The following is a 63670-nucleotide window of genomic DNA, read 5'->3' on the forward strand; positions in this document are numbered from 1 at the left end:
AAAGCAATGCGTGGGGAATTTAACGGATTTTTTTTATCGCAAAACAAATAAAGAAGCCTTATGACTGTGCTCTGTTCTGTTGTAAAGCACTTATGTAGCGGTCTAGAGCACTCAAGAAGAAGGGAGAAACACTCGATTACGTCTCGTGTTTCCCCCTACACTTCTTTCGCGCTCTAGCCGCTTCTTGCGTGCTTTAAAACTGCATGAACAGAGCACAGTGAAGGCTTCTTTAGTTGTTAATTATAATTATAATTTTCCAGCTTTCAATCGAAAACAGACAGTAATACAACTATTGCTCCTAAAACTGCAAGCTGCCCTGTCATCCGTTTTTTTGGTTTTTGTTGGACACAGCTTGCATTTTTTCAGTTGTTTATAACATTCATCACTCAAACTGCACATAGTTGTCCTTCATAAACAGCCTCATATGAAGAATTCAAACCTCCCTTAAAAGCTTCCTCCGTGGGAGTAATATTTTACGATCTAGGAAGGGTGTACATAAACTCACAATAAAATCAGAGACTTTGCCGGTAAAATTTCCGGTTGCTGTTATGCATGAACATTCACGCACAAACACGGTAAATCACAAATGTAAACTTTGTATCCAATTGATACCAGGTATAATAATTAGCAAGACCAACGTTTAACATAAATATAAAGCTGTTTCACATCTTGATATATATCTTTCTCCGTTACTTTCCATTAAATGTTTTCTTCAGTCGTCTTTAATTTCTCTGGCTCAACCAGATTGAAATAGCCGATTTCTCAAAGTGGAGGTTAGGTTATTACTTATTGGTGCTTGACACGTAAACATGACAAAAATGGGTGTATTTTCCAAATATTTTTGGAATTTTAGCGGAAATGTTTAAATAAAAGTAAGACAAACGTTGTTATACCGTGGAACATAGGGTGGTAAACGTTTTGTCATAGCCGAGATTTTTATGATCTTTGATACCTGTATTACTTCTTAGAACATAGTTTGAAGCCAGGATTACTGTCATAACAAGTTGTAATATGCTCCTCGGGATGAGTGTAGTCCTGAATAGGATTGACAGATGAGGGTGACATCAAGTTTCGATACCCTGTACGGTAGGCATCATTGTGCTAATTTCTATCACTTCAGTTGATTGTATTATTTTTTATTGCCCTGATTGTTCAATTAAGTCGCGAAGTTTGGTACCCTGTCAGTTAAGTCGTGATGTTGTTGGCTATGAAGTTTCGAATAAATGAAGACTAGACGTGAGTGCTCTTTTTTTATCGATAGCTCTAACATCGTAGTAATAACCGTAGTTTTAAAGACCGATCACACGTCAGAAAAAATGGGAACGAACCCCTCAAGAAAGGAGTATTTTTATGATTCAAGCAGCAGATACCGATCTCTGTTCTCTTTTGTCAAGGAACCCAAGAAACGCTTATTCACTTCTTTTGGGGTTGCCCCGTGACAAGAGCTTGAAAAGATTTCTTGGTTTCAGTTGATTTGCTGGACCGGAAGCCTCTGGCGTTTTAGAGAGAGATATTTTAACTAGTCATTGTGTACTCTGGGTTTTATGTCTTTAGTTACAAATACAAAAGTTCAAAACCATCTATTTTAGAATATGTTTATCAAGTTAAAGACAACATTAAAACTGAAAAATAAATTTCAATTATTAAAGGAAAGGAGAAAAATTTTGAAGAAAAGAGGAAACAAATTATTCACAAAAGGCGTTTATCTGAGTGAACTCTCCTTTTTTCTCCTGCTTTTTTAAAAAAAATCCAATATGAACAGATTCCAAATAAAAACTTAAAATATATTGTACGCATATCCTGTCTAGCGACCGTACTATCCATTTGTTAATTAGTTTTGTTTCTTTTTAAGTGTATTTCGTCCGTGTTTAAGTTTCTATGTTTATGTAATGCATGTGTGTAAGAAGAAAAAAAATGAAATTAAAAAAAGGAGAGCAGGTCCGTATCAGTTTCTTCATTTTCTCACCATCTCTTACGACAGTTTGCTTAATAACTTCGTTGATGGTATACGCAGTAAAAAAAACCTTGAAGATTTGGGACAAGAATGATGTGATCACTGAATGATCACTGTCTTTCCTCCGGTTTGTCTCCGTCCCCACTTATTGTTTTATGTGCAACGGGGATGTTGTAAGGTTAAAGGGTACGTAAGATAGTTTTAGAGGTGCCTCTAAAGTGAAGAATAGTAGCCCCTTGTGTCGTAAAGATATTTTAGGCCGACTGCAGTTTATGTGTACCCGTGCAATCAAATGCAAAAAGAGACACTGGTGTATTCCTGTATGGTTTGAGAAGAGACATTGCAAATAATTGAAACCATACGCGCGTATTGAGCTCGAGTTTCAGGGAATAAAGCCACATGGATTATAAGGAATCTGGCGTAATTTTCCCTTCTTGGTACTGCAAGCGTCTTTAACTGTTGCAATAACTGCTGATTGTATCATCACTAACATCACAGGCACTAAAAGTATTTATATGAGAGGAACATTTGCCATTTTCAAATCAAGAAAGAGTTAAAGTAAATATAGTGTGCACAAAAGCAATGCTCTTACGGTCAAGTCAGAATAAAATTATACATTTTCATAAGTTTCAAATAAGTCTTGATAAGTTAAAGTTGTACATGGTCCTTTTTGAGCAAACTGGAACTTCTGGGATAAGTTTCACAAGTGAACGCGGCGCTACGAGCACATGAAACTTAACTTTGCTTTGAATAGCGTTTAGAACGAGGAGAAACAAAGGGGAAAAACTACTTTCTTCAAACGAACAACAGGTACATGATTTTCTGCTCGGTTTAGCCGTTAGCAGACCTACAAACTGCAAGGGTTTAGTGTTGAATCATGGCCAGGAGATCTTTTCCCTACTAACAGGACAGCCGCGAATAGCTTAGAATTGTCAGGCCTCGATGGGCGGCAATCTCGTTTAGGAAGAATTTGTAGCTTGTACGTACTTGGTCTATGTTAGATGTCTTATATAACCACATAATGATTCTGGCCACCATTTCAAACAATTTGAAGAACGAATTTCGCTAGGCAGTAACGTGACTCATGCCACCTGCGCCTGACTCATCCTATCTTTTTTAGCCATTGAAAGTTCATTGCTTGTTCTCAGTGGCCTATGAATAAGAATGTTAAGTTACTGGAAATTATATTACGCTGATTTGAATAAAAGTCTTAGGTTGTCTCATTTCTTTTGCGTTCTCGTTTCATCTGCACCGGCATTTAGCAAAGTTTAAATTTATTTTTTGATTAAAATAAATTTAAAAAAATTCCGCCATTTTTTAAACGCCTGCCCTATTGTAGTTTGCTTCATAACATTATGAAAGTTTGTTCTGGGCCTAAAGAGCCGCTCAACACTGTGACAACATCCTAAGGAATTTCCATTGAAATGAAACCTTTCCCGGAGTACTCAATAGTTTCACGGATTTGACAGAAAAAATATTTTTGTGAACTTGTTTTGTTCTGTTTTTTTTTTTTTTTAGCCACGGTTAGGGGTTAATTACTTCTGACACACCTGCTTCAGAAAAGACACATGACGACAACAAAAAAGTTCGGATGACAAATCTAGTAGTCATGTCAAGTCAAGCGCGAGAGAGTCAGTACCGCAGCTTTAAGGTAAAGGGATTGAGAGAAGCAACTACAAATTATCTTGATTGCGACAACTAGGAGGAGGTTCACTGTGCAAGTCACCGTAGCTCGTAATGGGAATTTCAGGTCCAATTCGTAGAGGCAGACGTTTGTGGAATGCTCACATAAGGATCATCAGGGAATAGTAAGGTTTCCAGGTATTGACAACAATGCAAACATGAAAATGCCAGAGATGCCACTGTCAAAATAAAGCATTGGACCATCTAAAACACATTTATGCCACAAGGAAAAGCTTTTCAGTCATAGAGTGGTTGGATTTATTTGGGCAAGAAAACTTAATGGAATCAGATGTGCTTTATTGCTGACAGAGGTTGATCAAGCCATTGCAGCTAAACACGAATGATAAAGTTTAAAGGCAAAGCTAAGGAGATGAGAATAGCGAGCAGTTGTCTTGACTTTAGGGCCTTGTCAGTAAGAGAAGAAAAAGAATAGAAGAGAATTAGAGGAAGAAGAAGAAGAAGGATAAGAAGAACTTAAAGAATCGTTTATTATTATAAGTACACAAGCCTTGTAGTCGAAGACTGAATTTGGGAATTTTGCCTTGCTTCCTATCTTCCTGTAAAACCCAGGCTGCAAACAAATCCGATTATTATGTTCGGCTTTCGATTGACTCAGCTCCATTGACCAGTCAAGGGTACGTTCGCAGTCAACCTCGGCAACTAAACGAATCCTTTCATTCTCTATTTTCAAAGATGCGAATGAAGACGATCACGCTTATACCCTCTATGAATAGTTAATTTACTTTGAGTGGAGTGTCAGTTGTACAAGTCGAGCGTTTGCATTATCCCTGCTTCCGGCGTAACTCAAGAGGAAAAAAAAAGGAATTATCAAGTGGGATTACATATCTAGTTATACTTATTTATTTCTTTCCTTTGTTCACAATTGGATTATACAACAGTGGACTTTGATTGTAGTATTTATCTTTGTTTTTTCTTTGTTCTCTCCTTTTATCTTTTTAAAGTCCAACTCCCCCAGCCAGTAAACTGGTAGCTATAGCAACCAGCAGTATTTCTTCTTCTACAACTTAAAAATATGACCTTAAGAGTACAGTAAGGTGGATCGTAGATTCTGACCATAACCACCTGAAAAGTGTTCAGCGTAATTAGTTTAATTACTTTACCCATCACGTTCCTTAAGTTTTCCCAAAAAATTCTAATAATAATAACAATCTTTTAATAGGATGCTCCATCACAAGAGTGGTTTACATAGAGGTCCTAATTACGAGATGTATATTATATAATACAATTAAAATATAAAAAGGTTAAGCTAAAATCGATATATATGAAAAAAAAAAAAAAAAAAAAAAAAAAAATTCAAGCTAAAATCCAGTTACAGAAATAATTAAAACATACACACTACAAGTACTCAATTATAAAAAGCAGAAAAAAGACACTTCTTAAAAATTGGAAAACTTGCTGAGTTTCTTACAGTTCTCTCTAATTCATTAAAGTCTTTGAAACAGTGGTACCGCGAACGTTGTTTTCCCCAATTATATTTAATTTTGGGGAGCTTGATAGTATCGTTATTGCGCGTATTGTAGGAATGTATATCACTCTTTCTTACAATGTCCAAAGAATGATTAAGTTGGCCATTAATACACTTGTATGCATATATACATCGATGACATTTCCTACGTTCTTCAAGATTCAGCCATCTCAAGACAATCAATGCATCGGTGGATGAGGAGTGAGGTGATCTATCTAATATCAACTTAGCTGCTTTGTTTTGGAGAATTTGCAATTCCTTCATAAGTGAGACATTGTCCTTGTCACCCCAGACTAAATCAGCATAATCAAAAATAGGTAGCACTAAGCTATTATAAAAAAGTAACCGGGCATCATAAGGTAAATAATACTTAATCCTACGTAGAAGACCAAGGTTTTTATTAACCTTACATGAAATATACTCAATATGGTCGGACCATGTGAAAGTTGAAGACAACATAACTCCCAAATATTTAAAACTACTTACAGAATTTATATCAGTGTCAAAAATAGATAACGTGAAAGAGGAAATACCAACAAGTTTCCTATTACTGCCTATAATCATGGATTTCGTCTTAGTAAGATTTAAAGTTAACTTATTTCCATGTAACCACTGGGCAACTTTCAAGAGATCATCATTTAGTGCCTCTTCTAACAGGTGTGGCTCTTTAGCAAAGTAGTACAGGACCGTGTCATCAGCATACAAAGTCACTTCGCAATTCTTTATAACCAGCGGAAGGTCATTAATATAAACCAAGAAGAGAAGCGGTCCTAGAATGCTCCCCTGTGGTACCCCAAAGGTCATCGGGAGAGGGTCAGACACAGCATCGCTACAGGCAGTCCGCTGTTTACGATGATTCAGGTAAGACTTGAACCACTGTAGAGTGCTGGGCGAGACATTGATAGCCGACAATTTAGATAGCAAGATCGTATGGTCAACGGTATCGAATGCCTTGGTCAGATCTAGGAACACTGCACCGCACAGTTCTCCACTCTCCATATGCAATAGGACCTCATCTGCAAAACTGGTGAGAGCCGATGTTGTAGACAGTTTGGGACGGAAGCCAAATTGTTTGCTTGAAAGGAGATTATTTGAATTCAGAAAGTCATAGAATTGGGAATGGACGACTTTTTCCAGAATTTTACTCATTGTTGGCAGAATAGAAATTGGGCGATAATTTGACGCATCTCTCCTATCTCCAGTTTTGAAAAGTGCAGCCACTTTCGAGCATTTCCATATTTCAGGAAAATTGCCAGTGCGAATAGAGAGATTCAGTAACTTGGTGATCGAGGGACAAATAGCACGCGCGCCATACTTTAAAAGTCTCGCACTGATGTTGTCCAAGCCAATAGCTTTATTTGTCTTTAGAGAAAGCAGATGCTTGAGTACTGTTTTCTCATCAACTTCGTCAAGCGAGAAAGACTGTAGCATCGTGGCCGATCTGACTGGGAACATAGCAGCAGCTGATATTTTATTTGCAAGACTTCTGCCAATGGATGAGAAATAACAGTTGAGCACGGATGCAATAGAGGCTGGGGTGGTGTGTTCAACACCATCAACTACGATACATTGTGGGCTCGAGGATTTAGTCTTGCGCGAAGACACCTCATTCACCGCCTTCCAGATCTTTCCTGAATCCCCTTTAGCCTCTAAAATCAAGTCACAATAATACTTGGATTTTGCTGCCTTGACTTCACGATTGACCCTATTTCTTAACTTTCTATAGCGAGCCCAGTGAAAAGCAGAATTGGTTTTCACGGCTTTACGATGGTGAAAATCACGATCCTTCATCACCTCACTGATTGTATCATTCAACCACGGGAGCGGAACACCTCGTATTCTTCGCCTTTTCACGGGCGCATGCAGGTCAGCTATTTCAGAAAACAAGTGATTCCAAATAAACACGGCGTCGTCGATGTCTTCCTCGTTTTCAATGATGTGCCATGGGACGTTATTCAAGTCCGCTAGGAAGGTGTTCGCATCAAAGTTTTTATAAGAGCGGTATTCAATTGTCTTCGGTGGTGCCTTAATTACACCTGCTTTTAAAACACAATAGACGAGGTAGTGATCACTCAGCGAAACAGGAACAACACCGGAGTCATTGATGCGGTGATCATTGTTCACTAAAATCACGTCAAGCAAGGATTGACAGGTTTCCGTCACTCGGGTGGCCTCAGTAATGAGTTGCGTAAGATCGTGTGAAGTTGCAAATTTTTTAAGCTCTTGTTTTTCTTTCTTTCTTGAAAATGGCAGCATATTTGCATTTAGGTCGCCAAGAAGCACGAAATCACATTTTTCCAGGTTAACTTTCGTCATAGATATCTCCAAGTTTGAAATAAAGTTCGCAAAGTCAAAACCGGGGGCTCTATATGCACAACAAATCAATACTGGGCGACATTTAGTGCGCGATAGCTCAATCCATAGACATTCATTTGCGGCTGAGTAAAGATCATTCCTAACACGAAACGGCAAGCCTTCCTTTACATAGATTGCTACTCCACCAAAACCTTCTTTGGCTCCAGACCTATCCAGGCGAATGCAATTATATCCTGGAATAATAACATGAGAGTCTTCATAGCAGTCATCCAGCCAAGTCTCACTGAGTGTAAGAATATCGATCGTTCTGTTATCCAAACCCTCCAGGCGCAGCGAGTCTGATTTGTTCCTCAAGCTTCGAATATTTAGATGAGCAAGCCTCAATCCTCGTGAACTCCTAACATCCTCCAAACTCCTATATCCAGGGTTGAGTTCAACATCTCCGGCAAGCGCTATTAGAGCCAAGGCTAGAGAGCCATGAAGTATAAGCTTGCACGTAATAAAGCCTTTCTGGAAAGCTCCGACTGCTTGGTGTTTTGCTGGACGCCGTGCCAGAGAGTGAAAAGATTGAATTTTAATCCTGCAAGCTTCTTGGGAAGCAAAATATAGGTTGCTACTATTGCTTAGTGGCTTCGTTGATGATTTGTTTTGTTTTATGCCATTCAAGATAAGAAACAGGCAGAGCAGGAGGCCAAAATTAACGGACAACGTGGTAACGCGTCCAGCCATCTTGGTATGCAAATTAACCTCACAGAAAAAGCTATAATAGTTTCTATAAAAACATACAAAAATGCTCACTGCCTCAAATAATTAAGTTGATAGACTATTAAATTATAAAATGGATTTTGACGTTAGGCATCGTTCACAGTGAACTGGCAAATTTCCCGCAGAGTATCTCAGGCTAATACAATTACACTGTGGCGTTAGAATTAAGAAATGGTAAACGTGCAGCTAGCAACTATGGAGTTTTATACAATGATGTGAATGCTACGCGCGCTGTGATTGGTCGTTGCCCATGATCTATTAGAGTACAGATACATGGATGACGTCACGGGAAACTTGTTTTCTTTGTTTTGTTCAACATGGCACGCGGTTTTGAAAATGTTTGTGAGATTATTTCGGATTGAGGCAAGTGAAAGCTTCGGAAAAAGTTTAGCAGGAGCTATTTACAAAGAAGAAAAATGGAGAAACGGAGACCAAAAAAGCTATTGACTACTTGACAATGCCTAAACTACAAGAAATCTTCACAACAGTTGCATCGTCTGTCTTCGCTACGAGAGACTTGCTGTTTTGCAAAATGTTTTCGCTATTATTCTTCTTTGAGCAAGAAAAGACGGTGAAAAACTTTTCGAAGAAACTGTACACAAGTAAGATAAAGAAGAAGCTAAGATGAAAAGTTGGGTTTGGGACTTAAAAAATGCCTAAACTAGCACAAATCCTCAAAAGGTCAAGCGGTTCGAGGCAGGTATGTGTATCGGTCTTTTTCTTTTCTGATAATTGTATAAAACAAATAGATTCCATGTTGCCGTGGGTCTGTTCAGTAGTAGATCACAGAGGACGTCAAAATGTGGTAAAAACAACAGTGACACACTCGCCTGCGGCTCGTGTGCCACTTCTTTGTTTTTACGACATTTTGACGTCATCTGTTATCTATTCCTGAACAGACGCACGGCAATATGGAATCTATTTGTTAAATGGATGCACGCGGGAGGTTGCTAAGCACGAAAGAAGGGTAAGAGTATCGCCTTGTGCGACTTTAGCTTCTTGACTCCATGGTTGCACAGCTGCAACGTTTACCATTTCTTTTATAACATAATCAAAAGAGAAAAACATTATTTTCCATTTGCCTTCAGTTGAGTCATCGGTCCTAGTTCATGTATGCTGCCATCTGCCCGCCCCTTTGAGTTTTTCTTCCGCTGAATCAACCGTTCTCCGTCTTCAGGTAAATTGCAAAACGTTTTTCGTTGTTATTCTGAATGGTATCTGTCTACTTGCTCTTAATATTAGGGTAAAAACTTTGAGGGAAAACTGTAGCTTCAACTATAAACACCAACTAAAAAGACTCTAAAAAATAAGCTAAAACTAAATAAATGAAATAATTATCAGGGTTATTTATGTGACAATTTTTGAAATAAACGTAAAGTAGAAATGAGAAAATTTGACTGTAATTCCTTTAGAATAACAGGTAACACTAATTTTAAAAAGAAATTCACTAGCTTGCAACTGAAATCCGCCGACGCACAGCCGGCGTTGAAGCTGTTGTTTTTCGACCGTTCTCTGAACGACTGTTATGAATGAACACCAGGGGGGGGCCCACGACTCCAATAGCGCCCGGTACTTGTTTCGTGTACCTATGATCCACCGATTTATGACATCACATCCGGTTGCAGAGTTGCTGCTCTGTTTTCGCGCGAAGCACCAAGATGGACGCCCGATGCCATTTCGTTTTCTCGTTATTTTAACCCACAGGCTAACGGAATTATGTATCTCTAATGCCGAGAATGTTGAGAAGGTATCTAGTCGGCCTTTCAAGCAAATTTCATGACCAAACAAAGAACTTTTAGTATTATTTTAACGATAAATATCATGCAACTGCGGGGAATGTTTATTTTTTTACTTTCAAAGACAAACTCGAGGCAAGAAAATCGCTCAAAGCTTCTTTTACAGTTAGAATTATAAGTAAAAATTCTTTGGAACGTGTTCTTTCTATTCGCGGTGAGAAAATGTCTAAAGGCTTTTTAAAGAACTGTAAGCTTATATAAACCTGATACTCGGTCAGATCATTGTCTCAAATCTTACAAACGTGCGTAAACAAAATAGCCGCATAAACTACGCTCGACTTCATTAAATTAGAAATGAAAAACAAACATCAAATACAATAATTACTCAGGCTTACCACTCGAGATGCAGCTCCTCAAAGGTATCAAGTAAGGCCAGTATCGCTTCAGACTTTGAAACCCTCTTACGCATTAAGCAAGGTGAAAACGAAAACTATGCCATCCGAAATCGGATTTCCAACTTTGACAAGTGACGTATTTCTCAACCAAAAACCCAATAAACAAACTAGCCATGAATAACAGAAGACTTCCGATAGCAGCTGAATTTCATTTTGTACATCCAGTGGAAAAAGACAGTTAAAAACATCACAAGTTGACACAAAACTCTGTCAGCTTCAGCTTCAAGATTCAAGATGCTGCCTAAATTTTCCGCATGAACTCACCTGTCAAATTTTGACCAATCAAAGCATAAAAATTGGACGTAGAACGTGACCAACACGTGAACATGGTGAGAAAAGTCAAAAGCAACTGTCTTCCCTGCCTGTAGCAGCTGACTGAATTTTCGCGTCCGAGGTCAGTTTGAAATCAAAATTTTAATTGTGCGGCACATAAACACAACATATTTCATATGAATTTTTTTTTAAAAAAATTAAACTTGAGCCTGCGATCAATTGAAAACCAGTACCTTGTCATCGGATAACTTCAAAAAAATACTTCACCTCGATGGGTCGACACCTGAGCCCGCGATTCGCTCAAGTGATACTGGTCAGCGGATACCTTGTTTTGACAGCTGTCAATTGATCACAAAATTGATGTCCAATATGTGTATCAGTTTTCCTGTGCTCCGATCCCAAACTAGCTAAAAAGTATGATTGAACATTGTTCGCAATCTAGTAAAACTATTAACTGGTCAGCGGACAGTTTCCAAATAAATCACGTCACCTCGATGGGTTGACACATGAGCCCGCGATATGGTCATGGGATACTGGTCAGTGGCTATCCTGTTTTGACAGCTGTCAATTGACCGTATTGTGAGTGTCATATATAAAAGATGAGGACTTGCCAAAACACGCCTGAGACACCCCTCCCTTCCTTTTGATAGTCTCCCCTACCCTACCCGTACAATCTGTAGACGCGTACGCTCGGTCAGTCACGTGACAACCAAGCGAAAAGAGGTTGACCATATTCCATGAGTATGGGGCTCTGTCCCACGCGCGCTTCGCGCGCGCGGGAGCCCCGCTATTAATCGATGTGAATGATGAAAACTTCGCAACAAAGCTGTCTCGAATTTGGGCGCGTTTCCTAAAATATTTGCTTGAATTTAGCATCAGCTTGTCCAAAAAGTCAATAACAAAATGCTAATTGATAAATTTACATTTCAAAGAGACTTTGTCTTCTATAAAAAACACACAAAATGTACCTTAAATCTTCGCTCCCTCGATTTTCCTTCAGCTGATTCTATCCGCGAGGAAAACAGTGATTAAATTCATCCAGGGCAAATTTGTCGCTTGATCTTTTGTCTTTTTTTCCTTCAAAACGACAGCTTAGTATTTTCTTCAACTTCCACTTTTCATCGGTGTATTTTACCGTCAAGAGATGAGATTTGTTGAATTTGCCTAAATTTTACCGCGCTAGCTCAGTTTCTTGGCGTTCACCCACGGGCAAATGGTAGTGGCTAACTGACCAATCAGAGCGCGCGATTTACTTTTGTTATGTTATCATACCTTGTGGACAGGCCTTGCAGTCAAATGGGCTTTTTCCTGGGGCTTTTGAGTAGTGGACAAAAGTTCCATTTCTGCAGCGCCGACAGCTGTTATTTACATAAGCTCGCGTGTCTGAGTAGAAACCTCCTGCATGAACAAGAAATAAGAAAAAATATAGATCACTTCAAAAGGACAGCGCGATGATCAGGGAAGTTTTTACAGAGGAGATTGATTCAAATCCTTAGAAGCGGCCTTCCGTTTGTACATTTTTGTATCGACCAACAGTCTGTAGACGCCTAAACTTTATTATATCAACGGACGACTAAAAAGAAGTAATGTACTGTCAGTAGCCTATAAGAAATCTGTTGAAAAAATCATCCTAAGCTACCCGCGCAGTACCCCGATTTCAACTGGCTCATATATTTTACTTTTACAAATCACTGACAGGTTCACTACCGATAACACCCGATCTCCTTCATCTGGTAATTTTTATCGGAAATACTTTCGACTTCGACTCCGATTCACAAAACTTTTTGATAGCGTGGAGGTTAAAATCTGGAACAGTATCCCTAAGAATTGGAGAAAATTCTCAATTAAATCATGCTTTTAGGAAAAACATAGACAATTCGTTATTACTCGAGCTTCAAAGACAGGATAGTTACGTCGATATAGACACCCTTTATTAATGAAATTTAAAAATTGAATCTAATGTGGTGTAATTTTATTTACTTATTTATTCTAGTTATTTGTTTATTCGTGTTATTGTTCTAGTTATCTCTTTTTCTGCGTATGTTGTAAATCTCTCTTATTTCCTTGTAAAATGTTTTTTGGTATCTATACTTAAGTATAGAAGTTTTCCGGAAGGTATCATTAAGCCTTATTCTTTGTGCCAAGCTTAAAAACGCTTCGTGAGGGTTTAGTGTAGGTTATTTTGTCTTAGAAAGCCTATTCTGTGCTCAAAGATTGAGGATCTTAAATTTTGACTAGTGTTTTCGGCAGAGACTTAGCTATGGGCCACACGGCTTCACCGACTAAAATGTTATACTTTTCCGACGTTTCAAATGTTTTCGCAAAATCCTGTTACTTCTGCGAGAGAAATTTACCGTCTGTTGCCAGCAATAAAGTGTCATTGTTAAGTCTCAGCTAGTGACTTTTAACTGCTTTCCATTCCTTAGATGTCAAATTGTTAAAATGCACTTGAATTTCTTTAGCCATTTTTTATCAAATCCAGTCAGGAATGTACTACATATTTCTTTGTTGTCAATAAAATGGCAATTTTGCTGATATAAATTTTGGCCGATAAAATTCTTTCACATTGTATAACTGTTTCATTTTACAAGAAGAAAAGAGGGTTCTAAAAGGCACGGTATATTTTTTCTAAAAAAAACCTGTCATATGATGGGTTTGCTCACACATTATCACAATCACTTGCAATCAGCCAGGAATTGACAAAGGCTTTACGTTTTTGCGTGAGTGAGAACAGTCTAATGGCTTTATTCGGAAGCTACCGCAAGTGTTACAGTTGCAATAAGTTTCATGAAGAAATAAATTGCAATGTTGATGGTATATGTATTTTGTTCTCGAAACTTTCTTACATGACTAGTCGACTTTTGTGCTCTGAGTATTATTTCAGAGAGCAAAGAAACTCCTTGCAATATATTACGGTACGTAAGTACATGTTTAGCATTCGAAGAAAAACAATCATGACTGAGATCTCTAAATGTACTTGTTTGTCTTTACGATTAAGATGTGTAACACGCATATCATAAATTAAGGAAAAATTACCTGCTGGGCACTCTAGGCACTTGGGGTCTTTAGAAGAGGCTTTAACAAACGTCCCCAGTGAACATGGAAGTAATTTGTATTCACTCTTATTACTTGCACTGGCGAGCCCAGATTTTCTGAACGCGAGCAATAAATTTTTTACGGTCAAACCATAATAACGGTAATAAGAGATATCGACGTGTTCAGTATCTTCCTGTCCTGGATCTCTGAAGAAAAAAATCAGGAAAAAAGTGAAACAGACAATGCGGCGAGGAATGACCAGGACCATCACTGACCTAGCGAAATAATGGATTTTCCGTTGAGGTGGGGCCTTATCTTATCTTATGAAACAAACTGCAAAGGTTAATAGGCATCGTCACGAACACAGACTTTATAAGGTGTTCTGATACCCATTTCATTTTTCGGTGCGTGTAGGCTATATCTGGTTTATTTAAAGGCACCACTCAGAATACTGAGAAAGGCAAACTAGAGTGCCTGGGGAAAATTTTCACTTTACGTATTTAAAGAATTAACACTCACAGGTGAACTGTACATTTGCTTTTCCCATATGAAACTTTTATGGTATTGATTGCTCCTTGTTCCGAATTTCTGAACAAAGTAAAAAAAATAATGTTATGGTGTTTTAAATGCTAAAATTGATTTTCAGAGTCCCTACCGTATTTTTATTTGTTGTTGGCGTTGGGAACAGGCTATTAGAAATCTACGATAGATATTCATGCTTGGAAATTCTTGGACCGGTTTGGGCCATGTCACGTGTTTTCAATATTCAGTCTTTAAAGATCAATTCAATGGTGCGATATAATGACAGAACAGCGGAAAGAATCAAGGCTGATTTTACAGTCGGGAATCGTGGTGGGGTCAAACCACCCCTTAAATGTTGCATCAATGCGTGAGTAGTTGTGTTATATTACAATAACTTTACGAAATTTGGCCTGAAAATGCAAAATGTCAGGCCAATCAAATTATTTGCCAGCATGTCTTAAAATATTCAGTTATGACGTCATGTTTGCTGACGTCATTTTTACGTTAATTTTAAATTTTTGAATCTCCCAAATTTTTTTTCTCAGAGATCTGATAACAGGGAGTTTAAAGCTGAAAAGATTTTTGCTATGTCTCATATACGACCTCGCAGTTTGAATTCAGATAAATTTGTAAAGCAAAAACTGGAACCCCCCCTTCGGGAAATAACTCTAAATTCAACTGTTTTCTTATTAAATTGTAGCCTGCGTAGCTGGCGGTATTGTGTAGTAGTCGAGTGAGATTTGGCGGCGGAGCATTTGTAATATAGTCGAGTGTGATTTGACGGAAAAAAGATAAAATGTAATACCCCCCTTCCATTTGTATTTACATTATTTTGTAATGTCTTAGCTTGACCAAGTCGTTTGTATGTAGACTCTGAAGAAGAAAGGCCGTGTCCGGCTTTCGAAATGTTATTGGTAACACAAAAAATATACATTCCCGACTGTAAAATCAGCCTTGATTTTTTCCGTTGTTCAGATATTTTAATTCACAGCCGATTAGATCCTCTATTAGGATGCAGTCCTTCTACTTTGTAACGTTGGCAGAGCCGTGGCTAGCGGGGGGGGGGGGAAGCTATGAGCAGCGGCCCCCCCTGGACATGTTGAGCCAGGCAAATCAAGTCTGTGCATGGATTTACTTCTTTAAACTCTGTTATTTTGATTGTAGTGACTTGCAATTGTTTGCCATTTTCATGGCCGAGAAATTGGTTGGTCCACGGTGTGTGCAAATAGTAAGCTTAAGGAAGAAAAAAAACCCCTATTGAAATTGGCGTGTATATGTACTATTTGAAAGGTTCACTCTAATTTACAGAGAGTGACTGGAATTAGTGTAGTATAAGTAGAATCCTGGGATAGAATATGGCATTTCGGAACCTACAAATGGACCATTTGCACGATGACGTCTCTTTGCTACTAAGACCAGAATTCATTTCGTTTTTCCTTTCATATTTAAATTTGGTAATCCCAGTGAGGTTTAAATAACAAAAGCCTCAATTTGCACAAGAAAGCAATACCCTGAAGAATTCTGGTCGTAGTAGTGAAATGACGAGATCGTGCAAATGGCCTATTTGAAAATTTCCGTAGCTACATTTTTGTACGGCCCTGGTTGGTCCTTGCTTCCAAAACTGATCAAATGACAGCCATTAATTGCTAAAAGCCTCTTCATAACTTGGCTATAATTTGCGGAGATCTAAAAACTTATAAAGCTTTTTCCATGTAAAACCATAGTGGAGAAAAGACTGTTTATGAAAGCCAGCAAAAGACAGACAAAAGACAGCTAGTGCTGCAGTTTATGTTTGAAGGTGCCTGACCGTGCACAATCCTTGGTTTTTTGTTCACAAATTGTCACCCAATAAATTTCTATTGGTCGGTTAGTTCCAATGACAGGAATTATTGAAAGTTGTGCACGTTCAGTCCCAAAAAAGCCAACAAAAAAATTTAACAAAGAAGTCTAACAGACTTCATATGCATTGCATATTATTATGTGAAGACAACATCTACAAATTGTAAACTTTACTTCTATATGTTGTTAGCCCGTGTTTTGTTCATAAAACTTTCTTGTGGGCTAAGAAAACTCCTTGATTTTCTGGAAGGTCTGGCAACTCTAGAAAAAAATCTAGAAAAGCGTTAAGCGGCCGCAAAAAGAAATTCGAAGAAGCAGGTAGAGTACTACAAGTACTATCGACCTCAGACGTCCCTGGACAAGTTTTTCTTTCGGCCCGCTTTACGGACCGTTGGCTTAGTCTTCAGTTCAAAAATGTGGTCACCAGTCCGGAAAATCCCTATATTTACGAACAGTTGTGACGTCATGGAGCTATTGTTCTCGAGGAAAATGGAAGATCAATTACCTAAACGACCAGAGTTCACCGTTTCGAGGTTCTCAGGCATATTTCCAAGACTTTTCAAGGTTTCCATGGCAGATAAACGGTGGGCCTAAACCACCCCTTAGAGGAATTATCAAAGCGTGCAATTTTGGTTAATTTAGAATAACTTTGAAAGCTTTAACTCTTTCTTTACCAAACTTGGCCTGAAAATACGAAACTTCAGGCCAATCAAAATGGTTTATAGGATTTCACCAATGTCAAATTATCATGTCACATTTGCTGACGTCATTCATACGTGAATTTAAAACTTTTAAATTTCCCAATTTTTTATACCGTTTTTGATAGAAATATTGAAGGGAAGTTGAAAGCTAGAAAAGTTTCTCCAGTATCTAAATATGAGCTGAGATATGACATTTTGAATTTGGATAAATTCGTAGCACAAAAAACCCACTTTTAAAATAAGTCTACATTAAAAATGTCCATTGTTCAACTCGCCCTTGCTATTTAACCCTCGGATGTACCACAAATTCACACCCCCACCGTGGTACCAGAGGGGGAACGAAACCCTCCCCGGAGTTCTGGATATGTTGCAGTATTTTGAAACGATTTTACCTTTAGTGGAAAGCCATTGATCTTCTTAACAAGATGAGGTATATTTTAGGGGTGGTGGCGCTGCTGGAGGCCTGTGACATCACCAACAATGGTCGCCATCTTAGCCACCATCTTGGATTTTATCAAGAATTAGAAATCAGGCTTAAACCGCGAGAAATGGTGATTTTTGTGCTTTACATGAAAAATAACACATAAATAAACGCTTTGCATGATTCTACATTTATTGTTGGAAGAAGTTGAAAAAACATGTATTTTCACCCCAAATTGGCTTGACCACCTGCTACTTATGGCTTCATATTCCGTAACCATAGCAACTGACCATCACTGGACTTGACTCAAAATGTGCGCGAGGGTTGAACGAACAGCTACATAAAACATTAGGTGCTGTTGTTTTATCCTCTAGGAAAAAAACTCAGAAAAACCGTATGGGGATGGCATCCACCCCCGCTTGTACGTCCGAGGGTTAAGTTACACACAACACATCCTTTTTGTTGAAAGCTAAACGAAAAAGAAAAATTTGAAAAAAGAAATTCCTGACTGGGCAAAAACCAGGAAAACAGTTTTGTAACGTCACATGATCAATTTTTTGGTTTGCTTAAATTAGTGTTTTTGAGTCAAAAAACGAAAATCTAAAATGATGCGATTTTGCCAAATGAAAAGAGTTTGTGTTACCAGAAAATCAGCCTATTTTGCAGAAAACTTTGAAAAAAATATCACAGGGATCGTTTTTAAGGAAAATATAATTTGCTTAAATTAGAATTGAGTAAAATTATTATTTTGCGGGCACGGAACGGAGGACTGGGTTCTAATGTAGCGCGCGAGGGATCGCGGTTAGGGGGTTTGATATACTGACCGCTTAGTTATGCGTGTTATTCTACGGTCGGCCTTGCCGCGTCATCTTGCTTTGTTTAGTTTAGTTTTCACTTATTCTGTTAGTCCTAATTTCGTTACCATCTGTACTGGTCCCTATGTTTCTTAGCTATTTTATGTAGCATCTCGTTTCCTGCTGGTATTCATGTTATTAGGCTTTATTTTATTAGTTTTGCCTTTTAACCCCAAAGGCGACGCCGTAGCATAGGTTGGGGTTACACGGTCCCTATTTTTCCAGTAGTTGGTTTTTTTTGTTTTTTTTTGTTTTTTTCAGTCGGGTTTACGTGTCCGGCTGTGGCGTGTTGTTAGAATTACTGTCACAGTGGAGTTTCTCACGTGAGTGAATAAAGTGTTTCTTGGGCCTGGCTGACCGACGCGCTCATGCCTCCAGGTGCTGTTTTGTGTGTTCGGTTGTGCAGTGGAGGCAAAATAGTATGGTTTCGGGGTGCACTCAAATTTCTTTGAAGTCCCATAACTCGGGTTTTACGTGTCACAGCCAGAAACGGTTTTTGCTCTTTTACGCCTCTTCTAAAGTCTTTCAGATGATATAAGCTTGACTTGGAAATTAAAAACTGCATATAACCCATTTTGGTGACGTCAGCCGTCAATTTGACATTTTGCGTCAAACAAAAACTTAATATCACTTGGTCAACAATAGTAGTCTATCTGGCACGTTTGGTCAAGAAATGAAAAGAAATGTAAAAGATACTTATTTTTAGCTTTTATAAAACATTTGAGGGGTGGTTTGGCCCCACCGTGGTAAACACTTTTTTTATGGATTGAAAGATTTTTTACCAAGTTCTAGTCATTTTTCCTCGATTGTCATATCGATTATCTTTATCATGTTGAATGTGTGGATGGTAAACAACCTTGAATTTTGGTAGACAATCTTTGAATTCCGAGGTCAAAACGTGTTCCACTCCAGGGTTTCACGCATACACGGGAGAGCCAGTGTTATTACTTTTTTTCCCATTAATACGAGCCTTTGCCTTATTTCTTTCAAGGTATTAGTCTTTTCAAGGTATTTAGGAATATTCACTTCCAACATTTTGTCTGACTTTGCCGAATTTGCGGGGATAAAATTGGCGATCATAAGCGCAAGTTAGATACTAACCGCTTTGTTTCTGAAATTCAACAGATCTGGAAAGATTTATTACTGTTGGATTCTCCAAACGTTCATCCACAGTTTAAAAAAAGACAAAGAACGGAGGCAAATTTCGACTGCAAATGATGTATTTCTCTACTCATTGAACACTGATAATCTGGGTTGTATTTTAACCTCGCAGGTACGACAGCAAGCAAAGAAAGCACCAGATGTATGAAGTCCATGTGTGCTGTCAACACGAAACAAGAAAAATTAATAAATTTGAGCTACCTCTTATTCTTGTTATGATGACTGGCTCTTTGATTCTTGTCTTGTAGAAGTTAATAGGTGGTGCCATTCCTGTTTTGTGCGATTCCAAGAAATTTTCACACACTCTCTAACACTATGTTTACACGGGACCATTTTGTTTTTCTTTAGTTGATGGGTTACATTTAGACAGGTTAAGTATGCGAGCAAAAAGTAGGGGTATTTTTGTTTCCTTAAAAGAAGAAATCTGAAATGTTAGATTACAAAATTCAAGACTCACTGCGAATGAATTTTTTTTAAACAAAATCTTTACATCTATATATACATCAAAGACAAAACCATAACAAAATTTCCCAAACTTGAAATACGTTGTATTACCTGCTCGTATTAATTATATTGAAAACATTTATCCTTGAGCAGTCAACATAGCCAGCACGACTCCGAAGTCGGAACCGAAAATACACGACGAGAAAACCCATTATAATTTGCTTGAGGAACAGACCTATTTACGTTCCACATAACTCGAATTTTAAAGGATCTTTGAATATCTGAATCTTTAAAAGTAGATATCAAGTGTAAGAAAGTCTGCAGACAGGACAAATGGGAAAATAACGAGAATAAAAGTACAAACCTACGCCATTTCAGGGTGTGGAAACGGAAAGCCTGGTTGATTATGGCGCATACATAAAGGCAAACACGGGTGTCGATTCACTTCGACTTATCGGATTTAGAATGAACTTCATAAGTTTATTAAAATATATTTTTTTAAAATTTTATTCACGATATCCTGCATTGAATTGTAGGCTTATTTATAAAAGGCAGAGGGAAACAATTCAAGATTCCTCTGACTTTTAAAAGGAATCTTTTCTGCTAACAAAAACTGGAGAAAGCCTTCCGAAAAAAACCTCCTAATTGTTTTTTTTAATCCGTCTGTTTGTTTGTTGGCTTGTTGTTGTTTTTCTTGTTTTCTAACAAAAAAGGCGATGGCAATCAATCAGTTTCAGTATTATAATAAGCTGTTTTTGGAACTATAAAAAATGGATTCTAGCAACCGATCAGCAAAGCAATGTGGACTATATTTTGTTACCCCTGTGTCCTACGTCCCTGACGTGTAAGAATTCTCGAGGACGCAGAATAGTTGACGGTTTGCCACTTTTTGAGACGCAGCGATCGATCAATTGATCGATCTAAAGATTTATTTGAAGAATGCCATGTTTGCGCGTTTTTTTTAAAGGAATATTGAACGCTACCTCAAAACAAAAGAGTAATATTGTCCGCTCGTAAAATAGATTAACAACAGTTTCTGAATGAATAGATACAAAAATATTTCCACGAAAATTCTCGATAAGATCTTTTTCAAAAGGGCCATGTTTATTTACCTGATGGAGTGGTTACTCATTATGTTTGTCATATATGGAAAGCACGTAGCTGACCCAAGATGGCCGAAAGTGGTTCGTAGTAGGGCAAAACTAGGGAGTTTAAGCAAATCGCTACGGCGACCTCTACTACGGCGGTCATGGATGCGGTGTCCTGGGGAGAGTACGTCTCGTAGCTCGCCAAATTTCAAGCTCGGTTCTTGATCACTTGCTTTCGCTATAATTTATCAACAACAGAATTCAATGGTGGTCAAGTAAGAAAACGGCCAATTTAAAAATTTCGTTCGCCAAGAAGAATATTGATAGTAAACATCATCAACGGACAATTCGTACACAAAACAGAAAACTACAGATGAAGATCGGAGCAAGCTGCTAGTGATGTTTTCTTCTTATGCACCCCCATTTAACAACAAATCAACAAATTCAGCGTTTTAGATATTCTATTCTATTCTTGTTTAAACAACCTTCAGTGACATTTAGCTTTATTGTTAACAGTCGTGCTTACGGTTTTCGTCTAGCCTTTGTTTGTACTGGCGGATTTTCTGCGGCCATGGCGCGGCAGAACTCATGGCACACTCGCTTGAGGATCGAAATCTCAAACTGAGAAAATGCAAGGAAAACGTATTCACTGGAAAACCAGAAGCGTCGAATACTTTCTCGATAAAGTGAAAAACAATCTGTGAGAGCTTTTAAAACCAGTGATCGTAAAAAATAGGAGAAGAGTCGACTTTTATACTCACGTAGTAGCGACTACGCCAGAAGACAGCTCTTCACGTCGTAGGATTTGGCGCTACGGCGAAAGGTCATTTCCAAGCATGCGCACTGAGTCATTTCGGGGGCTTTTTTACTTCCGGCCTCCGTAGTAGAGGTCGCCGTAGCGATTTGCTTAAACTCCCTACTTTCTTCTAACTGATTCTAAGCTTCAAGGGCTCGTTAACGTTAATATAAAAATTAGAAAATGCCACCCAAAAATGTTTTGCACCTATGCCGGGACAAAAATGATAAGTTTTTTTAAGGAGAGCCGCTGGGTATCACTTCAAACAACAAAAAATCCAAGAGTGGTCCCAAGAGTGACAGTGTTAGCGTTTTCTATTTTTCACTAGAAAGACTGTAAATTGATTTCAGTACACTGACTATAATGTATTACAGAGATAAGTACTTTGCTATTGATAATGTTCTACAGATTACACGTGATAATCTGGTTTCATGAGAGTTGTGGCATCTGTTAATATAGAGGTGAAGACTCATTGGTTTTTGAACTGGGACGCATTTATTCTGGACTGGGACTCAGGATTTTTCATAAGATGAGTCCCAGGACTCACTTTTGGCAATTTGTAACAAAATCACTGAACAGGTAATCGTAAAGTGCCCTGGATCCAGAGGGAAAGGTACAAACATATAAAAACCAGCGGCCACTTTATGACACAAGTACGGGTCTAGAACTTACGCTCAGGCATCCAGTCTCATGCACTAGTTATTAAAAAGGGTGTGTTCAGATAGGAATCTTAATATGCCACTTGCATGATGACGTCATTTTACTATTACGACCAGAATTCTTCAGGGTTTTGCTTTCTTGTGCAAATTTGGGCTTTTGTCATTTACTTCTCTCTGGGATTACCAACTTTAGATATGAAAGCAAAAACGTAAAGGATTCTGGTCGTAGTAGTAAAATGACGCCATCGTGTAAATGGCCTATTCAGTCTGTGTTTTCTAATATGCGAAGGCACACGAAATACTGCCTGTCTTCTACAACTCAGGGCCTGCTTCCATAGTTAATTGAGTGGAATGGTTATGAAACCCGTCAGACTCCTTTGTTATATGTTTTTGTGGACCTGAAAGTGCACAACGTTCAAAAGAATTCCTATCATTTTGATTGTATTGACCAATAAAAACGTTACATTAATTTATTCCGTAACAATTTGCCAACAGAAAACAAAGGATTGTGCACTTTCAGGGTTCTTCCAACATAAACTGCAGCACTGTTGTTTTTAACATTGATGTTTGCCGCCTTTCATAACCAGTCTCCTGTAATAACTATGGTTAAACTTAATCTTAAATGACGGTTAATTGGCCTTGGAGGAAATGAGCGCTGGGCTTCATTTATGTTTTATCTTTTATCTTCAGTTGTTCTTTCGAAAACGGGAAACAGAGTCTTAGTGCTTGTTTTATACCACCCACTTTGAGCTCTCCTATGAGAAGTTTACTGGATCGTGTCTCCAGTGAAGTGTACGTCATTGTCATTTTTCCCATGACCCTTAGCGAGAAGTGGCACACCGCCTGGGAGGTTGAAGTTCATTTTATGAAACAAATGTTGCAGGTCAGCTAAAAGTACCTGTATTCTATATAACTGTCATTAAATGTGCTGGTTTTAAAGAAGTTTCTTTTATGAAAGTTTTTAGGATAATATTACAGTGAGACCAAACATATTAAAACAAATAAGCTACAATCCTCGCCTAATCAAATTCAATAGCGCAAGCGTGCTTCATATTCTTATTGAGCACTCTCTGATGACGTCAAAAAACTTAAACCTCCAAACCACTTCTTGTGAGCCTAGCAATCCTCACAAGTGCATCCATAACTCAGCAGTGCACGATGAAGCGTTTACCATGATCGGCATGAGTGTGTGTGTGTGTGTATGATTTTAATACAGTCTAAAGAAAAACGCTTTGGAATTTGTTAACACATAGTATGAGAGAGTTGAGTGTTGTTAATTGTTGTCATCTGCCCGAGCTATGGCGTGTGCAAATCATTCTTTTTTCGTTCAAAAAGAACTTTTTGGTGACTTATAGTTTCCCATCTCAATATGGATTCTAAAACCTTTTCGGATGTTATATCAAGCGGCTTTTGTATACTTTCAGTTTAAAGATAAAAAACATTTGCAAACACAAGTATGACTTGAAAACAACAAATAGTAAATATTGACGCATACTTCTTCGCTAAAGTTGAGCGTAGTCTGCTACACAACCGTTTTTAGTGTCGTCACGCAACTCTCCTCCCCACAAACAGCTGCTGAGATTCAGACCACATTCCTTTCCCTTTGTGTTTGTGGTCTAACGAACAAACCAATAATGTATAAAAAACTTGACAATACGTGAGCCGCAGGGCGCTAGGAAGCGAACACGCTTCTCAATTTTCGACAAATCAATCAATCATCGCTGAATTTGGACGGGCTCTGTGTCTGCAAGCAACGAAACGGTTAACAAAGTTCCAAGTGAAAAAAGGTTTGATAACCCCTCAAGACTCTTACCAGGATTAGTTGGTTCTTTTTATCGTGCATATGCATGATGAATTTCATGTGCCGAATGAGCTCATTGTGTTGCTGTACATGTGAAGACTAAACTCTCAAGGGGTATTGAGTCAAACAAGCAACCTTATAAATTAGCGATGAGCGATTCGCAAAACTATACCCGGCAACTTTGTAAGCACATCCATGTTGTGCATCACATTTGCTCGACTTGCTTGCTGCTGCCGGCTTATCTCGCAAATATTGAATAGGACTCGACTACGAAAACACTACTCTAGTTTATTGCTTGTATTCACGCGACGATTTGGATTGTTCTGTCTTTCACACATGGGGCACAGAAAAAAGCAAAGCTATGATTGGAGAAGTCACCCTACTGCAAACGTGGCGCGAACACCCTCCAGAAAATGGGACCTGAATTCTAATAAGCTAGCCGCGGGAAAGGAATGTGGTTCGATTCTCAGCAGCCGTTTGTGCGAAGGAGAGTTGCGTGTAGCAGATTACTTTGAGCGCGCTATAGTAATAAACTTTTAAGGTAACTGCTGCATTGATCGCATTTTAAATGTTGTAAAACAATTGGTTCATTCTCCAGCTGTGCGCATGTCGAAAAATAAAGCACTTAGAAAGTTTGGAGAGCACTGGAGAAGCTTGAGGTGCTCTCGGCTGCTCCTCAAGAAGCTTTACTTTGTTGGCCTTCAATTGTTTACCGAGTTTTCTTGCAAGAAAAGGTGCCCAAAAGCAAGAGAGGTCCAGCTCTTACAACATAAAAATCCAGTCATTGTTCTTATGAAAGAGGAAAATCATTTCTTTGCCAATGAAAAGACTGAGGATGTTTCATTATGGGTTGAAAAGAGCACTTTTGATGTGGGCGAGCTGGGAAGAGAAATTGGGTGCCTTAGTTAATTAAAGTTTCGTTTCGTTTATTTCAAGAGTTAACTTACGATATTAAATAGGGAAGGGAAGAGAAAATTCAAAACTTTCTCCATGATTTGGTCATTGTATAGGCGCGTAATAGAACCATAATTGAGCTGGTAAATCCCTTTCAGAGAAATGGCGACTGGTTAGTTTGGAAATAATTCACTATTATACTTACATATTAGTTTTCAAGTTAGAAATGCCGTCGAGAGATCGAAAGCTAAATGTCTTGACCTTGGTTCGTATCATATATCTTTAACAAAAACAAAAATAAACAATCAATACTAAATTCTTGTTCTGTAGGTCTGTAACGCTGAACGCTGTTTAATATAATATGTTTAATATATAGAAAATACTTTAAGATTTCAGAGTGTGGAAAGAAGCATGAAAAGGCTCTGAATGATAATTAATAAAAAAAAATATTTCTTGACAAAATAAAAAGAGCAGGAAGCAACCTAAAAAAAAAGAGCGAATTTTACAAGGATTGTGTTCAAGCTTGTATTCAACCTCTCATCTGTAGGTGTTACAAATTCAAATAGTTGTCAGAGGTCCTATACAGCAAAGGAATATGGGTCTTGTATTAGTTGTGCCATATGCGGGGAAAGAAAAGAGTATTACCTTTTCATCGTTTTTCCATACTATAAAAGTCAGAAAATCTTGAGCAAAAGAAACAGATAACTCTGATAATTGAATGTTATTGAGTTGTAAAAAAATCGCCATTTAATTCAGCGTCCATAAACCAAACCGCATGCAGCAACGGTAAGTAACAAGTTCGTGGTTCTGTGGACTGCTGGTGTGCCTTGATATTTGTTGTGCCTGTTTACTACACGATCAGCATTCCTAAGATATTATGCACTTACTTAATGTTAAATCCCGAGGGAAACAGTTAGTTTTGTTTTCCCGAGAGTCCTGATGTTTCCAGAGACTGGTTTCCCGTTTGACCTGACATTAAGTTTTTTGTTATATTTGTAGACTTTCAATTCAACGTACTTCAACAGCAACAAAAGAAATACGCTTTAGCAGAGCGAATCAAAGCAGTCGACTCGGTACTTATAAGAACACAAATTTAATCCTCAAAACCACTACATGAATGATTTACAAAGTACTTTCCTTATGTTATCTGCATCTTTTTCTTCCACTAGCTGCTGTTTCTCTTCTGGGATAACTTTGAAAATAGTTGCTTTTTAGCTTGAGGCTTCATGTTTGTGTTGTTTTAATTGTGTTCATTCGCGAAAAAGAAAACTGGGAGTGTTTTTTCCGCCTTCGGTCACGACACTTTCCACCATGCTTTGACCACGTGCTGTAATGTATCCCGCGCCGGGTACATTGCTTATTAAATGTATCACGATCGGGATACATTTGATTTTAGTCAGGGCCATGTGACCGAGAATCGGCCAATGGCTGTCCGTGTTTAGTTAAGTGATCGTCTAGGAATATAACAACTCAAGTTGTCGCAGTTTTTCGAGTTAGACAAACAGTAAGTGGGCACCCTAGAGGTCCTTTTCATTGAGGCCCCATTGCTGTCTTCACTAATAGTAATAATAGCAGTAGCAAATATAGAAAGAAAAGTAATAATATAACAATAATAATACCAGAAGGCATTTGATTTGATTAGCGAAATGAATCTTAACAACTGAAATTTTCACTTTGACCTATTATTTGTAATTTTAGTTCACACTTTTTAAGCCAGTTTAATTTTAGAACGTATACCGCTTTCATCAAGTCTCCGTAACCTTTAAATTTCTGCCCTCACCTGAAATCTTTGCTTTATCACCCTATTCATAGCGATGGAGGCCGGGGTTGGAATCTCTACCTGACATTGAACATTTGTTACCGCTAAGTAGCAAGCGCTGCTGCTCGAGTTCGTTGAGAAAGTTGGAATGGGGATGGAAAAAATGAAGGGGGAGGCAGGAATGGAAATCTAATAATCAATCCAGAAATCAAAGATCACAAAAGTTGATCTGAATATAAACTGAAGTGAAAATAAGCGATTTCAGTTTGCTATTGCGGCATGAGCTGCCTCTTAACTTCCTCTCCTTCAAAATGGCACATTGACTACTTACATTAACAGATCGTTGTTAGGAATTGTGAATGCACGTGACCCTATACTCTCCAAAGGATTATCTGAAAGCATTCTGAAAAAGAAATACAAACGTAATCTCGATAGCATACATTAACTCTTGGTCTCGGTCGGGGAAAGGATCTAAGGGTTTTATTGTAGAACTCCAAGATAAAGAAACGGAACAGGGTGGACAACAGTTGCCATTAGGTGTCAAGAATGACTTTGTACATGTGTTGCCGTGAAGCAGCTGTGACTGCGTGTTCAGGGCGGAAATAAATAGAGAACACTAGTTTTAAAAATATGTGACTTGCCATAAAAGATAGCAACTCTGACAATAACTTGACATAAAAAGATGATAACTCTAACATTTCTAAATCGTAATAAGATGATCAATCTTATGACGCAACATATCTAATTTGTCATTAGGAAATGACAAGTCTAATCTATCTACCTCGTAGAGATATATCCTTGACAAAAGACGATGAAGTAGGAAAACGTAACTTTGTAATATGTATACTTAAAAATACCAAATTTAGATGCTTACAGTGTAAGTCGTGAATAGTCTAACAAGAATCATTTTTTGGTAAAATTAGATCATAAATCAGATTTGTTCTAAAAATGACACAGTTTTAAGCAAAAATTTATTGGTAGGAAGTTGTTACTCAGCTAAGAAACTGTGAATGTTTCTAATATTTCGAAAATGTTGTTTATGATATGACCAGTCACGGAGATCAAGACATGTGCAAAACAAAACAAAAACTATTAGTTACAGTGGTTACTGCTTGCTAGCAAAAATCACGCTCAATGAAATCAAACAAGACCCATGATATGGCTCTTGCATCAAATGATAATTTCCCTCTTTAGCTCTTTCCTCATGCAAAAAATATTTTGTTTTCGCAGTTTGGTAGTTCGACAATAGTTCAAAGGTTCAAAAGTCTATCAAAGAAATCTAAAAAAATGGCGTTGGTGAGTTGAGCCCACGCCCGAATCAACTGGAGTATACGGCTACATCTCCGGCCCTTTTTACGCAAGGATGAGCGCGAAAACAACGCTAATGTAACTGGTATATATTCTAGCAAACCGGAGGGTCGGCGCGCACAGCGGAGCCCAAGAAGCTCCCATACGTACATTTATAGATAATGGGAACCTATCGATACCAGAAAATTTGGTTTTGACGTCAGCGTATCCCCGTTTCCAAACACCCGTACAGACTCTGGGAGCAGGGATAAAAACTCAGAAGGTTAGGGAGGGGAGTCTCAGACATGTACGTTGCGTTCCTTTTTGGCGCAAAATTAACGGTTTTAGGGGCAACCAACGGCGTTGCTCGAGTAAAAATATACGCTGAAGTTTTTTTCTGTTCGGTAGGAGGACAACCTAGTCCTCTCATCCCCTTCCCCCCGCGCTTGGTCAAAATTTTGACAGGTGAATTTATAAATGAAAGCCGCAACATCTAACCTACGTATAGCCGCGCACCCGCCCGTCGACAAAGGGAAAACGGAGGGGGCCCTCTCTCCGAGTTTTCTTTGTCGGGGGGAGAGTGCAGCTACACGTAGGCTAACAACATCTAGAAAAAATTGTTTGAGGACAGACGTACGTACTGAGACTTGAAGCCTATCATTTCAGTTAAGTTTTAAAGTTATTGTGTTCTTGTACTGACCCCAAAAACATGAAATACTATACTGCTTTGTCTTTCTGTTTTTCAGAAATGAATTGTTTATTTGGTATTTCGTTGAGGAAAGAGTCGCAAAGGGATTCATCGATTGCTCGTTTGTTCGTTTGTTCGTGCAGGCTGTTACGGCGGACTACAGGAAAAATCTTGTAACAGTTCAAAGTTTTAGTCTTTGTCTTCTTCCACTGCCGCCACAAAATGAAATACAGCAGCTATCAAGATTCTTCTGTTATTCGAAGCTGGTTTGTTTAGCAGTAGTGTTTGGGTTGAGGAAAGCGTAGCCACGGGATTCAACAAAAGTAAAAAATGTCATGCAAGCTTTTACAGCAGAGTACAGGAAAAGTTTTTTGACCTCACTTGCTCGCTTTCAGGGGCTGCATCCAAGGTGAGCCTATGTAATTATTACATTTTTGTTTCGTTTTAGTTTTTTTTTTAAGTCAGGCATAATTATTTCATGTAATGACGTACTAAAGATTTGAGACAGAGAGACGATGTCAATGGCCTCTCGTTTGTAAGCTTCAATATACTCAAGCTTAATTAAAATTAATTTCCTGGTTGCAAATGGAAAGAGAAAGGCTTTGAACTAACTGTCAACAATGGGCTTGAGAAAGTAAGTGAATGGCTTAATGCTAACAAACTAACGCTCAACGTCAAAAAGCCTAATTATGTCATTTTTCGTCCGCGCCAAAAAAGAATACCTTTCATTCCTCTAATTAACATTTTTAATTCAACTTTAAATACTGAGGGTTGTCCAATATTGTCGACCAAAATCCAGTCGTATCCCCTTGCTTTCCATCGGAAAACCGGAAGTCTAGTGGTGTAAAGTCCTACCAAGTGTATTGGATGCATTGGACACGAATAGATTCCGATGGAAAAGTTCATTTTCTATTCGTGAGAGACTTAGAAAAATTCCGCTCATATTGGATGAGGGGGTGGAAAGTCGTTCCGATAGAGTCCATCGGATCCATTGGACACGAACAGATTCCGATGGAAAAGTTCATTTTCTATTCGTGAGAGGCTTAGAAAAATTCCGCTCATGTTGGATGAGGGAGTGGAAAGTCGTTCCAATGGAGTCCATCGGATCCATTGGACACGAATAGATTCCGATGGAAAAGTTTATTTTCTATTCGTGAGAGACTTAGAAAAATTCCGCTCATGTTGGATGGGGGGTAGAAAGTCGTTCCGATGGAGTCCATCGGATCCATTGGACACGAATAGATTCCGATGGAAAACTTCATTTTCTATTCGTTATGAGGGGGTAGAAAGTCGTTCCGATGGATCCATCGGATCCATTGGAAACGAATAGATTCCGATGGAAAAGTACATTTTTCCCTTCGTGAGAGACTTAGAAAATTCCACTCCTGTTGTATAAGGGGGTGAAAAGGCGTTCCAATGGAATCCATTGTATCCATTAGATTCGAATAGGTTCGAATGCCTGGAGAAGAACATTTTCTATTCGTAACGGCAGGTCAAAAATTGTCATCATGTTGAACGAGGTGGAAAAGTGTGAAACGGAGTCTACTGCATCAGTCTTTGGTAGTGGAGAGGTGTATAAGAGGTCGGGAAAATGTGGTATGTAATCTTAATTATTTGGTTAGCGTGAAAAGGCTAGTGAAGTCCGATCATCGATCAAAAACTGCATCGCTTCATGAGCTAATTTCTTTTTAAAAGCGAATTCGTATTTGAGATAATTCAGTATAACAATTTCTGTGTAGCGAATGGCGGTAGCGATATGCGTTCTCTATTCGTCCAGCTCCCGAATTTCGATATGTTAGTTCGTTGTTATACTCCAGGAGAAGTGCAACAAGTAGATCATAGTGACAAAGTGAGCGTGCTACAGGATCAGGTAACGCGAACTGTTGGGAACGCGAAGGATGCGATCGAGGGGGACTAGAAACAAGAGTTGCCTGATCGACAAAATGGCCAAGATGGCGCATCTTTCGATCATTGACTTTCTAAAAGAATTTACGAGTAAAGAATTCGAACGGCAAGCAAAAGGCATATGGAATTATCTTAAATTCCACTGTTCCTTGAAAATGTGGAATCTTTCGATATTAAATCAGAGCATAAGAAAGCAAAAACGTAACCTGAAGTGCGAATTTGGAATTCCTCCGAGGGAAGAATCGACGGAGTTATCTATTTTGAAACTCGTAAATGGATTTTGGCATCCTTCCAAAGGAGACGTTTCAGAAGGGGTTTGGTATCCTTAGAAGGAGGTGTGTTGCAAATGGAATCCCTCAGAAGGACTTTGGCATCCCTCAGAAAGAGATGTCTTTTGCCTGAGATTTTGATCCAAAAGTAAGTAGCCAGGAAAATACCACTATTTATTATCTGCATGTACTTACAGTTACTATACGCACCACTGCATGCAAGTACATGCAAGTAGACCAGTTGGCAATTCATTATAATGTGTTAGAGCTGGTATTGAAGTGTAGTTTTTAACATTTACTTATCCGAGTGATGATAATTATGCAAGTCTAGGTTCGTTTATGAAATGGTTTGGAACTCCTCAGTAACTTAAAAATGACGAATCTTTTCATGATAAAAGCATATTAATGAAGCATAAACGTTATGTGCTGATCAATTGAAAATTTCAACATCCCCCCTGCCCCCCACCCCGGGTATTTGACACACTATTTTGTGGTAAATTGTGAATTTGACCTTTGCTTGGGTATGTCAAATGTCAATTTTACATTTTTTTTATGTTTTCATCGTCTGGCTGACAACGTAGATGGAGGAGTTTAAAGGTAAAGGGACATGTTTTGTAAAGGAACGGCTTACATAACAAGGACTTTACAAGCTAAAAGTACGATTTTCAAAATCGCTACAGTATAGCGCATACTGTAAACAAATAGGAAGGAAAAGCAATTGTTTACTTGTAAAAAGACTGAATGTTAAAACAAAATGAAAATAATTTGTTCCGTGACCGATAGGAAACCATTCGTTGCCTGTGGTTTCTTTGGTGTGATGATCTCGTCTGTGATTGCTTACAACACAATAAACATTCCAGACATATTTTAGGTGTTCACGCCAACATGATCACCGCTGTAAATGAATAATTTTTTTTCTGTAAAAGGTGTGAGTTGTTATATTGTACCATAGCAATGGTGATCTTTTCACATGCAAAGTAGACTACGAGTAGTCCCCCATTTTTCCTCAGGGATAGTAGAGCGAGCGAAACGCGAGCGCGCGTAAAAATCACCCCACTTGAGAAAAGGCGCGCGTTGGGTGATTTTCACTCCCGCTCGCGTTTCGCTCGCTCTACTATCCCTGAGGAAAAATAGGGGAACTACTCGTAGTCGACATGCAAAGATAACGTACTTGTTATTTTGACATGTGCGTTTTTATTCCTTTCTCAGAGTGGAAGAGTACATCCGGTCTGGTAGAGATAAAAGTATTGTTGACCCTGATCCCAACGGGTTGTATACCAAAAGAAAGCAGCAACGAAGAAGTACACCGTCGGCATCAAGCATAGAACCATCACAAGGTGCGAGATTATTCTCTATACATTTTACTGCAATCTGTCTTGCCATTTTTGTAAGTAATTTATGTGCGCGTTTAAATTCAAAAATTGTTTCTTGTTGTCTCACAGATCTCAGTCCTGTTACATATCCTGACAACGGATGGAGTACTTCTCTGACCAAAATGCCAATGTTCACTAAAGCAGAAATGAATGAACACATCACAAGATCTGGCAAGCACATAGCGAATAAAGACCATCATTCTGTTCCCACTTCACTGCGAAAGGCGAAAACATTTCTTGAGGACGAGTACCTTCACGAAATAATGGCAACCAGTGACCAGCATTGTTTTTATTTCAAAGCTAAATGCTGTCATAGCTTTAGGAAAAATGATCCTCCGCACTCATTGAAACTTGCCTTGTGTATTGTCAAAGGGGATGTTTTGGACAGCAACTGTACTTGTGTGGCTGGCAAGGTTGGTTTCTGTAACCATATCTCACCCTTAATGCTAAAGATCTGCAAATTCACTCTGTTTGAGGCAAAATCCACAAAAGATCTATGTGAAGAGAAAGATGAAAATCCAGAGTTGGCATGCACATCCCAGCTGCAAAAGTGGCACAAGAAAGATGGTGGAGAAAACATTTTCCCACAACCAGTCATGGAGGTTGTTGTGAAAAAGACTAGACTGGATGAGTCGAGCAGTCCACGAGGTGGTGCAGGTGTGAAATGCCTGCTGTATGAAGCACGCAAGCAGCCTAACTATGATCCTGTACGTGAAAATACTTTCAAATGTGAACTTTCCACACTTGACCCTAACATGGGTTTTGCTCAAATGAATGAAGGAACTTCAAGTACTGAGCTGGCAAGCTCTAAATTTGGGAAATGCCCTGTTGGCTCCATTTTGAGCTATCAGACATCATTCACTGAGTCAAACTTTTCTGCTGTGGCCAATTTGACCTCAGTACCAAGAAACAACACTCCAGTAAATGCCCAAGAACTTAATCATTATCCGAGATTTCCTTTGAGCAATGAAAATGACATGGTTGTACCAAGAGAGCTGAGTGACACTGAAGAGGCGTTAATCAAGGATTTAATTGTTGACGAGGACAGAATTCATTCAATAGAAAGTGCTACCAGGGAACAAGCAGGATGTGATGAATGGAAGACACAACGCACCTACCGCTTCACAGCTTCTAAATACCATCTTATCTCAAGGCGACAAAGAAATCATCAAAGTTTCACTCAATCACTGATGCATCCCAAGCCCTTTTCATCAAAGTATGTAACACATGGCTTAAAGTATGAACCTATTGCCCTTCAGCAATATGAAAAGTTTATGTTCAAAAGAAAAACCCCTGTTGCAGTTCTCAAAAGTGGATTTGTGGTGTCAAAAAGTTGTCCTGTGCTTGGTGCATCGCCAGATGCCAAAGTTGTTGACTTTGGATGTTCACTTTGCTTTGGGCTAGCCGAGGTAAAATGCCCTCACACAAAATTCCATGTCACACCCCTGGAGGCCTGCTCTGACCCCACCTTTTTCATGGAAAAAGTCAGTGATATGGAATGTAAACTTAAGAGGGACCATCCTTATTACGCCCAAGTTCAAGGACAATTGGGGGTTACTGGAGCCAAGTGGTGTGACTTTATCGTGTATACTGGAAAGGGGATTTATATTGAGAGAATACCATTTGATGCAGCCTATTGGCAAAACCTCAGGACTGAACTTCTTCAGTATTACTTTGAGCATTTTTTGAAATTTGCAGCAGCAGATTTTCAAAATTCAGCTGAAGCTCATTAGGTATTAAATGAACATTTCCTCAAAATGTTGCATGTTTCAATTGTGCACCTGGTGTTAAGATCCATTGCTTTAACATGTTTCAACTACTTGTGCACGAAAAAAAACTGTATTTTGACACATTTCCCACTTTATTATACTGATATTGTTTGTAAATTATATTGCTTACAAATAGCTTTATTTATCTTGCTGCAGGCATTCAGATTGTAGGGAAAGGTGCAAGTAAAAGCAGGTGCCAATTATTTTTTTGGCTAGCTATTATTTTATTTCTGGCTTTTTTATGTTCACTTTATTTTGCTCTGTTTCCCACTATCTGCATACCTGGAACAGGCTATTCATTTGTCTATCTTGGCAGTTTTGACAATGTATTTATTGGCCTGATTCAACAACACAAATCCTCCTTACAGGCCACCCTCTAATTATGGTTCTTTATTAATATTTTTAGGACAAAACTTACAAAAATTATTCACAGTTAAAATTTTTTAGATATTACAACAAATTCATTCCACCAGTTTCATATGTATATTGAATGAATACGGAGACCATAAAGGAGAATTGGATTGTTCACAATCCCGTTCACATGGAGACTTCAATGTTAATGTTAGGTTGTTTCAAGGTAGTACCAGTGACACATTTACAAAAATAAAATTAATATCAATAGTCATTAAAATTTGTTGGAACATAATACTGGTAGCTTCAATTTATTGAGAGGATGACTAACACATAATTTTTTTTTTGGGTAAGCTTGCAGTTAAATAGAAATAATGTTGGGTTGCGCATTGCATAATATCGCACACACAGACCACATTTGGTTTACAAGGCCAAGCTGGTGGAGGGGTATAACCCCATCCCAAATGTGGAAATTTTTTATCTTGTTGATTGCACGTTCTACATGTATGCGCAAGCTGGCAATTTCTTGAGTCTTCACAACATCCTCAGCGGGCATTTGGCTAGAACTTCCTAGAAAAGGGGGAATGTTTAAGGAAACTCCCAGTGGTAACAGATCTTGAATGGTGAACCCTTTGTCTGCCATGACTGAGTCATTGTCTTCAAAAGGCAAATCAAGGAAACCACTTCTCGCAACTATCTCCCGATCTGAAATGCTTCCTGTGTAGAGTTGACTTATAAAGGTTATGGCACCTCCGGGACTGATTCCAATGAGACCTTTAAGGGTTGTATGGTGTTTGTAATTACTGAACAATTCACCATTCAGTTGTAGACTACTTGGCATCTGGCACCTAACTTCTGTGCAGTCAATAATAACTCTGGTCGATGAATATTTTTTCTTAAAATCCTCCGGCATAGTTTTGTCAATAGCTGTTCTAGAAGGCCAAATATTGATTTGCCCTAACCTAAGGTACATAAAATTAAGCCAGGTAATAAAAACCCGACTTACTGTAGACACTGAAACGTTAAAAAGATGTGCAAGATGTTCTTCCGGTAGGCCTTGTCTGAGTCTGCACATAACAGCAAAATATTCATCAATTGGCCTCAAGTTTCTTGGTCTGCCCAGTTTTCTTGACGGTTCTCCCTCTGATTCGTCATAGAATTCCGCTGGAACAGAAACGTTTGACTGAGAAAGCCAGTAGGCTATGTTTTCCCCTTCATCTCCTGGATTCAAATAATTAAAGACAGCCAAAAATGTGCTCCAATTTGGGAAACCAGTGTAAAATCTCATTGAAGAGTCATCTTCTTTAAATCTGTCTACCGAAAATAATTGTTTTTGAAGCGCCTCAATACGTCGAAAGGCAATTTCCAACTGAGATTTTTGTTCCAATACTTGCTGTCTAAGTTCTGTCTCACTTCCAATTTCCGGTTCTGTTTGCATCTCCGCATCTCTCACACTGCAAGAAAATGACGTGCTTCCATCGGCGCTCTCGGCGAATTCAACTGAGTCGTTTGCAGAGTTAACCGGAACGTCATCCGTTAAATCTACGGATGAAACATTTAATTTACGGGCTGCTTTACTTGGAGGTATTTCGAAGTTTCGTGCAATCGGATCCTTTCTCTTGCGTGGTGATGTTCTAATCCATGCGAACACGGAAGGCACAACTCCGGCTCTCAGTTCATTTTTACCGGCGAGGGTTTTCTTAATCTCACCTGGCCTGAAGTGTCTGGAGCATACTTTTGTAGCCTCAGTCACTTTGAAGTATTTCCCTTCATCTCTTCTTATAGCGTGTAGCCATCTCCTCTTCAACTGAGGGTCATCGATCGGAAATTTAAAGAACGATATTTTGTTTCCATTTTCATCACGGCAGCCTTTCTTTGTGCATTCTGGCACACAGCAGTGAGTTGGCATTTCGTTCTTGATAATTATACGGTTTCGCGGTCAGTAATTGAACTAAATTGAACAGATATTGTGCCTGAATAAAGCGATCAAAACACTTTAACCCTTTGATTTGTTTACAACTCAAACCAAGCGTGGCCTCACTGGCCTCGTTTCCATGCTGAAATCAATCCCAGTCCGGCGCGCCGTCGGCCATTATGAAAGTCGTGTATACAATCCCTTTTTTTATTGAATCAAACTGCCTTCCTTTGCAGTCTTTGTTCTTTCAACAGTTAAGCTGTTTAATGTATTACGTTCATGCTAAGACAGCTCCTAAAAGTCGTCTCGATAAGTTTGCGAAAATCAATACAAAACATCATTATAATACGCGATTATCTGCAAAAGAATGTTTCTCTGTCAAATTCTCTGGAACTGAAAAAAGGAAAAAAATATTTTACTAGAATTGGTGCGTCTATTTGGAATTCTATTCCACTTTCTGTTAATACTCTCAACATATGTAATTACTGGGCTGCATGTGGCAAGCCCAGTAATAAAATGGGATTGGTTTTTCCTTCTGGCACAAATCGCACTCTGGCGTGTTCAGCGCGTGCGCAAGATATAAGTGTATGCGTAGAATGCGTAGAATAGATCAGCAGACTTCAGCAGAGTACATTCCGAGGAGCTCGAAGCGACTCAAAGCTATTAGCAATCTATCTTCGGTGGAAGCATACTAATGCAAACATACGAGTGTAAACGCTGTTGATGGTTAGCCCACAATCTGAAAGATGGCAAGAGTACATTTTGGAAGTGTTATAGTTCATGAACTATACTATGCGAGAGACCCGGCCTATTTACAAGCGAACTCTTCCGAGTGAGTCTTCATCAGGAAACCTTTCAAATGTACAGTAAGTGAGCTACCTACTGAGTTAGAAGCGCTAAGACAGTGTCCCGATTATGCGCACGCGCGAGCGTCATCTGTTTTTTCTTCAAAAGACAATAGAACTGTCATATTGACTCGACAAGATTTCCTTCCGGACCGCACCGCCGACGGAGATTTGTTGTTTATATTCTCAAGTAATATTTTAGACTTTCGAAGAAGTCTTTCGTCTTAAAAATTTGGCTCGCGGCACGAAGACTCATCGCGATTTTATCGCTAGCAGGGCCGCCTCGCGACCCGAAAATCTCTTTCCGCTCCGGCTCGCTTTAAAAACAGATTTTCTAATGTGAAACTCGTGTCAGAGGTCAATTGTTCTAAGTCCAGTAATATCTGCCTGATTTGCTCGCGTTCTAGCCTCAAACGTTTGAAAGACATAAATAAAAATGCAATCTCAACGCTACGAATCATCGCAAAGGTTAGTCTAAAATTATATTATGATTTCATGGAACTAGTTTTTTTAAACATGTAGCGCCTGTTTGTTTGATTTTGTCGGCCGTAGGGAGATTTATTTAAAAGTTTACTAACGCGTCGTTGCAAAACATTCTGCTTCACGAAGCTCCCCTCCACAAGATCTCCTCAGTCACATCAATGTCTCAATGGTTTCTTTCGTACAGTCTTTATTGTGGCTGTTTCATTTCTGCGTATTCCTTTCACAATTATCTGAGCTTGTATGGAAGCTAGCAGAAGAGATAAGCCTTCAATCGGCATCAAAGCGCTTCCCATCTTTTGGTCCCCCGGCCAACGGCAATAAAAGTAACGCCAAAAAATCCAGATTTCGCCCAAATCGAAACTTAACAAGAACAATATATCATTGATCTGTAATCCCGAGAAGTTTTAGTGTAATATTGAACTCGGCCAAGCGCGATGCAAACGGATTTTTCAAGGTTCTCTTACTCTCCTCGCATCTTTTGATTACGGGACATCCTGTCCAAAAATCAAAGTTTGGTGCATGCGCAGTAACGGGATACTGTTCCTTTAACTGTTCAACTCAAACTGTTCGGTACGAAAACATTACGATCGAGCAACTGGGTCAGTGAAATTCAACAGTGTTTTTGATCAATTCAACAGCCTTATGGAAGAATTCAGTACTTCAAAAGCCAGCTTTTAGGTAACAATATACTTGCTTTTACATTTAATTTTTGTATCGATTTCACTGATTTTATCTTTCTTTGTTTTTATCATCATTTATGCAATTATTGTAATCGCGTATTTAGTGATCAATCTTCTAATGCCGCATGTAAATGTTTATACAGAAGCTGTTGTTATTTCAGTAGGTATAAGACAAATTAATTGACCGGAAATGTTTACAACGATTCCGAGATAACAATAAAGGAGAAAGAAGATATGAGATCTTGCTATGCAAAGTATGTTTTCTTGCTAGGAAAGATAAACAACCTGATCTTGAGCCTAGTCCTTTTGCGCCTGTATACTGACCGAAATGACGCATTTTCCTACCCTTTCATATACTTCAGCTAGTGAAATCTCTACTCTTTTGTATACCTGAAGTATAATAAAGGTACCCCTTTCGCGCGGAGTCTCCCCGTATAGGTCATTATGTGGGACAAAAAGCGCCATCAGGAGCCCATTCCTGGTGCTATATATGACCTCCGGAATGAAGACTTTTATCTTATGCACACGCTAGCGGGTGTACAGACCTCCTTTCTATGATAGTTCAAAAAATTGAATGAGTTCATTTTCATCCGGTCGGTTCGCAGTGCATAAAAATACTATTGATAACAAACTAAAAAAAAAGTTTTCTTCGCTTAAAAACTCTGTCCATGTCGAACCAGTTTGGTTTAGTTTAGACAATTTAACTCTGTGCGCCGCTCTTTTGTATACCTGAAGTATAATAAAGGTACCCCTTTCGCGCGGAGTCTCCCCGTATAGGTCATTATGTGGGACAAAAAGCGCCATCAGGAGCCCATTCCTGGTGCTATATATGACCTCCGGAATGAAGACTTTTATCTTATGCACACGCTAGCGGGTGTACAGACCTCCTTTCTATGATAGTTCAAAAAATTGAATGAGTTCATTTTCATCCGGTCGGTTCGCAGTGCATAAAAATACTATTGATAACAAACTAAAAAAAAAGTTTTCTTCGCTTAAAAACTCTGTCCATGTCGAACCAGTTTGGTTTAGTTTAGACAATTTAACTCTGTGCGCCGCTTTAACTACAGCTCAATGGTATTGCACGTGATTAAAGAAAATTTCAGATGCGCTGAAGCTTTTCTCCTACGAACGACGGGACGATTTTTTTCATTGTTTTCCTCAAAAATAGAGACAAGCTGTCAAAAAAAAAGCAAAAAAACATTCAGATCATGAACACCATGAACTAGCGATACCGTGCGGCACGAAATTTTTGCGGGTTCTAATTTTGTCGATTTTTGCCATTTTTCCTGCGATCCGCAAAAATAATTTCCCCCCCAAAAAATTAACGAAAACATTTTTCCCGCAACAATTTACTCTAGATCTAGTATTAAATATACTCTGACTAAAATTTACTACACAAAAATACAGCACTAAGAAATCGTGTCTGTTCAATTACAACTCGCCTCTTCAATTCAGAAACAAAACGGTATACAATTAATTACAATACAATACAATACAAATTTTATTGTCAACTCCCTATGGGGGCTTTTCAGAGACAAGAGACCCTTTTTCCTTTCGCGGAATATGTCAGAATGACGCGCGAATGAAATGTCTGAAAATGGTTTAAACATGGCCTGTGATTTGCGCCTGTGTTTACACATTAACATTGTTCATTCTCGCCGAAACCAAAGACAAGACTCGTGACTAGCACACATTAGCCCATTAAAATGCAAAATACGTAAAGGGCATTTTTGTAGACTGCAAAATTATGGTTATTCATTGACGGGATATGATAAATAAGCTTTTAAACTTTCAGGGTCTTTTCGCCAGAAAAAAAAAGTACAACTTACAGTTGAGGTTACTGAACATCAGATATTGAGATAAAGGGTAGTTTACACGTAATTAACGGTTTGTCGTTCCGATTTTGCAAAGAAAACATATTCTAAACTCAAAATCGGTCTAATTTACCCCATTTGGGTAAAACATATTAAACTGTGGACTAGACCCCAAAGAATTCATGAATGACAACCAGCCTTTATAAAGATTAAATTTCATAGGCTAGTAGCTTCTCAAAGGGGTGTAGTTGGGTGGGGGCGGTAATTTTTGTTGGAAAAAAAATAATAAACTGCTGCTGTTTCCTTCTTTTTGACTACTGATTCTTCACCTACTAAACATTTTGGGCTACTTCCCGCTTCCGAAATCCCTCGCATTTAATAGTTATACGATGCCAATTGCAAAACCGTTTCTTTTAACAGAAAAAAGACTCAGTCGAACGTAACCTAGTTAAGCCCACTCACTTGGAAATGACAGGATGTTCTTTGTTCTAATGTATCACCCGACGATGAACATGCGGGAGTATTCTCCATATAAATTTTGGCCGCATACACGCTTTATTGGGCACTTCTCAGTCACGGCACAGAGGAGTATACGCAAACTTGCTAACCGGTTATGTAAACCTATTGATTTAAGGTTAGTCTTTACTACTTTCAAAGTCAGGAATCTTTTTAATGTGAAAGATGCTGTCCCTGAGGAGCTACGCACGCGTGTGGTCTATAAATTTTCGTGTGCAAGTTGTAATGCTTGTTATGTTGGTGAAACCAGCCGACACTTCTCCACACGAGTGCGCGAGCACTTACTTTCAGACAGGTCTTCGAACGTTTTTAAACATCTGCAGGGTTCAGAGTTTTGTAGAGCATCCTGCACACCGGATTGCTTCGAGATCCTAGACTCTGCAGCAACTAAGTACCAAGTGAAGCTTAAGGAATCCATGTTTATAAAATGGGAGAAGCCCGATCTCAACCAGCAGGTGAAACACATTAACCTGACTCTCTCCCTGTAAAGAACTAAGCGTCACTCATTTAACTTTGTTTTAGCACGCAATATTGACAACGCAATGTAACGAACTTTGTAAGATCGCGCGCGCTTTAAATTCAACGGCGATTTCAAAATATGTAACACTGAAGATGACGGATGTACCGTCGAAACATGTCTGGAAAATTAAAGAAAGTTGTTATGTTTATACGACTATCCATATTGTTGCTGCTATCTAGACCTTTTGGATAAAAAGGAATGTTTAATTTGGCATTTGCAAGGATGGATATGCCAAATTTGGAAGTAGAATACTTCCTTGTGTACTCTCACATGGTGTACAGTAGGGAAACAAAAGAAACAAAAGATATCGGCAAATGACAAGCTAAATTCTCTCCAAACGGTGTTCTCTCTACAGAATTTATTCACGACACCAACCGTCTTTCCACGCGCGTAAGATTGGAATAAAAAGCAATGTTTCCTGGTTTTTCTTTTTACGACGCAAAGTTGGTACAATTCGTATCCGTATGAGCTACAACGCTAGGTTAACGTTCGAAAAGAATAAGTTAATTGGTTGAGATTTTCTAATGAATCCTTTTATCAAAAATAATAATAACAGCAATAAATTATATTTTCAATAACTTATTGAATAAAGTTGATGTTTGTTTAGTTTTTAAAGGAAATCAAGACTGCCGGATGATCGACCTTTCCACTCAGACAATCTTTTTGTGATGGTATTCCCAGTGCTCTGTGAAAATGGACTCAAGTACACAGCAGTTTCTGAAATGTCAAGAGCCATCTTTTCAGCATGGCAAATATGGTTTCCTTCCAATGCAACGTTCATCCAGATATACCTATTGCTATTCATTCAAGTTAAAAAACGTGTTACAGTCGGTCGCTGTTGTACGAGTTCAACAAAACGAGCGGCTCTTCATTGCATTTATTCTCATTATCCTCTGCGTTTGCGGATATCAAAGAACTGCTTTTTTTGTGGTAGGGTTTTATCAAATAACAGTCCTGAAGAGTGGTTTCTCTTAACTATTGAAGTGATTTGCACGGCTCCTTTTGGAGAGATACAGTATAAATTATCTGATAATGCTAGACCTATGATACTATAGTAGGGTAGGAAAGGTATAGCTGGAGTTGTTGACTAAAACCAATAATTAAAGACGATCGTTTTACTACAATGGAAACCGGTTAATGAGGAACACCAAGGGGACATGCCATAGTGTCCGTATTAACCGGATGTCTGCATTAAGAGATTTTTTACAACAAAAAACGTCACGGACACATGTTTATCGATATAAAGACGAAAGCAGACATTTTCACGATCCAAAAAGGCTGTTTCATTTCTAAACTCCAGTAACAAAATCATCCTAAAGAAACCTTAGGATGTTTTGTCTCAGACTAAAATTACCACTAAAATATTGTTTTGAAGCACTACAATGGAATCTGTTAAATCAGGCGGACTGAATGCTAGACAGAACTTGCCGTTCCTGTTATGTTTTCACTGGTAACATATTCAGTCAAAGACTGAGGGCGCAGATAAGCAGTGTCCTTAAAGCGCAGTTGATGATACATGTATATAGGAATATGTGACACGGGACTGGCGGGAGAATGTCCGTTATTGTTGATTCGAAATATTTCTATGTTTCTGATTAGCTAAAATCCCAGGCATAATTCATCATAACTAGCTACTGTCGACCAAATTTTGGAAGAATTTTGCTATATGTGAACTGATGACATCAATCGTGCATCAAAATTGCCAGATTATTGAACGGTCAGCCACTGATACCTGAGGACGAGGCTGAGTTGTTGTGGTAGTGAATACAAAATGGGGAAACATTTCACTCGTTTCACGTGGAAGAAATATACGAGCTTTTGGCTAAAAACATAGCAAGAACAGCAAGAAGGCAACTCGACGGACATCTTTAATTTGGAGAATGTTTTCAGAACTGAACAACTCTTCATCTCCTAAACTTGCTGATAAACCTGAACTATCGAAAATGAACTTAACATCGATGGAGGTAAGCACGTTTTAGCTTGTTTTTAAACTAGGAATTCTTTTGAGCAAATGGTAAAACTACTATTGAATTCGGCTTCGTATCATCTGAAGAATTATGGAGATCTCAGATGGTGTATGTTATCTGCCTTGTCCTTGAGGCCTCGGTGGTTGAACACCCTCCTCGATCTCCATAATTCTTCAGATGATGCAAAACCCGAATTCAGTAATAGACCTTGTCACGGTTTTCGACGCCATCTTGACGAGTAGGCAAACGCGTGAGAAATTACAGTGTTTGTATGAGAATCTAATGCCGAATAATTTCCGTAGAACGGCTGCTTTGAAAAAAATGTGATTTGTAAACTAAAGGTCCACTCCTAAGGATTCTCCTGAAAAAAATTGAGGGTGTTACATGCACTAGAAGACCTAGAACCACTTTTTAAAAATTTCTATACATTTGTTTGTAAGAAAGTCCCGAGAAAATTACAGACAAATATATGGAAAATCTAAAGCAAGCCTCTGGAGAAATTTAAACACAGGTACACCCCCCAAATTTGTTAGGACAATCCTTTGCTTTGTAGCTTAGTTTACAACTGATATTTTTTTCAAAACAGCCGTTTTACGGAAATTATTCGACATTAGATTCTCATACAAACACTGTAATTTCTCACGCGTTTGCCTACTCGTCAAGATGGCGTCGAAAACCGTGACAAGGTCTATTCTCGGTTTTCACTGTCACGCAATCGAAAATAAAATTGCAAACCATTCAGTACAGAAAGTCCAGAATCTAGGAAATAAAAGAAGATAAATATGCAAAAGGCCTCGCCAAGATTCAGGTCTGTGCGGTTTTTCATATGCGAGATATTCGGAAAAACGTTTTACCCAAATTTATAAAGCTTTGTATGGAGACGCCATGTTTGTGTCCCTTTGAGGGGCACAAATATGGCCCTCCGGAAACCAACAGAAACATCTGTTTTTGAGTTTTCCTACTAATGCGTGATATCATCGCTTGAAAAACTCATAAAGGATTAAAGTGATATTTATTCTGAGACAAGGAATGTTTAGATAGCAAAGTCTCCCAAAATTGGTAATGTTTTTAACCCACATAAGAGCCTTCCCGACCGCCAGCCAAATGCCGCGTCACGCAAAAGCCTACAAATTCAAACGTCCCTTATCGCAAAACGAAGAACCCTTTGGAACCAAAACTTTGTTTAAATAAAGGTGTTTAGGTGCTGTAATACCTCATGAAACTCAGAAACTCAGAAGAATCGATAGTTTCTTAGTTTGAATTTTGGCGGACGTCATGTGAAACCGAGAATTGCTAATTGTCCCTATTAACCAGCGTCCGTTATATTTAGCGTATGAGCTTTAGGTCGGGACAAACGAAAATGCCCGGCGTTATGTACGGATGTCCTTTTTAAGTAGTAGAGTGAAGTTTCGCTGAACTTACATTATTCGAAGTCGATTTTGATTCCTGAAAACTTCAGCAGGGATTTTCGTTAAATTATTATTTTGAAGCAGGCTGAAAGAAAAAGGAAAAAAGTGGATTTGACGAGAAAAATAGGAAGTTAATTAATGAGTAAATTTAATACATATGTGAACGAATAACGCAGCCCACCAAAGAGATGGTGCTTTCAATCTTACGTACATGATTTCTAGGCTTTTCGTATTATCGAAGGCTCCTTCTGGGATTTTCTTGATTTTGTTTCCACCAAGAAATCTGAAATATAAATATAATAGGTTAAAGACTATTGTATTTCCTCGCCGTATTAAAATAGGACACAGAGAATTACCAGTCTCACCTAATCTTTCGTGACTTAAAGCACGCCTTAAGAACAAAGGGAAGGTCAATATACACATGCAAAATACTGAGTTTATTCTAGGACCTCAAGTAGCTGTTAAGGCTTGAGTCTTACGGGTTTACCTGTGGAAAATGATTTATTGGCTATAAGTTCGGCACAGATTATGGAGCTGAATCGAAATTTGGCAAACATAAAGAACTCATTGTCCTTAACATTTGAAACTATAAATATTGTGTTTATAAGTCACGTTATCTCTCACTCTAGCTCTTTCTCTGTCGCCCAGGACAATGTAGACCTTAACATTTAGTCGAAAGAAAAGGAGCATTCATCCGCAACATACGCGTACAGCTATCGCATTTGCCTGCTGGAATCTTTTATTGTTTATAGGCTTAAAAATAATAACAAATGCCAGTGGGCAAATGCGGCAGCCTTACGCGCATGTTGCAAATGAATCCACCCAAAGAATAGCTTTGTTGTTGCCATGCCATTTACTGTCGAAACGCGAGGGTGATTAAAATGCAAAATGTCACCCTATGGATTGACCTATAAACATAAACTGTGAACTGTACGCAGCCAAAGAGTTTCGTGAATGACAACCAGCCTTTATAAAACATTAATTTCAGGGCTATTAGCTTCTTAAAGGGGTGTGGTGAAGGGGGAGAGGGGGGGGGGGGGGGGGTTAGTGATGCACACGTATGGCTAAGAAGTCTTTTTCAAGACTAGTGATGTGATCGAATTAATTTATTTATAACGCTCTCTTTTTAAAATCAGTTAAGTTTAAATTTCTGGATTTTCATAGGTTAAAGCTCATTCGTTTTATTTTATTTTAGCCTTGGCTAAATCTGTATATTTTTCGAAGTGTGTAAATATTGCCACATATCCCATTAATGTTATTATAACATATTACTACCGTAGTTACTTTCCAAGCTACTCAGTGGCCTTGCCTCCCCACAAGGGATTAAGTTTAAGCTCAATCGACCCGGTAGCATGCTTACTAGTATTTTTCAAGGGTAAATCTTTTTCAGGATTAAGGGATAGGTCTATTAGCGATGCAGCGCCGAAATTGTGAAAAGAGCTTCCCAATCGCACAAGTTACTGTACTTGCAAAAGTACGTAATACTTTTTGGCCCTATCCACACGAATCCGGGCAGGCTAAAACCTGTTTCAATCGTCTTCACGACTTCGCAAAAACACTCTGGAGAGTGGTTTCAAAAAGGTTTTTCTAAGAAAAATCAGTTGTGGGATCTTTCACGCGTACTCCTCTCGATTTGCATAACTTAAATGTATCCTTGTCTGGCTTGTATGCTATAGGTAAATTCATTACCTGACGAGGGAATTCCGCGTTAAATTGCACGCGAAAACCGATATCGCGATAAGTGCGATATCGGGTTTTCAAGTACAATTTAACGTGGAATTCACGAGTCAGGTAATGGATTTTCCTTGAATCGCATAATTGAATAAAAATCAGAAAAAAAAGCAAACTTTAATAATATTGTTTGTTTTTATCCTGAGCGCGCGCTCCAGAAAGCTATTTCAAAGTCAACCGTCAGAACTGTCATTGCGTTAGCGAATAGAGCGGTTTTCACTTGACTGTCGAAAGTAATTGAGGAATTGGTTTGGTTTTGGTTTTACTACGCCCTTTGGTTGGCTAGTGTATTTACTTTGGTTTTGGTTTTACGGCAGTCAAGTGAAAACCGCTCTAGGAAGCAAGGTCAGTCGTACACGTTTGAACCTTCGACAACTTTTTTGTACCTTGTGCTTGTTTTTACATTTGTTTTCAAACTTTCTTACATGTAAACAAGGTTCACACTAATCGTAAGGATAAATTAATAGTGGTATTTCACTGAATTTACAAGCCGTTCATCTATAACATCTTTTTTCAAATTGGTCATTTGCTCGAGAAGGAAAATAATTTACACCTTTTACCTCTTCGGTGGCAAAACTGAAAGAAATGAAGTGTCCAAGCGAAAGCACTGAAAGTTTAACGTCGCGATTCATATAAGGTAAGTACCTTGAAATGTTTTAGAAATGCTGTTCAAGTTCATCTCTGTTTGTACTTTTCTAAGTACCACGATTCAGGACGATTGCAAGCGGCGTACTCTTTTTCGACTTTTTCTTGTTTTCAGAGGCTTTGAAGGTATTTATTTCTTCTTCTGTATATGTGAAAATCGACCCTGACACTTCTTCCGGTGTCGCTTCTCCGTTTTGTTTGTTTGAACTTTGTCTAGCCATTTTCTGGGTCTTGTTCACAGGATTTTCTTGTTTCCTCGTTGTCGCAAGCGAAAGAGGTTTTTTATGCCCCTCCAAGAATTTGTAGTTCAGTTCAAAACAAGGAAGAACCTCCGGCTCACTTTACAAAACGCTTTTGTTTGTTTTTAACTCTTCAAAAGGTGTCAATGGCTTTGAAAACATTGTAAAGTGACATCGTAGAAAAACCTTTTTTTACAGTTGTTGTGTTAGAATTTGACGATAGTTGTTACGTAGATGCGAAACAATATCGCTTAGCTTCGTTTTCAACTCGCAATAGCCCATTTTCGAGTTCGCTATGACCGCTGAATTAAAGGCGTGAAGACGCATTTTTTACAGCCTTAGCCTCAATCTGAAAAAATATATTCACAAATTCCAACGAGAAAATGACCTGTTTATTACTCTGTCTATTGTGAATATTCAAATTTCAAACACTTACTTGCCAGAATTTCTGAACATTTTACTTTGCGCCGAGGCTAGAGGGTTGTCCAATATTGTCGACCAAAATCCAGTCGTATCCCCTTGCTTTCCATCGGAAAACCGGAAGTCTAGTGGTGTAAAGTCCTACCAAGTGTATTGGATGCATTGGACACGAATAGATTCCGATGGAAAAGTTCATTTTCTATTCGTGAGAGACTTAGAAAAATTCCGCTCATATTGGATGAGGGGGTGGAAAGTCGTTCCGATAGAGTCCATCGGATCCATTGGACACGAACAGATTCCGATGGAAAAGTTCATTTTCTATTCGTGAGAGGCTTAGAAAAATTCCGCTCATGTTGGATGAGGGGGTGGAAAGTCGTTCCGATGGAGTCCATCGGATCCATTGGACACGAATACATTCCGATGGAAAAGTTCATTTTTCTATTCGTGAGAGACTTAGAAAAATTCCGCTCATGTTGGATGAGGGAGTGGAAAGTCGTTCCAATGGAGTCCATCGGATCCATTGGACACGAATAGATTCCGATGGAAAAGTTTATTTTCTATTCGTGAGAGACTTAAAAAAATTTCGCTCATGTTGGATGGGGGGTAGAAAGTCGTTCCGATGGAGTCCATCGGATCCATTGGACACGAATAGATTCCGATGGAAAACTTCATTTTCTATTCGTTATGAGGGGGTAGAAAGTCGTTCCGATGGATCCATCGGATCCATTGGAAACGAATAGATTCCGATGGAAAAGTACATTTTTCCCTTCGTGAGAGACTTAGAAAATTCCACTCCTGTTGTATAAGGGGGTGAAAAGGCGTTCCAATGGAATCCATTGTATCCATTAGATTCGAATAGGTTCGAATGCCTGGAGAAGAACATTTTCTATTCGTAACGGCAGGTCAAAAATTGTCATCATGTTGAACGAGGTGGAAAAGTGTGAAACGGAGTCTACTGCATCAGTCTTTGGTAGTGGAGAGGTGTATAAGAGGTCGGGAAAATGTGGTATGTAATCTTAATTATTTGGTTAGCGTGAAAAGGCTAGTGAAGTCCGATCATCGATCAAAAACTGCATCGCTTCATGAGGTAATTTCTTTTTAAAAGCGAACTCGTATTTGAGATAATTCAGTATAACAATTTCTGTGTAGCGAATGGCGGTAGCGATATGCGTTCTCTATTCGTCCAGCTCCCGAATTTCGATATGTTAGTTCGTTGTTATACTCCAGGAGAAGTGCAACAAGTAGATCATAGTGACAAAGTGAGCGTGCTACAGGATCAGGTAACGCGAACTGTTGGGAACGCGAAGGATGCGATCGAGGGGGACTAGAAACAAGAGTTGCCTGATCGACAAAATGGCCAAGATGGCGCATCTTTCGATCATTGACTTTCTAAAAGAATTTACGAGTAAAGAATTCGAACGGCAAGCAAAAGGCATATGGAATTATCTTAAATTCCACTGTTCCTTGAAAATGTGGAATCTTTCGATATTAAATCAGAGCATAAGAAAGCAAAAACGTAACCTGAAGTGCGAATTTGGAATTCCTCCGAGGGAAGAATCGACGGAGTTATCTATTTTGAAACTCGTAAATGGATTTTGGCTTCCTTCCAAAGGAGACGTTTCAGAAGGGGTTTGGTATCCTTAGAAGGAGGTGTGTTGCAAATGGAATCCCTCAGAAGGACTTTGGCATCCCTCAGAAAGAGATGTCTTTTGCCTGAGATTTTGATCCAAAAGTAAGTAGCCAGGAAAATACCACTATTTATTATCTGCATATACTTACAGTTACTATACGCACCACTGCATGCAAGTACATGCAAGTAGACCAGTTGGCAATTCATTATAATGTGTTAGAGCTGGTATTGAAGTGTAGTTTTAAACATTTACTTATCCGAGTGATGATAATTATGCAAGTCTAGGTTCGTTTATGAAATGGTTTGGAACTCCTCAGTAACTTAAAAATGACGAATCTTTTCATGATAAAAGCATATTAATGAAGCATAAACGTTATGTGCTGATCAATTGAAAATTTCAACATCCCCCCTGCCCCCCACCCCGGGTATTTGACACACTATTTTGTGGTAAATTGTGAATTTGACCTTTGCTTGGGTATGTCAAATGTCAATTTTACATTTTTTTTATGTTTTCATCGTCTGGCTGACAACGTAGATGGAGGAGTTTAAAGGTAAAGGGACATGTTTTGTAAAGGAACGGCTTACATAACAAGGACTTTACAAGCTAAAAGTACGATTTTTTGCCGCCATGACTCTAATTCAGTAATACAAAAAGTATTTGACTCTGAATATGACTATCACACAGATTGTCGAAACATCAGCAGGGGTGTAGCCAGTAGCCAGCATTTTTGCATAGAGGGGTTCCTAATGTGGTATTTTTGTCTAGACTGACGATAAATCTTCAGAGGGTTTCCTGGAAAGTTTTAATACTTTAGGTCGTCTGAAATTTCGTTTTGTGATTCTGAGCACAAAATAATTTCTAATAACAGTGCCATATGAAGCTAGCTTTTTTTCGCTTCCAGTGAAGAGATAGTGTTTATGTTGTAGATCGTTAATTTTTTATCTCAGGTAATTTTTGTTTTTCTTTTGTTTTGGGGTATAGAAATGTAACTACAACATACATGTTCATTATCGTTGAATACATTAAAACACACACTGTAGTCCTGTGATTTGCTGTTTACTCAGTTAGGGTATTAGCAAGAAGGAAACATCATGGACGCTTTGGTGCAAAGGTGTCGATTGTTAGCGTCGGGTCCATGTCCATAATGCAATGTTCATCATAGTAAGAGTAGCAGACTCTCAATTCAGTCATGGTCATCGCCAATTGCCTTTTAAGTCTGTGCAATGGGCTAAGCCGTCGCTCACGTTCTGCTGATGTAATTTGTTATAATGTATAGCCTGCGTAGCAGGTGCTTGGAAGTAGTGGACGCAAGAAAGGACGGGCGCATGAGAGGGAGACACGCGAGGGGAGAGGAAGACCCTTCATGTGTCTCCTTCTCGCGCACCCATTCTTTCTTGGCTCACTACTTCCAGGCGCCTGCTACGCAGGCTAAGTAACAAAGTACTTGAAATACGCAGCACTACTTGAAAGGTCTTTTTCCACTTTGAAACACTTGCACTGCCAACAAAAAAGCCGCCACATGAAAATTAGAGCTGATGGTATCCTAATAGACATTGGTGTCTCGCTTTTGGAGCCTGATACTGAGTAGCTTTTATGTAAGGAAAAGGCAGTGCATTGTGGTAACCTGGATGGCATATGATGAATTCCTGAATACTGTATGTTTTAGGCAGTTTGCCATGCTGTTAGTGTTTGTGCCCCAGTTTCAGACAATTTCCTCAGACTCATTTGCAAACATCAAGGCTGATTTCATTCTACCTTTTCACTTTTATGCCTCCACCGAGTTTCTATTAAGCTCTCTCATAGTCAAACCATTACAACATGCAACTGAAAGCAATCTAGACCAAAAAAGGTGCTGAATCACTCATTGCAGGCTTGTATACACAGGGGCCACATATGATCTTCCTCACAGTAATAGAATTAAATTAAAAACGACTACTGCAAAGACTGATTAAACCTCAACATATCTAACCCTTGAAATAGAATGTGATGTTTTTTTTTTCTTCTCATTTTCTTTAAAAGCTAAAATCTCATTCCTCTTAAAATTATACCTATTGCTGCAGCCTAAGGGGGGTTCCAGAACCCCTCGAACACTCCTCTGGCTATTCCACTGATCACTCACCGTCAACAACAGTCTCATTATCATTGGTAGAAATACGCCCAACTTACTTTTAGACATCCAAAACTCTCCCCATAAATTAATCCACACCCCAAACTACATGCAAAAGTACCCTGGGTGTGACACGGTGTGATCCCCCCTTTGAAAATTCCTAGCTATGCCCCTGATGTTTTGTTGATATTATATTTTTGACAGGATCATGCAAAACTGGAAATCTCAAATCTCAGTTCTGTAAATTGATCCTTTAGTTCCAGACCTTTCAAGGCAAGAAGGAAGGTTTTAAATAATTGTTTGGAGGGAGATTTTGCGATTCCCTCTTTATACAAAGAGGTAAGTTTTTAATTCAATTCTGGTCATAGTACCACACTGCACTACAAATCAGAATTTCTCAAACTCAGTTGGAATTCGAGATCATATATTTTTGTTTTGTCTTGTCGCTTTACACTTAAAAAAAAAAAAGAATAACGAATGGTGCTGGCTATCCACAATGCCCATCCAACATGGATTTCAGTGAAATTTGTTTTTGGTTTTAAACTTAGATGAAACTTAATTGTGCGTTTAGTCGAGTGCACTTATAAATTGGGTCACCTTGGCTGTGTAATTTCCTTTTCTATCATAGGTACAGCAGACAATGATAACAACGAGGAACCGGTCTTTTCTTTAACTATATATGCTAGCTTTGGCAGGAGTGATGAGATCAGCTGATCTGACAATTTTAAAACCTTCCTTCTTGCCTTGAAAGACCTGGAACTGAAGAATCAATTTATAGAACTGAGATCTGATATTTCCGGTTTTGCGTGACCCTGTGAAGAATATGATATCACCAAAACATCATCGAATGTTCTGTTTTTAAGAGCTTGGGAAGATCTGTAAACCATTCAGGACATTTTTTTTCCAAATTCTGACCTGCAACTTGCAAATTACACCCCTCGAGTGGAAATATAACCATGGCCATGTAATATTTTTAGAGGCAATAGAGATGTCACCTAAAATTCCAATTTTCCCTAACCTGAGATCATGCTCTGAGAACCGCTAAAATTGGACCTGATCTCAGGTTAAATTTTCCCATGGGCAACCAATAAAAAAAAGCAAAATATATGTTGAATCGAAAATAATGATCTTTTTTAAATGCCCTCAAACTTACTCCATTTTCCATAAAGTATTTACTTTTTGTTATCTGCTATACCTGAACAAAGTGGGGAGAACCCAATCTGCAACATAAATATGTACAAAATCCTATTTTCTGTCATGGACTTCTATTTGACAATGCAACAATCAAATATAACAGATTTTAGTGAAAGGATACTCTTAAAAGTTTATTATTACAATAACACCAGTAATAACTTGTTCATTGTAGTTTAGAGGAATAGAATGAAAGTCTCCAGCACAGAAAAATTAGTCTAAAGAAAGCTCTGTTTTAAGACAAGAATGCATTTCAGCTACAGCACATACACCACATATAGCATCAGGTATAGAATATAATTTCTGCAAGTTTGTCTTGATTTTGAATAATAAACTACCAGAAGGTGTTAAACAAATTTCAGTAATTACGTTGGCGTGAAATGACCTTGATACTATATTTTTTGCTCATGATCAGAGAGAGATTTTCTTACAAAACTTTTTTCCAACAAAATTAATCTGCAGAATATCACCCTCCCCCCCCCCCCCCACCCCCTCCAATCAAACTGAGTCTGGTATTAGGGTGTGTTTTGCAACTCAGAAACTCTTATGGCAGTGAGTAAAAGCAGATAGAAAAAGATACTTTCTGGCAACATCTGATGTGAGGAATTCTTCTATGTTATTTTAGCAAAACACATTCAAGCTAAAACAAGAGGATCAAGCTATGTCCTCTTTATGTCAGATATTTGACCTCTACTGGGCCTCTTATGACTTGTCATGCCCTCAAGAGAAAAAGAGACAAAGAAAATAGCTACAGTGAGGTACTGTAATACATGTAACTGTTGACTTTGGAATTGTTAAAAATTTTATTTTATTTTTTGTTGAACAGAGCCAGAATTAAGGTGACGTGACTGGATTTAGGGGGGTACCCCCCAAGGTTGAAGATTAACTATGTCAGCATGAGTAAAGATATCCATGGGAAAAAGGTTACCCCAACTGTATTATATAAAGATGAAAATTTCTTATGATCTGGGTTTTATTGCAATTATCGGAGTCACCATGGCAATGTAATGACACCATTACATTTTTTCTTTATCTTTGTGTTTCTCTGTACCAGGAGTGTTTTTAAGAAATCGCTTAAGAGATTATGTACCTGCCATAATTGCCTCAATTAAGGCATTTTGGAAATACAGTGTATTTTCAAACAAAGTTTTAAGAATCATAAAAGCAGTGAAATAGCATGCTATCCACACAACTAGCTAATCTTTTAAGAAAATCGCAGCAACTCTTTCTAAAAGTTGCTGTGATGTTGTAACCCAAGTAAGATAATTAATTGTGAAAGGTTTGAACCCAGGAGTCATTTCAAAAGCAGGTTGAGTTTGATCGTCCGGGTGAACGTAGTCCTGAATAGGACTGTTGTTGTTGACAGTGACTGAAGTTTCGACAACCTGTGCGGTAGTCATCTTCAGAGTCAAAGTCAGTTGTATCACGTTAGTCGATGGTATTATATCTGGCTATTGATCTGATTGGTCAATTACGTTGCAATGTTATTGGTCGTCTGTCAGTTAAGCCGTGATGTTATTGGCTATGAAGACTCGTAATCAGTAATTGGTGCGTTTTGGTCCGTCTATTGTCACAGTTAAACAGTCGTCTATTGTTAGTCAAATTGTCAGTTCTCCAGGAGTTCTCTTGTACATGTAGTTAGTTGTATTACATCCTACATGATGAGCCATGATGTTCACCGTTTCGATTCTCACTGCTATCCATGACACAAGACAATTATTAGCATTTTCCGGATATTTCTTTGGAAAGTAATTTAGAGTTCTTTTAAATGTAAATTTATTTCTTTTGCTAAAAAAAAATTGTACATGTGCATATGAAACTTGAAAACAATGCCACTGAATAATGAGGACACTCACTAAGGGAAAATTTGGTTATACACGGTTGTCAAAAGTAGCAGGCTGCCGGTGAAAAGTGCCGCCTACTTGGTTAGTATCGGCCGCCTACTCTGCTTAGCATTTCTTTGCAGATGACGTTTTTCAAATAAAGTATCCCTAAGCTGGCGGCTTACTTTGACAACTCAGTCATCTACTTCAAAACTTTCTGACAACCCTGGTTATATTGGAGGTCTTTTTTAAAAGCCTTCACTGTTTTCAATATTCTTGAAACTTGCAGGGTATATTTATTAACAATTGACCTTAAGATTGGTAAGTTTATGAAAAAATTTATCAAGTGGTTTTTTGAATAATGTGAAATTTGCAGGCATGGACCAAATTATGTGCAAAAACTGTAACAAAAGCAGCTCAATGTAGGTTAATAAAATTCTTCTCACTCGCGATCACCCAGAGCAATTCCCCTCTTTTTTTTTTGTACACAGTTTTCAACGGAATCAAATCATTATGAGATGAAACCGTGCTTCGAAAGCTTAACATTTTCTTAACATATTAGCTAATTGTGTGGATGTATAGCATGCTATTTCACTGTTTTTATGATTCTAAAAACTTGTTTCAAAATATTTCGAAAATGCTCTCACAGGATTTGTTCAAACTTTGCATAATTGAAGCAGTTATGGCAGGTACATACTCCCTTAAGCCATTTCTAAAAAACACCCCTGGTACAGAGAAACACAAACATAAATAAAAAACATATTGGTTTCATTAGGTTGCCATGGCGACTCCATTTGCAATAAAACCTAGATAATAAGAAATTTTCATGTATATATAATATAGTAATGTTTGGTAGCCTTTTTCCCATATCTTTACTCATGCTGATGTAGTTAATGCTTTAAAACTTGGAAGGTATCCCCCCTAAAAAATCCAGTCAAGCCACCTTATTTAATTTTGTTTTCTCTCTCATACCTTTTTCTTGCAATCTTTCATAGGTAAAGAGAGATGAGGAAGTGAAGAAACCTATCAGGTCTGGTTCCCCCAATGACCTTAGGAACAAGGAGGATATCTCAAAAACCGATCAGAAATCTTCCCTGTACCTACTAAAGCTGTTATCCCACCTCTCAATTCTGACAATGAAGATAACAAGTCAGGTCTTATTTGCAGAAGGCGGCTATTCCTGAAGAAGGCACAGATGGTGACAGGTGAAAGAAGGACAAAGGGACAGGCCTTGCTGGGAGCTTTGGAAAGGCCAGGGATCAGTCAGCTCCAGGTGCGGGAGTTCCTAGAGCTGGCTGATGAAAACGGACAAGTGAGACCAGCCCCTTCAAAGCAGTCTGATAAACCTTTTTTCATTCCTGAGTCCCCTTTGTAATAGTTATCCTTTTAGTTCAGCTCATCGTTGTTTTGTTGTTTTTGTTTTGTTTTTTATCCCATTCCTCTCGTGGGAATTTTGCTGAGAAACTTGTTTTGAAGCTAGTGGCTTCGTTTTCTAGTCACTGTCTGGCTTATGAGCTAAATCTTACCAGAAGACTATTTAAAAGCCGTGTAGTTCACAGCGTTCAGTTACAGATGCAAATTGAAAATATTATTTTCAAAAGTTGGGGCATGCATAGAAATCATGAGATGGTTTAGTGGTTTTAAAGGAACTCAGCTGCAGTCACAAATTTCGCTTTCCCTTCTTTATTTGCTTTTATTGCTACCCTTTTTTTCTTTCAATGGACACTGTTACTGGCTTCATTTGGGTGGGGAAATATTGGGAAAGCTTTTAAATAGTAGGATAGCAGGAAGTGATTGGTTAATTGGAACATAATTATTTTTGCAATTTTTAAATCAATGTTACATGGTTTTTTTGTCTTTTCCTCTGGCCCCTTTACTGAATATTTGTGCTCACTCTTCCTCTTCTTCAAAGTTGTCTTTGACAAGGGCATTGAGAATGGGATGAAAGCAGTGCAGTGGCTATAAAGCTAGTAAAATACAGTGCATGATACAATGCCAAAGAAAATTTTTTGTTAAGTACAGTTATGAGAGGAGAAGTAATAGTAAAGACCTTTACTAGCTTGTGGTTTTTACCGCAGATGCTATGTTTCCCCAATGTAGGTCATGTGTGACAACATTTAGGGCATGGAAATCAAGCCTAGCCATGTGATAGTGCTCCAAAGAATGCTTTCTTTAAAATTGTGTATAAGTCACGTCAATAATTTTTGGACACAAGACCTATATAAATTTTAAGGTTATGATGGGTAAATTGTTGTGAGAACACCTCTTCATTCACACTGGGGAAAGCAAAACACAAGCTAAAAGGAATTTACTGTCTCTTCTTAAGATGTAATACCACTGTCTAATATTCAGGATAAAAGCTACAATCCTGCATTGAAAGTCTTTGGAACAATGATTGAGTATTTGTAATTTATTTGTGCCCTGGCTCATAGCCAGGTGCTACCCTTTTGAAAAATACCCTGTACTTAATCTATCACTGTTTCCCACACCCTTTACATATTGAAACTGCGTGCATATATCCAACGTAATTATTTCCTGTAGGGTGCAGAATAGGGTTGGGCATGCATGATTTTACATGAAAAACACAAATTAACTCTAACTTGTTATAAGAATTTTGTCCATGCTTTTCTCAACAAAGGTATGATTAACAGCAATCCAACAGAGAAGGAAGGGTAAGCCTTGCTGGAAGCAGTGAAATATTGTTTCAACATGAGAAGAGAAATTTCATATCTCCGAGCGGCCATGCAATATGTTCCATTTATTTTATACCACTGAAATACTTAACTGCACTTATTAAATGAATAATTTTTTTCTGTAAAAGGTGTGAGTTGTTATATTGTACCATAGCAATGGTGATCTTTTCACATGCAAAGTAGACTACGAGTAGTCCCCCATTTTTCCTCAGGGATAGTAGAGCGAGCGAAACGCGAGCGCGCGTAAAAGTTCAATAACTTAGTACATTTTGTATCCATGTAATGTCAATTTCAATGTTATGCCTACCCCCTACCAGTATGTTTCTTTTAATAATTCTACTCAAGTGTAGCTCATATTATAGTTACCATTAAAGAACGAAGCATATACTTGTGTACTGTCCTCGTTTCGCGGGGCTTTTGCCCCGTTTCATAGCTTTACCGTGCTTGTTTTGACTCGTGGCTTTAAGCGTGCCAGTCCGTCTCGAATAAGGGCCCGGGGGACTTAGGGTTTAAAGAACGAGTTATGTTACGTGGGTACCGTGCTTGTTTCGACTCTTGGCTTTAAGAACGAGTTATGCCATTCGCGTAGCGTGCTCGTTTCGGCTCATTGCTTTAAGAACGAGTTATATTTTTGTGTAGCGTGCTTGTTTTGACTCATCGCTTTAAGAACGACTTATGTGTACCGACGTCCGTGCTTGTTTCGACTCATGGCGAGTTCTGTTGCCTGTTAGGCTTGCCATTCTCGACTTAGGCTTAAAGAACGAGTTATGTTACACGTGCAGTGTGCTTGTTTTGACTCATGGCACGACTAGACTTCCTGAGATTCCATCGGAATCGATGTGTTTCCAATGGATCCGATGGACTCCATCGGACGACTTTCCAACCCTCCTCTAAGTATTGTTTACACTTCCGGTTTCACTCATGACTAAACTTCCGGTAACTCAAGTGGACTCTACTGTACTTCCGGTTTTATTTTTCGACTAGACTCCGTCGGACTCCAGGTTTTGTCCACTGGAATCTGGTCGAGAGTATTGGACATGTCATAGGAACATTCAGTAACAAATCTAAACTCACTCATTTTCCCATTGGTAGCGAAGGGGGCGTAATCCTCGGAATTCGTATTGGGGTGTGTTGCACGATTCTCCAATTCGCGAGCCTGTTTCATATGTCCTTTTTAACACCCGTTTTCAGACCTAGCTTCCTAAAATCTATACGCCTTATCACAAATAGCTTTTTGACGTTGTACTCGGTTTGCAAAACCATCAACTAATTGTAGACCTTGTCCTCTTGAAATCAGCATATATTTTAAAATATGTTTGATATTTAACAGTATTTAACACTGAACATTGATTCATGCACAAAATTCTAGACTAAATCAAATCAGTGATCAAATTGCATATCGTGCCGTAATGAATACATCATGCTTATGCACTAATCAATCCCTGCATGGCGGTCATATGAAGAATAATAGAACAAAACAATGATAACAAACTGAATAGAAATACATAGACTAAACGTATAGATACTATAAGACTAAACTATTGGTTCCTAAAAGAAGGTTATTTTTTAAAGTGCTGCGAGCAGATGCTGAGATGACAAGCGTTATACTTCTCCATCACCAAAAAAATGATGGAAAATTAGGTAATTTATCTGGAAACAGCGTTCATTTGGCATAATGTAATTCATTATAAGTGTGAAAGCGTTTTTTTTTCTATATGGTCATTAGGTGACCTACAAAACACATAAATTATTGCCCATTTGCCACAAAGGCAAGCAATTAACATCAATATAAAAGGTAAAATACGGTATGCGAAAAAATAGCTCTGAACAGACGTGCAAACAATAAGAGCACCCTTCTATTAAATTTTTGATTTTGCATGCATCGAATCAAGAGAATAACTCTTTTAGCTAAATGGCTTTCTTAGCCATAAATGTACAGCTATTGTAGGTCTGCAACTCCTTGAGTGTCAGAGCAGTAAAATAAGTCCTGTAGCACAATACAGGGGATTGTGAATCCACCTGTAGCACAATTCATGGGATCGTGACTGTCTAGTGGACCATAAGTACTCCATTCGCGATCAAAGAAGGATTGCGAAGACTTATTGCGGCGTATTAAGTAGAGAGGTACGTTTCTGAGAACGAGAAATTCAAGGCCACTTTTTATTTCTAGGTGTCAGTGGAGGGAGAGATGGATGCGGCGAACGTAGGAAAGTTGACACTTAAGCGATTTGACGGACTGCATTTCATCCCCTCCATAAAGTTATATAAGTTTAACAAATGGTTTTGCCAGCTTGTCCAGTTTTGTTATAACACAAAAACTGCGAGAGCGTCCTTTTTCGGGCGTAGGCTATAACACCAGAAAAACCTTAAATTATTTCTTCATTTCGGAAAGATTTAACTTCAAATGTCAGCGAAAAAAGTAGCAGCTCAAAATCTTAATTGATAGTAATTGCTTATGGATCCATTATTGAAATCGCTCAAAGACCCGAAAATACTAAAGCAAGTAAGAACAAGATAAAGTTTTTTTAAAGTACGATTTAAATGTGCAATGTCAATTGCTAACGTGCCTTGCCTCGATCTATTTAAGGATCCAAGGCTCGTCACTCGTACAAGAAAGAAAGACGCCATCAGGGCAAAATAAGAGCACGATCTCTTATGTACGATAAACGCTTAATTAATTAATTAATTAATTAATTAAAGCATGATTTTCGGTGTTGCCTACATTAATGCATAGTGTGGCAATTCGTCATAGTTTGACAACGGAGACAATGGAGTTTGCGATAAATTCCGCTTCAGTGGAGGTGTATTTTGTTCTCCGATCGTCGTGCAAAATGAATCTCCTCGAATTTTAACGAAAGAACGCGGTATTTGGAGGAACTGAGTATAGCCTGGTTGGTTACCCATTAATAAGGGCTATCAGTGGGCACAAAATGAGCGCAATGGTTAATGTTAAAGTTTATACTTGACCGATATTTTCGAAAAGTCGCTCTTATTGTGATTGATAACGGTATGAGCAATAATAATAAAGCGAACACGTAAAGGCTCCTTAAGATTACAAAACACTGAAATAGTTACCATATAAGTTGTCGGTTACATTTGTTAACTTGGGCATATAATCATAGAAAGATTATAAGCTAACAAGGGCCATACAATGTAAACGACGTTCAGCGATTGCTCCACATGTGTTTGCTCAAGAGAGGTCGATGAAGTTTTAGTTTAAGAATTAAGCTAGGCAGATACAGGAACACACACTGTCTCGTAACACCCAACCTTAAAGAGTCATTATCGCCCACAGGCTCTTTTTAGCCTACTGCACCAATTTTGTAATATTTCAAATAGCAACTAAGAAGGGTATTTTTATATGCGGCCACATGCGCCTTGTACTAGAAACTAACAGTGAGTTTAATTCTGCAATGTATCAGCATATACACGCACCAATATGTGTCTTAGCACAGTAATACTGTTACTCATGTTATTCAGAATAAGCAATAATGAAAGAAACTACTAATCGCCCCATGTAAGGCAATCAGGATTTCAGAATCCGAGAATTTTTGTTGGAGGAATCTGGAATCCTGGGCTTTGGAATCCGGAATACAGCTCAAGGAGTCCGGAATCCCACTAACGATTGGAATCCAGAATTCAAGTTCCACTGACAAAAACTGGAATCCAGTACCTGGAATCCAGAATCCACAGCGTGGAATCCAGAATTCAAGACTGTCGTGGATTTCCTTATATGGGGTGATACTAAACACTTTAAAATGTGTATTACCTACATCTTTTCGTGTTGCACTGGTGTGTAACTATCCGGCTTTATGTTCCTTGTATGCTAGCCGCGAAGGTTTTGAAACCGTACGGATTCTTATAATTATCTGTTGTTGCTTTCGCATACAAGTGTTGTAGTCTTGTTAATAAGTAACAGACAATGCAAAAAAGATTCAAACTTACAATATCCCTAGCCTAGATAGCTTGGAAAATACCCCAGGCGGAAGCTGTTCGATTTTATTGTTCTGTAGGTACCTGCAAGAATAAGTTTAATTATATTAACTGCGTATTTCATGACAAGAATGTTCAGTGAAAAACAACCTTATCCTAGTCTATTTTACTACTATCGTTGTTGCTGTTGCTGTAGAACTGACCTCTGCATGTACTGGTAACTTTTCATGCGTGCATTGAAAACTGGTCATTTTTTAACCAAAACTTGAAATTATGCGTTATATGGGATTTGGAATGTACTTACACCCAATATTTCTCACCCTGAGGTAAGCTAGCTTTTAGTTTTAGATTAACATAACGACCAACAAGCTACATTCAAGTAATTCGCATAAATCCATGGTTTTAAAGAACTGTTTTGTTGAAACTAGGAAACGCATTTAAAAGACAGCCAGTCAACAACAACAAAAAAAAGGTTTGAAAGGCATGTTTTAGCGGCCTACATAAGCTGCATAAGTTACAAATTTGCTGTTAGGTCCTCTTTACAGAAAAAAAACATTGATCTTAAACGTCGACGTTGCAAGAAACCAGATGTAAAACTGAAATAGGACGATCCAATTAAATCCAGTTGTAAAATGAATTTGTCTTGTGCAACCATCACTCAATCGTTTAATCCAGGCAGCAATTTGCAATTGTTTCTCCAGAATTTTCAAGTTTTAGCTGATAGCAATTATAATAACTAAATGTAATACCTAAGTTGAAAGAGTTTTAATTGCGTACAATAAAGAAGGGGGCAGGAGTCTTGGTGGTAGCTACAATCTGCGACAAAATTAGTTGAGACACTTAATTCGCCCTAAAGGGGATTTCTGACGTTTTACTGACTTCAAAAGGGGAAAATTAGGCTTTTCCTCCCACATCCCCTCCATGCAATGTTGTGCCACTGTTCGATCTACCTTTAGAAAACAACAGACATCCCACCTTTGAATGGAGGGGAGGAGGGAGGGGTGTGGATTCTTTTGTTCTCTGAAGTTACCCTATTTGCGTACAATGCCTCAACAGTTTTGTCGCCGATTGCAGTCCAGTAATAAATTTATCCTTCCTTGATGACCATGACAAGGGAGAATTATAAGACCTCATCGTGAGAACTTAGAACTTGACAGAAATGTCCTGGAAATTCCCCGGAAATGGGCCATGGGTACGCTTAGAATTGACTAGGCCACGAGGTTGGAAGCGAACTCATATCGTCATAGGTTTATGCGATGCCTCTTTCGTGTCTGGCTAATATCAAGGCACTGTTTCAGTACAGCGGAAACAATTCAAACGGTTGCACCTGCGCACGACCTGCCCTTCTCATCCATTTTTGATTTACTCAGTATGTTGTTTTCAGGTCCGGAAGTAGCATGTAACTGGAAATGAAATTATTGCCTATTGACGAACTTTTCGTGATGACTTTTTCGTTTTTAATGTGATGGCTCCGAACTTTGCGGGGAACAACAGATATCATTCAGCAATAAACAAAATATTTTTTGCGAAATTAGCGCTTAAGTAGACCCTGCTGTTTAAGCAAAATCGTGTCTAGTAAAAAACATTGCTGATATTTTTGACTGCAAATTCTAGTATCGGCTTTTATTGATATAACAAATATACCAGAGAAATTTCAGAGTAATTGTTGGAGCGCTACTCCGTAACTAAAATTCGTTCAAAATTCAGCTGTGACATTGTTTTGGAATTTCAAAAAATGTATTTCCCTGAGTTAAAACGAGCCACCATTTCGAATTTTCGGGACAAGTAATTCCAGTGTTTGCCTATTCTTAAACCAAATCCGATTGTCAATCGGGATATTCTTTAAAACGAACTCTTTAGTTTCAGAAGCACTATAAATTGCTCCAAACTTTGCTCTGAAGTCGAATGACTTGTTCCTCAACATTTTTGAAATATTTCGGCTTAGCAGTATTGGCTCAAACTCCTGTTACATACATTTTGATGTATTGCAATGCATCTTCAGCGGCTTTTACTGCTGTACGTTGCCTCCAATTCAAAAAAGACATTGGTTTTGTAAGCTATTCTGTATCAGATAGAACTGTCGAGCACCTTTGTTTATGATTACCCTCCCGAAAGCAAAGCCAGACACTTAACATAAACCTGGAGACAGAGATGTTGGACTAAACTTGAATGTGTTAACACAAGCTGTAAAGAAATTACATGCAAACTGTAATCAAACTGAAATAATCAAACGAAAAAGTGCAAAGTGACCACAAGCATGTAACAATGTCAGCTTAGAATGATTCCCCTCTCAGTAAAAATCTCACCCTTTTAGTGCCATATCTCCATGACAATTGTCAATGGATTTACAGTGAAAACAATAATTAATTGCTGTTCTTATGACTGCAGTAAGTATGAGAAAAACCATTTGAATTTTAAGCAAGAGAAAACCAGCAAAGAGAGTCAAACAACGATAAGGAGGGGGGGGGGGGGGGGGTGGAAGGGGATTGTGTTCCAGAGATATCGAAGGGAAGCCCATGATGAACCGCTGTTTTGTTGAGCTTAGCGCGAAATCATAGGCATCAAGTGTTCATGTCATAACTTGCATCTGATTGGCTGAGCAAATCATTCAGTGTGACAGGGGTCACATACAGGAAGTAACCCGTGAAAGGAAGTGAACTGGTTTATTGTCCCTAAAAGGATTACTGGTAAAAGCAGGTTGTCACATTAACTTTAACTTATCCTGTTGTATAAATTAGCTTCTTATATCTTAGTTTGTTTCTTCTTGTTTATGTTCGTTATTGTTGTTGTTCTTGCTAAAGTGCTTTGAAAAAAAATAGATCG

The 63670-nt window shown here is 38.5% G+C and overlaps 3 protein-coding genes and 1 long non-coding RNA gene across 4 annotated transcripts in view; 2 read left to right on the forward strand and 2 right to left on the reverse strand.

The window, feature by feature from the left end:
- Nucleotides 1-8168, reverse strand: part of LOC140925754 (uncharacterized) — a 31451-nt gene extending 23283 nt beyond the window's left edge. The window contains exon 1 of the mRNA XM_073375638.1: nucleotides 6455-8168. Within this exon, the coding sequence (XP_073231739.1) occupies nucleotides 6455-8168 (1714 nt within the window). The remainder of the gene's footprint in view (nucleotides 1-6454) is intronic.
- Nucleotides 8169-30796: 22628 nt separating this feature from the next.
- LOC140925761 (uncharacterized) lies at nucleotides 30797-33898 on the forward strand. The gene is made up of 3 exons (XM_073375645.1): nucleotides 30797-30858; nucleotides 32002-32111; nucleotides 32235-33898. Exons 1-3 carry the CDS (start codon nucleotides 30797-30799, stop codon nucleotides 33896-33898), a joined length of 1836 nt encoding a protein of 611 aa, XP_073231746.1.
- A 711-nt stretch (nucleotides 33899-34609) lies between these two features.
- On the reverse strand, nucleotides 34610-36263 carry LOC140935919 (uncharacterized). The gene has a single exon (XM_073385497.1). It carries the CDS (start codon nucleotides 36192-36194, stop codon nucleotides 34647-34649), a length of 1548 nt encoding a protein of 515 aa, XP_073241598.1. The 5' UTR covers nucleotides 36195-36263; the 3' UTR covers nucleotides 34610-34646.
- A 12802-nt stretch (nucleotides 36264-49065) lies between these two features.
- On the forward strand, nucleotides 49066-57041 carry LOC140946257 (uncharacterized). The gene is made up of 2 exons (XR_012166828.1): nucleotides 49066-49201; nucleotides 55217-57041. It is a non-coding gene; the product is annotated as an uncharacterized lncRNA (long non-coding RNA).
- The last annotated feature ends 6629 nt before the right edge of the window (nucleotides 57042-63670 follow it).

Source organism: Porites lutea, chromosome 1 (assembly GCF_958299795.1).
Source record: "Porites lutea chromosome 1, jaPorLute2.1, whole genome shotgun sequence".
Taxonomy (NCBI): Eukaryota; Metazoa; Cnidaria; class Anthozoa; order Scleractinia; family Poritidae; genus Porites; species Porites lutea.

What these genes read in the sequence shown, in the direction of transcription:
- LOC140925761 (XM_073375645.1), top strand. Translation starts at nt 30,797, where the DNA reads ATGGATTTTGGCATCCTTCCAAAGGAGACGTTTCAGAAGGGGTTTGGT. An exon ending in TTTGGTATCCTTAGAAGGAG is followed by an intron (nt 30,859 to 32,001) that starts GTGTGTTGCAAA and finishes TTCCTTTCTCAG; the next exon opens with AGTGGAAGAGTACATCCGGT. An exon ending in AAGTACACCGTCGGCATCAA is followed by an intron (nt 32,112 to 32,234) that starts GCATAGAACCAT and finishes GTTGTCTCACAG; the next exon opens with ATCTCAGTCCTGTTACATAT.
- LOC140935919 (XM_073385497.1), bottom strand. Translation starts at nt 36,194, where the DNA reads ATGCCAACTCACTGCTGTGTGCCAGAATGCACAAAGAAAGGCTGCCGT.